General features: G+C 36.5%; 1 long non-coding RNA gene across 2 annotated transcripts; it reads left to right on the plus strand.

Moving 5' to 3' along the window:
• The first annotated feature begins 980 nt into the window (after positions 1-980).
• LOC120309826 lies at positions 981-48,653 on the plus strand. 2 transcript variants are annotated; one of them, XR_005557199.1, is made up of 3 exons: positions 981-1,233; positions 21,360-21,382; positions 48,543-48,653. It is a non-coding gene; the product is annotated as an uncharacterized LOC120309826 (long non-coding RNA). The 2 variants fall into 2 exon arrangements; XR_005557198.1 differs by lacking the exon at positions 981-1,233 and adding an exon at positions 21,114-21,237 and having other exon boundaries at positions 48,543-48,646.
• The last annotated feature ends 23,436 nt before the right edge of the window (positions 48,654-72,089 follow it).

The following is a 72,089-nucleotide window of genomic DNA, read 5'->3' on the forward strand; positions in this document are numbered from 1 at the left end:
ACAGCACTGAAAAAAGTGACTTATGACCATTTTTCATGCTTATGACCATAGCATGGGGTCACATGATCAAAATTTAGATTCTTGGCAACTGGTTCATATTTATGACACTTGTCCCAGAGTCATGTGATCATTTTTTGCAACCTTCTGACAAGCAAAGTCAATGGAGAAGCCAGATTCAGTTAACAACTTTATTGTCAATTTAACAACTGCAGTGATTCACTTAACAACAGTGGCAAGAAAAGTCATAAAATGGGACAAAATGCACAACTGTCTCACTTAGCAACAGAAATGTTGGGCTCAGTTGTGGTCATATGTCAATTGTGGTCATAAGTTGAGGTCAGTGACTACACACACACACACACACACACACACACACACACTTATATGTAGCTCACTTCTGTTCTGGGGGTTCCAAAATCTGCTTGGAATTAATCTTTTCCTCATAAACTTCAATGCTCACTATGGTATTCAGCTATTTTGCTCTCTTTTGCTTTCATCTTCTCTCAAGTTCTTTTTAAATCACAAACATCTCAAGAAAATATATATAGTGATTCTAAATGACAACAACTATATAAAAATCTACCAAGGTTCTTCTTTTCTCCAGAAGTGTTGGCTGGTATTTAAATGGGATTAATTTACCTGAGATCAGGATGCATACAAATACTGATCTTTGGGAAGGAAAAGAATGTTAAAATATTTGTCTTTTAAAAATATATTTGCCTCCAAGGAAAACATTACCCAGGTATGAAATGGATGATACAATAGTAATAAACATAATTTAATTACTAAAAAGGCATCTATTCCTTTTTAAAACAGCTCTTAATATAATAATTGCTTTCAAAGATCATATCTACGCATATTTATACTATCAGATTTAAGTAATGAATACTGGGTTGAGATGTGCCACGTCATATTGACACACAATGTACTTTGTACTTAATTTCAGAAAGAGAAACTGTATAGCTTCTAGAAGTAATCAGTCCTGCTGGTTTAGCATAAGGAACTAAAGAATTAAGAAAAGCAGACTTCCTTCCTGCTTTTTTTAGTGCGACTCTAGCAGTTTTATCAGTTACTTTATTAGCAGTTATTCATAAATTCCAGTTTTTAAGTTTTTTGTCAAGTTCAGTCGGAAGGAGAACATGAAGACCCATTATCTGATGAGCCTGTAAACTCGAATTTAGAAAGACATTTCAGTAAATGCAAGTGAGACAAACAAGGAACAATCATATTTTGGTAAGTTAAACCATTTTATTGGGAAAAAAGCCTTTTGTGTATATCAAATATATACTTCAGTAAATTACTGTTTCAAAGTTTGTTTCCTTCCATTGCTTCCACCAACCCAGAATTATAAATTGTAAATTTTGTACTCTGCATCCTTAAAGTATATCCCAAAAAGTTTACAGTGATACACAGCACATATAACACCATGGATAATACATGATGTCAAATATTTGACACATGTTATACCTCTACTACATGAGCTGACTTGCTTGCCTGTATGTTTCCACATGCAATTCAAGATCTGGTTGTCACCTTTAAAGCCCTTCATGGCTTGGGACTGGGTGGTTTCTACCCATAGAATTTGGTCTGACAAATCCCATCAGCCAAAGAATGTCAATTGGCAGGAAATTTGCCTTCTCTACCATAGCTATGCTTTCTGGAACATTCTCCCCTCTGAGTTGAGGATGCTGCTGACCATGTTGGCCTTTCATAAGGCCTTCAAAACCTGGCTTTGTGTCCCAACCTGGGGCCTCATGAGTGCAAAGGGCCCTGTTTCCTGAATAAGCTGACATCTGTGGTGACATTTTGTCTTGGTTACTTTATATATTTAATTTATATTATATTATAATTGTTTTTAATTCTTATATGATTGTTTGCATGTCACTTGCTTGAGATAGATGGCTATAGAAATTGAATAAAATAACATAAAATAAAATAATTATGTGTATATGATAGTGTATTTTAATAGTAACAAAGTCGAAACATATGTCTGGACAATATGAACACTCTAATAATAGCTTGTTTAATATCAGTTTGATTAAGAAGCTGCAGAAATCTCCAAACAAATTCTTGTATTATGTAGGGAGCAATTTCTGAAAGAAGATCAGACATTTTGAGTGGTCCCAAAGATAAAGACATATTGAATTTCAGAAGAATAAGTACCAGAGTTTGAGTGAAACCGAGTGATTTGTAATGAATTAAATATCCCCAAGGAGGGATGAATCTAGTAAATTACTGAAGACAAAAATAATGAATAAGAAGATATTATAAAGGTCATAAAGACAAATTTTTAAACTGTGAGTAACATCTGGAAGTATTTTAGGTGTGAGGTGAAGAAAGAGAGAGAGTATTTTACATGTAATTTAGACTGCATTCCTACAAAGACTTGATTTTTTTCAGTCATTTTATGTAGAGGGTTTCAGGGTAGAGATGAAGATGATGGGGAAGAATGTCATCAGAGTCTGAGTTTAATATGCTCAAATAACAACTTATGAACACATTTGGAAATAAACCTTTTAGTAGTTGATATGAGACAGTACCTTTTCTTTTAGATGTTCAGAACACGGTATTACCTTCCTGTTAAAATTTGAGGGGTCATCTGCATCTGATAATTTCTCACAGACTAAATGGCTGATCATCGAGCATCAAAATCTCACTAAAGTGTCTTCCAGAATGGGTAGCCATAATAAATGTAATAGAATAGAATAGAATAGAATAGAATAGAATAGAATAGAATAGAATAGAATAGAATAGAGCTGGAAGGGACTTTGGAGGTCTTCTAGTCCAGCCCCCTGCTCAAGCAGGAGAACCCATACCAGTGATGGCGAACCTTTTAGATACCGAGTGCCCAAAAACCACTTTGCCCCCTGCCCACCTACTCTGCTCTGCCCCCTGCCCTGCCTACTCCATCCCACCTCCTGCCCCACCCACTCTGCCCCCCTGCCCCCCACAGGGCCACCTACCACCTCAATGGCCCGCCACAGCAGATCGCCCAAGCGGTCCTGCAGCACCATGGCGGCCATACAGCACATGATATTGTGGGGCGTGGGGGCAGACTCTTGTACCTGCTGCCTGGCTGCCATGTCCTTGGCTACACTGCTCTGCACGGGCCACGACCAGGGGGCAACTCTCCAGGGGGGCTGCTAGTGAGGAGGGGGCCATGGGGGGAGGCAGAGCTGGGGCGATGGCACGCGTGCCCACAGAGAGGGCTTTGAGTGCCACCTCTGGCACGCATGCCATAGGTTTGCCACCACTGACCTATACCATTTCGGACAAGTAACTGTCTAGTCTCTTCTTAAAAATCTCCAGTGATGGAGCACCCTTGATTTCTGAAGGTAAGCTGTTCCATTGGTTAATTGTCCTTACTGTCACGAAATTTCTCCTTAGTTCCAGGTTGCTTCTCTCTTTGATCAGCTTCCAACCATTGTTTCTTGTTTCTTGTCCTGCCCTCTGGTGCTTTGGTAAATAATGTGACCCCCTCTTCTTGGTGGCAGCCCCTCAAATACTAGAATACTGCTATCATGTCTCCCCTATTTCTTCTTTTCTTTAGACTAGCCAAACCCATGTCCTGCAGCTGTTCTTCATACGTTTTAGTCTCCAAGCCTTTGATCATCTTAGTTGCTCTTCTCTGAACTTTTTCCAAAGTCTCAACATCTTTTTTGTAGTATGGTGATCAAAACTGGATGCATTATTTCAGGTGTGGTCTTACTACAGCTTTATAAAGCGGTAGTAACACTTCACATGATTTTGACTTTGTGCCTCTGTTTATACAACCAAGGATTGTATTAACTTTTTTGTTTGCTGCCGCACACTGCTGGCTCATGTTTAAATGATCACCCAAGGTCCCTCACACAGTTATTGTTTTTAAGTCAGTTTTACCTAATCTGTACTTGTACCTTGTACTTTTTCCTGCCTAGGTATAAAACCTTGCTTTTCTCCACATTAAATTTCATGTTATTGGATAGGGCCCATTTCAAGCCCGTCAAGATCTTTTTGGATCCTGAGCTTGTCTTCTGGGGTGTTGGCTGTTCCTGCCAACTTAGTGTCATCTGCAAATTTGATGAGATCCCCCTCAATTTCCTCGTGTAAGTCATTGGTGAAGATATGGGAGAGTACTGGGCCTAAGATAAAACCTTGTGGTACCCCACTGCTTACTTTTCTCCATTGAGGACTACTCGCTGAGTCTAGTTTGTCAGCCAGCTACAGATCCATCTGGTGGTGATGTTGTCTATCTCACCTATTTCTAGCTTACTAAGGAGCAGGTTGTGGTCTACCTTGTCAAATGCCTTACTGAAATCTAGGTATACTATGTCCACAGTATTTTGCTAGTCTTCTAATTTAGTCACTTTATCAAAGAATGAAATAAGATTGGTTTGGAATGATCTGTTTTTAACAAACCTGTGCTGGCTATTAGTTATAACTTTGTTTGCTTCTAGTTGTTCACAGATTTGTTATTTTATTGTCTTTTCCAGGATCTTCCCAGGTATTGATGTTAGACTGATTGGTCTGTAGTTTCCTGGGTCTGTTTTTTTTCCCCTTTCTTGAAGATGGGAATCACATCAGCCCTTTTCCAATCCTCAGATATTTCCCCGGTGCTCCAGGATTTTTTTAAAGATATGATGCAATGGTTCTGAGATAACATCTGCCAGCTCCTTCAGAACTCTGGGATGTAATCTGTCGGGTCCCAGTGATTTATATTCATCAAGGTTGGATAGGTTCTCTTACCATTTTCTTGTTTATTTTAATTTTGTTTTCTAATTTGTCTTTTACAGTAGTTTTTTTGGTATATTTTGGTATAATTTCTTTTTGTATGAAGACTGATGCAAAAAATAAGGAAAGCAGCTCTGCTTTCTCCCTACTGCCTGTTACTTCCTTACCATCTTCTCTCTTTAATGGGCCAACAGTTTCCTTGACTTTTTTCTTTTTATTAATATGTTGAAAAAAACTTTTTTTATTGTCCTCGATTTCTGTTGCAAGCCTTTGTTTATTCTGAGCCTTTGCTTTCCTGACTTCATCTTTGCATGTTCTGGCTGTCTGCTGATAATCAACCTTAGTTATGTGTCCCTCTTTCCATTTTTTTCTACTTGTCCTTTTTGCTTTTCAGTTTATCAGAGAGAGCTTTGTGCAGCCATGCTGGTTTTTTCTTGAATTTCCTGTTTTTCTTTTTCAGTTGTATTGTGCTGGACTGGGCTTTTATTATCATATTTTTCAGAGTTTCCCACGCTTCTTGAGTTGTTTTTCCCTTTAGGCTTTTTGTCCATGGAATCTTTCCTAGGTTCTCTCTGAGTTTGTTAAAATCAGCTCTTTTGAAGTTTAAGACACTGGTTGGGTTATTTTCTATTGCTTGTGTTTGCATTATATTGAATTTCAGTATGATAGGTCACTTTCACCCAAGGTTCCGGCAACTTCAACTCCCTCTATCACTTCTTTATTAGTAAGAATTAGGTCCAGTATAGCTTTACTTCTAGTTCCCTCCTCCTCCTTTTGGATGATAAAGTTGTCAGCTAGGTTGGTTAAGAATGTATTTGATGTCCTACTTGCTGCAGAGTTTGTCTCCCAGTTGATATCAGGATAGTTAAAGTCTCCCATTACTACCGTGATATGCTTCCTACCTACATTTGTTAACTGCTTGGCAAAGAGTCTATCTACTTCTTCTGATTGGTTGGGTGGCCTGTTGTATACCACTATGCAATGTCCCTTTTTTCCTTTTATATTGACCCATATAGATTCTGGAGGGCTTTTATCTTTGATCATGTGCATTTCTGTAGATATGTAGTATTCTCTTACATATTGTGCAAATCCCCCTTCTCTTTTGTAGTTCTGTTTCTTTTGAACAATTTGTATCCATCCATCAGTCCATTCCAGTCATGGGTTTCATCCCACCAGGTTTCTGTAATGCCAACTATGTCATACCCACCCTTGTGTAGTGGACTATTGTTCCTAGTTAACCCTGTTTGTTCCCCAAGATTTGAGCATTAGTATATAAACATTTAAGACTTTTTTGTCTGTCCGTGGGTATGTTTCCTGGATCTCCTGATCGTTGTTTGACTTTTTCTTTTTCTCTCATCACTCCCTACCTCTTTGTTTGATTTGTTTTCTTGGGATTTGTAACTGGTTTTGTATTCTAGAGACTCTAAAGATTGATCACCCTTCCCCCTCAATTTTAGTTTAAAGCCCTTCTAATGAATTGGGCCAGTCTTTTTCCGAGTACATTTTTCCCTGTTTTCATGAGATGCAGCCCATCCCTTGCCAAGAGTCCTTTGCGTAGGAAATGCAGTCCATGGTCCAGGAAACCAAAATTTTCTTGGCGACCCCAATCCTTTAGCCAGTGGTTTATTTCTATAATTCTTCTTTCCCTCAATGGGGGTTGGCCTTTTGTTGGGAGTACTGATGAGAACACTACTTGTGTTCCTAGCTCCTTAACTTTATTGCCTAGTTGCTTATAATCTCTCAATATTGTACTCAGGTTCTTTGTTGTGTCATTCATCCCAATGTGAAGGAGGAAGAAAGGGTAGTAATCTGTGTGCCTAATTATTTTGGCTAGGTTCTTGGCCATATCTTTGATTTTTGCTCCAATCGGTAGATAGCTGATTCTGTTCCTTTAAGGATAAGAATCTCCTGTTACCAACACTCGCCTTCCTTTTTTGAGGGGTGCAGCCTGGGGTGCTTTTCTATTTATCTCAGGTGTTTGTTGATGCAACTCTTTTAGGGGTATTTGGTGTTGTTTCTTTGCTAGGTGTCTACATGTTTTCTTTGAGGAGGAGGTTGTGGGTCTGTATTTCCATCTAGGAGTACGTTTGCTCAGTTTTAATGGGGCTGCTTCTGGTTGGATTCAATTGGGCAGTAGGGGTTTGTTAGATGTATGCTGCTTCTTCCTTTGATTGTTGTTCCTCTTCTATGTGTGACATGTCTCTATTTGTCTTCCTTCAAGGGTTTATCAGAAGAGTCAAATCCTCTGGGAGTTATTTGTTCATTATTTAGTTCGGTTTGGGTATAGCTTTGGAATTTGGCTAGAGTTGCCTCTAAGTCTCTTACTTTTTCCTCTAGTGCTTCACATAGTTTACATTTAATGCATGTATAATTTGGGCTTTGCTGTTAGCCTTGTTTCTTCCTTCTCTGTTCTAGGTAATTATGCCTACTTTTTCACCTGTCCTTTTTTTCTGCCTGTTTGTGCTCATTTTTCTACCTTGTTATTTATTTAACCTTCTTACTATTATGTTAGTTTTATTTATCCTTTTCTTCCCTCTATTTTTTTTTACAGTTTTTGAGCTCCAATTCCTCCCTACCATATTATTTAAGATTTGCCTTGTTAAGATTTGCTTCTGCAACTAATTTAATGTTTATGAAACAAAATACATTTTGTAATGCCAATAAACCAGGGAGATGGTTGGCCTATCAACTAAGAAAGAAACAGAGACAGAGAGTTATAGATAAAATAAATTATAATGGTAAATTAATGTACCAGAAGGAGCTGATCAAGAAATTTTTTCTAGATTACTATCAGAAATTATATAAGAGTACTAATGTACAAACTTTAGATATAAATAATTATTTAAGTGAGGCTAACTTTTCTAAACTAACAGAAGATCAGAAACAAGAAATTAATGGTTTAATTACCAATGAGGAAATTGTGACAGCTATTAAGCAATTAAAATTAGGTAAAGCACCGGATACGGATGGTTTGACATCTATTTATTATAAAACCTTAGTAGAAGAGATGACTCAACCTTTTTAATAATATATTACAGGGTTCAGAGATTCCTCCATCATGGCGCAGTGCTTTTATATCCTTGATTCCAAAAGAGGACCAAGATCTTACCTTACCAAAGAATTATAGGCCTATATCTCTCTTAAATGTAGATTACAAGATTTTTGCAAAAATTTTAGCTAACAGGTTTATGAGGGTTTTGCATCAGCTTATACATAAGGATCAATCAGGTTTTATAACCGGAAGGTATATGAAAAATAATGTCAGACAAATTACTAACTTATTGGAATACTTAGATAAGAACAACCAAATTTCTGCAGGGTTGATATTTTTAGATGCTGAAAAAGCTTTTGATCAAGTGAATTGGCAGTTTATGTTAAGATTAATTGAGGAGATGAATTTTGGTGAAAAAATATCACAAGCTCTAGGTGCTATATATCAAAAACAAACGGCACAACTAATTGATAACGGGGGTTTGTCAGAGGTTTTTACAATAGAAAAAGGTACAAGACAGGGATGTCCATTGTCACCGTAACTGTTTGTTCTAACATTGGAAATTTTGTTGATTAAAATTCGAGAGTCGCAGGAAATAAAAGGAATAGAAGTTAACCAAAAAGAATATAAGTTAAGAGCTTTTGCAGATGATTTGGTGGTTACTCTGTCTCAACCTACCTATTCTGTAGTAAAGTTATTACAAATGATTCATCAATACGGATGTGTTTCGGGTTTTAAAATCAATAATAATAAGACCAAAATATTACCTAAAAACATGACTAATCGGGATAAGCAGATTTTGGTTAATTTAACTGATTTTGAAGTTGTTGACAAGGTAAAATATCTGGGGGTTATTTTATCTGTTTCTAATGTAAAATTGTATAAGAATAATTATGAAAGGTTGTGGATCAGGGTACAGAAAGACTTGAAGAATTGGGATAAGTTACAGCTATCTCTTATGGGTAGAATTGCAGTGATTAAAATGAATGTCCTACCAAAATTTCTCTTTTTGTTTCAAATGCTACCTATTTTAAAGAATGAGGTTAACTTAAATGAATGGCAGAAAGGCATTAATAAATTCATTTGGGCAGGGAAAAAACCAAGGGTAAAGCTTAAAATCATGCAAGACTTCCGTGAGAGAGGGGGACTCAAGGTACCAAATTTGAAATTATATTATGATGCAGTGGCTCTAACATTGATTAAATTTCTACATTTAACAAATGTAGAAATACTCCATCTGGAGGGTTGGGATTTATTTTTTGGATGGCATGCCTACTTAATTTTTAATAAAAAAGTGGATCGAGTTTTTAAATCACATATTATAAGGATTTCTTTACTTCGGGTTTGGAGGAAATATTACAAGAGTGATTTTAAAATACCTCTATGGGCTATACCTTGGCATGCGATAGAGGGGATAAGGAGAGGAGTTAAAATGGATAGGGTTTCTTATACACAACTACTTAGATGGGATGGTCAAAATTGGCAGTTAAAATCGTTGGAAGATTTAGTACATGAAAATATTACCTATTCATGGTTTCAATATAGACAATTAGTGGATAGATGGAAGATGGATTGTAACATGGGCTGGCTTAGAGAAGATGAAAATCTTTTTAAACAAGTAAAGGATCAAAGACAAACTCACATTAAGAGGGTTTACGGGGTTCTAGTGGAATTGGATTCAGAATCTGAATTAATTAAAGACTGTATGATTAAATGGGCACAAAATTTTGGTGAACCAATTCCACTGGATACCTGGGAAATTATCTGGGTGAGGAATGTTAAATTTACACAAGCCCAGAACTTAAGGGAGAATTTTTATAAAATGTTTTATAGATGGCACCTTGATCCACAAAAAATGTCTCTTATGTACCCTGACTTACAGCCTAAATGTTGGAGATGTGGTTGTTTGGAATGCCACTTATTATCATATTTGGTGGTCGTGTAAAAATATAAAAGCTTTTTGGATTAAGATATGGTGGAATATTCAAAGAATTTTTAGAAAGAGGGTAAAATTTACCCCGCAATTATTTTTGTTAGGTATTGTTATTGATTGTGATGCTAAGGAGGTTATATTGATGTTAAATTTGATCACAGCCGCAAGGCTGTTAGTAGGGCAATATTGGAAGAAGGAATCTTTGCCTACTTTGCAAGAGTGGTTTTTTAAAGTTTCATATCTGGCGGAAATGGCAAAGATTTCAGCTTTTTTAAAGGAGCAATCGCAAGAGAAATTTTTTGCTGTATGGGAAAAATGGATAAATTTTATACAACATAAATTGGATATAAAAAATATCATTTAGCTTTTTTATAATTTGTATATAATTTTTGATATTTTATAGATTGTACTTCTTCCTTTTTTTCCTTTTTTTTCTATTTTTTTTCTTTTTTCTCCTTTCTTCTTTTTTTTTCTTTTCAAGTATCTTTCTTTTTTAATGCTTATGTCATATATATTTTATTATTAACTATTTTATAAGTTGTTAAAATTTGTTTAGGTTTTTTAAATTTTAATTAAGCCTATATTCAGTTCTGGAAACCTCGGGGGGGGGGTTGGAGGGGGTGGTTTGGGAGGGGTTGGGCGAGGTTTTTTTTTTTTTGTTATTTGTAAAAACTTTTAAAAACTTTCAATTAAAAAAAAAAGATTTGCTTCTTTATTAGTCCTATTCTTCCTTGATTTCTAATGTTCCACTCTTATCCTTATTATTTGCCTATTTATTTATCTTTTATTTTCTGTTCTGTATTTATTTTTATTCTTTACTGTGGTCTTCTCTTCCTTCCTATTGGGACTTCATATTTGATTGTTGCCTTCACTTCCGTTGCTTGCTGCTCCTGCCTCTTATTGTTTTCTCTGACAGCTTTGTTCTGTCTTTCAGTGCTCTGGTGTTTTTGGCCTTGTCCCTGCTCTGGTGAGGCCTCCATTCAGCTTTCCAGTTGGCTCAGCTCTGCTGTCTGGTCTGTTCCTCTCAGCCAGCCACTCAGCTTTAAAGATCAGAGCTCTCTAGCTTGATGCACCTCTGTTGATGCTGCATTTCTCTCCCCCCCCCCCCCCGATTTGCCACCACCAATTTCTCACAGCCAATAGATTACTCCAGGCCTTTGAATGAGATTTTTCTTGGCTTCAGGTTTATCTCATCCTATGTTTTCTATGACGCTTTGCCTAATTACCTACTTTTTGTCAATAAGCCTGAGAGAGCGATTTCTGTCATTATTCTTTGGCTACTTTGTCACATGAGCTTCTTCAGAACCTTCCTTGGCACATGATCACTTAGTTCTTAGATGAAAAACAGCTGTGCAGTCATCTGGAAGGCAATGTGGTACAGTGTCTTGATTACTTTCTCCAGTTCAGATCTCTTCTGAAGTGAAAGGAACTTGTAAATAAGTGATTAGCAATTAATCCAAAAAGATGTTGCAACATGCTCTACTTCTTCTGTGGTCAGATCCTTTCACAAAATAGTAATTATTTTGTAATCAGACTAACTGCCATTCTGCAATGCTCAGAATTACAAATATTCAGATTAAATTCAGGAAGCTATCCTGTTCAGGATTCAACCAATTCCAATTAACAACACTAAAAGACCTGTAAGAACACAAGCTAATCAAAGTGTACTAAATAACAAACTGAACATTATAATACTTTTCAAAGCTTTCTGTCCAAAATGTATAACCCAAATGTGTATTTCCTATGAATTTACATTTATAATTGAATTTCCAAGTGCCTAGAGGATCAGACTCCTAAATATTTATTTCATCTGCTTTAACACTGCAGTGGGGATATGATCTTGTGGCAATTTCATAAATATATTACTTAATGTAGCAATTATTTGCTTTTTGCACCAAGATGCATTATTTCCCAGACTTCATATGGGCTAACCAGATTAATGGAGCTATTGAGCATTTGTTCTTCCATTTTAAAAAAATAGTCATAGTCCAAAGTCCTTGGGCTAACAATGTAATAATTCAACCAATTTTCTTGTTCATAAACCTAAGCTGAAATTACTAGCCAAAACTTTTTATCTATCAAATTTAGTGTTGCATTTTCTATTTTGTCTTTAGTCTTCTCACTTCCTGTTTTTTCCCCATTTATGGTGACCACACTCTTCTTTCCATTTTATTACCCATGATTCTTTATAATGAAAAAAATCATATTATATATAAAAATGCATTAACAATTAATATTACTAGGCAGATCAGATAGGAAACACACGCAGATGAGCTAATTCTACTTCATTGCAAGGCTACATTAACAGAATCTTGCATGTCTCCTGCCATCTCCTTTACATCCCAAGAAACTAGAAAGGGTATCTTCCAAGCCTCTTCCCTGCCCACTATGCAGTTGCCTCTTAACTGACCATTGTGTAGGTAGTTATCTCTTAGCTGACCATTCCTTGTGTCTGAGCCCAGTTTCCCAAGTTCTTTCTGACATATCATTATAATCTCTGTCCATTCCAGTGAATTAGTTGTTTCATAAAGTAGAGGCAAGTGGTCTCTATACCTAATTTCTTATGTACCATTAATGTGGCATAACATTGTTAATTGTGAAGAGCCGAAGTGGCGCAGCAGTTAGAGTGCAGTACTGCAGGCCACTTTAGCTGACTGTGTTCAGCAGGTCAGCGGTTCAAATCTCACCAGCTCAAGGTTGACTCAGCCTTCCATCCTTCCGGGATAGGTAAAATGAGGACCCAGATTGTTGGGGGCAATATAAATATATATATATATACATTGCTTACTGGTGTACACTGCTTAGAGAGTGCTTGCATTTAAAGCGGTATATAAGTCTCATAAATAAATAAATAAATTGGGGGGGGCTTATCAGTAGATCTGGGATAGGCAGATATTGCTTGATGGTGTTAAAGGCATTGTTGCAGGTTGTAAGGTGTTCCTGATAAAGCTTCCTTTTGCAATTGACTGAGAGTGAATTTGTCAGTAATGGACAGTGATGGTGTCCAAGTGGTGCTCCAGTTGTTTTGGGATTGCACTGAAGGCACCTATTTGTATTGATATTACCTTTGCTTTCTTTTGCCACAGTCATCCTATTTCTATCTGCAGGTTATCTTTTCCTATTCCTTCTCTTCTGTTCTGCTGTCTCCAAGTACTATTACATCCACTATCCAGACTTTTTTGACTTTCTTATAGTTTCTATTCTTATTCTTATTCTTATGAAATCCAACTCATCGTTATACTGCAGTAATATACAAAAAGAAAATATCCATTACCCATCTCCCACACATATTCACAAAACTGTCTTAATAAATTAAATTTTCACTTAAGAAAACAAAAAAAAATCTATTTGCATATTGTGAATCTGGTGTCACCTTAAAGCTGTTAGGCTGCAGAGATTAGCAATTAAAAGGCATGAAATATGTTTTCCAGCTGATAATACATTAAAAGAGGTGTAATAACAATTCCATTCCAGACATATGTCCAAATTCTATTAAAGTAAAATTGGGAATTTCAACTGAAGCCACCTTCTTGTGACTGATGGGTACCCAAAACTATGTATGCTATTAAAACATTATTGTCAAAAGAGTTTCCAAGGGCACATCTTTATTGCTAACAAGGCACTGAAGGCACCTATTTGTATTGATATTACCTTTGCTTTCTTTTGCCACAGTCATCCTATTTCTATCTGCAGGTTATCTTTTCCTATTCCTTCTCTTCTGTTCTGCTGTCTCCAAGTACTATTACATCCACTATCCAGACTTTTTTGACTTTCTTATAGTTTCTATTCCATAAATAAATAAATAAATAAATAAATATGATATAATTCAGGGGCTTCAACCCAGTACCTTGCTGAATCTGTCTGTCTCACCTAACTCAAATTTTTCCTGTTCTCATTCAGTTGTTCTGGTTCTCTTCTTGGGATTGTCCCAGTACTTAGTGTATCCTCAAGTGCCTCTCTGACTAGATAGCTTTAAACTGCAGGGCTCTAGCTGTTCCTTTCTGCATCCCTATCTTCTTCCTCCACTAGCTGGATTCAACGTGCCCAAGTTTTCCTTCTACTGCTGCAAATTCTCTTCCTATCCTTGCCATTCTTGAATATGACCATGACCCTGTAAACAGAGACTTAAGAAGCAGAGTTGTGTGTGTAATAGCAAACAGAGGCTGGATTCTCCAAAGTTATAGAGAACCAAGTCCTGTTTATTCTTCTCAGATCCTTGAATTGAGCACTCAGGGAAGAAGTCTGAAAACAAAAGCAGATTCTTTGCAGCCTTTCAAACTAAGAATTCAAGGTAATGTTCAAAATAAAATGCCTAGCCAAGAGGTAAGAGGTTTGGACAACAGATTTGAGGCTTTTTTTTTTTTTCAACTTCTCACACAGGTATCTAGTATCAGCGGTGGGAGTGTAAGCAGCACCCTTCTTGTGCAATATCTTTCTTCACCCTTTATTTTCCTGGGCATTAATTTGATTCCATGCCAACAACATTAAAAGGTGAGAGAGTTTTTTGCACCTGATAGGAATAGTCCAGTAGCACTTACAGTTCTGACCTTACAGTGGTTCTCTTTTCTGCCAGCTGCTGGAATTTGTCATCTCATTCTTCCTTCTCCTCCTCTCTGCATTGTCAGAGTAACCCTTTACACTCAACAGGTACTGAATCTGCCTTAATTTTCTGCTAATCTGTCTTATTCACAAGGAAGCTGGGGTTCTCCCTATACTACACATCCAATAAAATTGTGACCGTGAACTACATTTTGCTGAAATTCCTTCTCTAATAGTTACCTATTCTTTTTCTCCACCACCCTCCATTCCCATTCTGCCTTTTTCTATTTTCCAACGTAATTATACAAAGCCTAGATTTAAAAACTAAGTCTATAATAAAAAAAACCTTCCTTTTTACGAAGCTGTAATTCCCTAATTTAGGGTACTGTCAGGGCAACTGGATAGAGCTGAGTGTTTACTGGCCAGATGCCCTTCCTGATGCCACATGAAGTTTGCAGCAGATTTTTCTCTGTGCCCTAGGAGAGAAATATCTGCCACTACCTAGGATTTGAACTCTCAACCTTCTGAGTGGGAAGCAAGCATCTTCATCACTAGGCGTCCATGGCACTCTTTATAAAGTCTAGAACCATGGTGGTGAACCTATGGCATATGTGCCACAGGTGGCATGCAGAACCCTCTCTGTGGGCAAGCATGCCATCGCCCCAGTCCTAGGCCTTCAGCTGGGTTTTATAAAACCTTTTCACTTTAGGCCTCTGCCGCCATGTCCCCCCCCCAAAAAAAAGTTCAATTAATCAATTTCAACTTGGAATTGATTGATAGAACTTTTTAGTCCCACCCTGTCTGCGGTTACTACCACAGCCACATCCACTCAATGGGCCATTCCCACCCAATTGAACACACCCACCCAGCACCCAATGATACATAAGTGGGTTTTGGGTTGCAGTTTGGGCACTCAGTCTCTAAAAGGTTCACCATCACTGGTCTAGAATAACCTTCTAAAAATACTCAAACTACCCTATTTAAGAATAGAGAGATCAGATGGAGGTTTTCATGGATTAAGAATTAATATTTCACGAATAATTCTTACTTTAAATTGAACTTCTAGAAGAAAAACCTCTGCCAGAGGATGGTAGAATTCTGGGTTTTCTCATCCCATAGTGCTTTCCTTCATTCTCTTGAAAAATACTCAAGTTCATATTAACCATTTTGACTCCCTCCATAACAAAAATTAAAATTTGGAATTTAGTTCTCTTTTAATTTTGAGGACTGAATCCAATTTGAAACATTTTTTCTTATTTGTATCAGGGAAATATAAAAGAATGAGAGAAAATGAGAAAAGTTTGTGAAAATGGAAAAAAAAGAAAAATATTTCCTACAGTCAAACAGCCATGAAATAAAGTCTTAAAGAGTATCTACTTCTATGATTCCTTTCTCATCTATTATCATTTTACTTGATTCCAAATCCTAAATTATCCTAAATTATTAACATTATACAGCTTTTTACTAGATACCAGCCTTTAATATCACAGTACCTTTGAGTGAATATATTTTATCTATAGTTAAGAAATACATCTTCTGAAACCCAGATAAATTAATATTTTGATCTTCTCCTGTCTCATTTATTTATAGATACAATCAGCAAAATCAAAATAATATCACAGAAAGAGAAAATAGTTTTCTATGGGTGGAGACAAAATAAACCTAAAGCTAACAGCTATTTTTCTTTGTTTACATAGAGTACATGATAGCAATGTAAACAATATGTTTACCTAGGCAACATGATAGCAGTGTTCCAATATTAGACGTTCTTCCACAAAGAAGAGAGCATTGACCTATTTTTCAAAGCACCTGAAGGCAGGACACGAAGCCATGGATAGAAACTAATTAAGGAGAGGAGCAACCTAGAACTAAGGAAAAATTTCCTCACAGTGAGAATAAAAAACCGGTAGAATGGCTTGCCTTCAGAAATTGTGAGTGCTCCAACAATGGAGGCTTTTAAGATGGCTGGCTCAGGAATTCTGGGAGTTGAAGTCCACGAGTCATAAAAGAGCCAAGGTTGCCTACCCCTGGTATAGGGTTTCCTGCTTGAACAGCGGTTTGGACTAGAGGACCTCCAAGGTCCCTTCCAACTCTGTTATTATGTTAACATGATGACAGGAGCTATCTACATATATTAAAAGAAAATTCCTTTACTCCAGTTATTCCCAACATTTATGGAACATTTTCTAAGATTAGCTTTTAAAGACACTGAGCTTGTCGGCTGGATAGCTGACAGCCTGGGTTCAAGACCAAGTGCTGCATGACAGGGTGAGCTCTTGTTACTTGCCCCAGTTTTTGCCCACCTAGCAGGTCAAAGGCATACAAAAGCAACTAGATAAATAAGTATCACTTCAGTGGGAAGATAAGTGTTCTGTGCATCTCAGCATATAGTCATGCTGGCTACATGAGCATGGAAATGTCTATGGACAACGCTGGCTCCCTTGGCTAAGAAATGGAGATGAGCACCACCCCCTAGAGGTGGACATGACTGGAAGGAAGGGAACTTTACCTTTCTTTAAGATTCATCCTATTTGTAGGATTCAGAAATTCACATTGTAGGGATATATTTTTATACTTGAACAAAGAGTGTTGGATGCAGATATTTAGAACTCTTTTTTTGTGATCTAATGCTGTCCTACCCCATTTCTCACATCACTGAAAATATGTTCCTATTCCTATTATATTAATTTGCTGCAGTGAACATATGGAGGAAGATAGAATCAAAACACGAAAAGGCAAAATAATCAGCAAAATAATAATGAGTCAAAACTATAGGCAGATGATAATGAGTCATGTAAAACAATGAAAACATGAAATTAAATATATCTTATACAGGAAATAATTGGTTGCTGCTTATTAATTAGATAAATTATTTTTCTCTTGAATAAAAGTTATTTTATATGCTGATTACTCAAATCAAATCTTAATGTTTTTTTTTATTTATATTCTCCAAAATTATTAACTTCAATTGGCTTAATGCAATTGAGTTCTGCTGGATTTTGACTTAGATATAAAATCATGAATGCTAATCTAGTCTACTTGTTTCTCTTCCTTTGTTTTAATTTATTTAAATCTTTTTCTGGTTTTTGGAAATGGTACTCAAAAACATCAGACAGAAAAAAATCTGAATGAAAATGCATTATTATATTCCTTCTACAAAAAAACAAATGTTCCAATAACATATTCACTTCTCTTCCATCTGTGCCAGTTTCTTGGGAACTATCCAAAAGAACTCATTAAGAAGGATTAGGTTTCATAGCAATGTTTATTTTTCCATTGGTTGCATCTATTCTGCATTAATATAAACCTTGGAACAATAAATATAATGTGTGCATCCACTAGTAATAATTAAAAAACTGACTTGTGAGCTTTTTCTAGTTGCTAATGGAAGAAGGAATCACTACAAAAAAAAATATTATTTTTTTCCTGGAAAGGGTAATATAAGTTCAAATAAACCCATATATTTCATACTAACTTTCTATGGCAACTAGTCTTGATATGAGCATTCATACTGATAAAATGGGATGAAGCTTTCTTTTGTCTTTAATGTCATAGTTTTAAAGTGCAAATGAAAGACTGGGCACCTGTATCTGATTTAGTTTTGCAAAGAAAATAAAAATGCCCTCAAATACCTTTTAATCCAGTGGTTCTCAACCTTGGGTCGGGACCCCATTTGGGGTCGAACGACCATTTCACGGGGGTCGCCAAACAATGCAGTCTGCCATTTTTTCCCCCTTTTCCTTAGCTGTGCTACTCCCTTTTATTCTATTGGCTTTTGAAAGCCAATAGAATAGACTCTCTTGAATAGAGTCTAATTCTATTGGCTTTCAAAAGCCAATAGGAATTGTCCAGGCTGTCTCTGCCCTGCTGAGCCCGCCAAAAGTCCCATTCTGCAAATGGTGCTGCACCAGTTGAGTAGTCCTCGACTTAAGACCGGTTGAGTAGTCCTCGACTTACGACCGGTTGGGGGTCGTGGCATTAAAAAGGTTGAGAACCACTGTTTTAATCTCATTTATCAAAGCAAGGTTTTCAGATATTTGTAAAAATATTATAAATTTAAATTGTTCCATGGAGTTCTAAAATATCCTGGAAGATAGACTATTTTAGATGTAGTGCTATAAAATAATAGAGAGCTAAGGATATTATTCCTAAAGGAATGTCATCACCTTTGATTATGGTCAGATTGATTAGCATCCTACTTTATATTAAAAAATTGTAACTAAAAGTTATACTTTTAAGTGGCATAACCCACACAGTTTTCTGATCCTTAGAAGTTTTACCATAAAGACTGATGATTTAACCAGTTTTACAAAATAATATGAAAGTAAAAATGTTCTTCTTTTCCTTTTCCCCCCCCCTCATTTTAGTCTCCTCTAGATGAGATGGGCATCACATACCGGTAAACCTAATAAATGAAAACAAACTTAATTGATTTATACAGCTGCCAATCTCAAACATGTGACACTAGGCAATTTACAATAAAGATGAATTAAGGACATAATAGATCAGTGGTTCTCAACCTTTTTAATGCCGCGACCCCCAACTGATCGTAAGTCGAGGACTACTCAACTGGTCATAAGTTGAGGACTACTCAACTGGTGCAGCACCGTTTGCAGAATGGGACTTTTGGCGGGCTCAGCAGGGCAGAGACAGCCTGGACAATTCCTATTGGCTTTTGAAAGCCAATAGAATTAGACTCTATTCAAGAGAGTCTATTCTATTGCTTTCAAAAGCCAATAGAATAAAAGGGAGTAGCACAGCTAAGGAAAAGGGGGAAAAAAATGGCGGACTGCGTTGTTTGGCGACCCCCGTGAAATGGTCGTTCGACCCCAAATGGGGTCCCGACCCACAGGTTGAGAACCACTGTAATAGATAAACATAGCAGCCGAGTACAGTGAAGCAAGCAGTAGCATCGTCAGGAAATGAGATCTCCTGGCACAGTCAGCACCCCAACCTTAAGCACAAAACCAAGTTTTCAGGTCCTTGCAAAAGGCCAACAACTTGTTTGATCCAAGAGGGTATAGTTTTCCAAAGAGTGGGCAGAATAGCAGAAAATGTTCTCTTTCTGGGCCTCACCAGCTGACCCTTGGAGCATGTCCTTCCCGTCAGATTGGATAGGACAAATTAAAAACAAGAGATGGTCTCTTAAATAAGAATCTTCATGTGTCGTTTATTAATATACAACACTTATTTGTTCTCTTTCAAATGGTAGATAATATTGTTTTTTACAGAAGCATTCATGGTTGTTGTTGTTTTATTTTGTATTAGGTAACATGGCGGTTAGCTTCCCCAGGTGTCATAAGAGATTGTTATGGGCTATTCAACTATAGCAAAAGTGGTTAGCAATGCAATCTTTTAACTATTAAACTCCCACTGAGTTTAATAATGGTTACTCTCAGGTAATTGGTGCAGGATTTCAGGCAAAATGAGGCAAATACAACCAAAAATCTAATCCATTTTTATGCTACATTTTGCCTTAGAAATCAGCATATAAATAATGCATTTAGGCTGTAGGTTAATATCTGTATTTATCAGGTAGCAAAAAAAGAATGTTGAATTCCTTAGGTGCTACTTCTAAGGATACATAAATAAGAAATAGCCACCCATTGACCATGATAGCGCTAGCAATAAGACATAGACTTACAGTGCTTTACAGCCCTCTCTAAGAGGTTTACAGACAGCATATTGCCCCCAACAATCTGACTCCTCATTTTACTGACCTCAGAAGGATGGAAGGCTGAGCCAAACTTGAGCCAGTGAGACTCAAACTGCTGGCAATCAGCAGAATTAGTCTGAAGAATTAACCTGCAATGCTGCATTCTAACTATTAGGCCACCATGGCTCTTTCCATGATTTTCTTCCAAATTCCATATTGTTCAACTTTCGTATTTAATACCTGTCACTACTTTCTTTCCTTTCCTTTTACAAGTGGTTAAATCAAAGGAAATCAGATGACCTATGATACAAACTGTAATCCAGAGCAACTTTTTCTTAAGAAAGAGGCTGACACAATAGACAGCTTTGCATATGATTGACAGATCAATCCTCTTTGCTACATAATGCAATATTGAAAGAAAAAAAATATGCAGGCATAATTCATTGGTAAAATTCCAGTGGTTACACAATAATTCTTTGTTGTTGTAAGCTCAAAGTTCAGTCCTTTGAATTGCACTTCATTTCATCTGATGAGAAGTTCACATTTACAGTACTTATGTCAGATAGCAGTTAAACAGTGCCATCTTTTGCCAGTAATAAGAGTATTATCTTACATACAATTTTTCAAAAAGATTAATTGAAATGACTACAGGCTTGGGGGAGTGGGCAAATATTCTTCCCCACAACCTTTCTAAAACTTCAATAACATGAGCATGATTTCATAAATATTTACATGAAATTAATTAAATATATATTCCTTTGATCAGTTGTTTCCCATAGTGGAACACAATGTTTACTTAAGAAACAGTTAGTTTTAAGTTCATTTAAGTTCATCTTCTTTAAAAAAAATAAGGAAATGTGGTTAACATTAAGAAAGATTAAGGCTTCAGGTTGATACACTCTTAAACATTAGGGTTATTCAACCAGGTATTCAGCCACAATCTTTATAACGAAAACTAAAGTTTGAACAGACTGCAAGGCATCCAACATTTTCATTATTTTTATCCTCATCTTTTCCCAAGGTAATTTTCTCCAATCAAGTGATGTACAAATGTTTATCTCCTATCTTTATCATCTAGTGTGAAAACATCCTGGTTATGAAGGATATTTGTAAGGCATTCAAATTGTGAAGTTTCCATATTAAAACATTTTCATGACCTCTAAAATGAACTCCAATGTATTATAACTGTGTTCTACCTATAACAGAAATGCAAACATACAGCAAATTTAATCCTTTAATATCCTATGTAACTGACACAAAAATGTTTATGGGATGGAATACATCAATCCTTTTTTTAACAGCTGTACTTCTTTTCCTGCATAACTGACTCAACCTGTTTGTCCAGGATGTAATATCCTCTAAAAAAAATGTTAAGTAAACTTCTCTACTCAACTTCATGTATACCAAGTAAGTGTTTGCATTTTGTTTAGGTAACAATACATGGAGCTGCCATTCACAAAACTTGAAGTAGCTTTCATCTTGCTGGCTTTTGTGATTTTTACCTTGTTTATCCTGGCTTCTCTTTACAGTGAACCTGACACAAAGGATGCAGGTAAGTAATGCAGATTCTTTTACATTTGGTAGTACATAGTACTATGCATTTTTCATTAAACTACCATATAATATGTTCTGCACTACTGTGAATGTTGTTTAGCCCTCTTACTGCCATATGTACTGATGCAGCTTCAAAGTATCTATGATATGAGTAGTTTTTAGCTTTTCACTAGACTGCAGAGAGATTAATTTGTTATTACATACTGGTTTTCAGTTAAATCCACAATACCAAAACGTTGTATTAAACGGAGGTGCAATGAAAGAGCACGATGATGTGAATGGAAATTAAAAATATAGAAATTAGTTTTCTAAAACAATTTACTTGCCTGTGGTTCCTGTTTCTTTTGCAGCGAATTATCCTCAAACCTTTACTATAATTCTTTATAATCATCCCACTCATATCTGTCTATGGTCAATTCAGGTTGGCAATCTGGCTCAGTCATTAAGGAGAACAAGATAACCCTTTCAGATATCAGATGCTGTAGGAGACATACTTAATAGTTAACTAATAATAATAGTTATAGCCATAATCCATTTGATCTGAGTTAAACTCTTCTGTGATTCTAGGTATAGTGGTTGATGCTGTTCTATTGATAATATTAAAACAACACTTCAGAGCTGTTTCAGATAACCCTGATTGTATGGATACATGTTCCCCAGGAAAGAAGGTGGCAGATATAAGATCTCATTTGCAGTGGATCAGTAAGGTTTTGTATCTCCCAATAGTTTAAAAACACATTAAAAAAAATAACAAGATTAAGAGGTCTTTTTCAAACTTGCTGCTTGTTTAACCTTGATATTCCCTCCTTTTAAATTAGGGATTTAAATAAGTTACTTTGATCAAGATCCTTGCAGCTCTATTAATCATACTGCGAGTTCTGCAAATCTTCATGTTTACCTTTATACACACAGAAGTGGAGTTCCTATAAGTAGTTAGTTGTGTGGGGGGAGGGGAAGAAAGACACAGTAATTTATGATTCATTGTTAGGGTAACTCATCCATACTATATCTTATTATGTGTAACAGCCCATTTATCATGTGCTTGTTTGTTTATTGAACATAGCAATTCTGCCTTGTTAACCAGGGTTCAGCAATGTTGTGTGGATGCTGCTTGCAAATAACCATGTAGTCCACTAAGTAATTGATTTCATTTCAGTCATTAGTTTGCATAAAATGCAAATTAGTGGACTTTGGAGCTGAATTAAAACAACAGTTCAGTTTCCATAAATCCATAATTTACATGGTTCTTCAATGAATATCTCCATGAATGTTCAATAAAGTTTAATTATATATTGAATTGGTCATTCCATTCCATTACCACTCGCTCTGTAATGTACAAATTTTTCTCTTGTTTTGATCTTCTTATAAATGAAGAGATAAAACAAAAGCAAAGCATATTTTTATACTATTAGCCAGCAGTAGCCTGGGCCTAACAAAAAAAAAATCCAGACAATAATTGTAGAGATACTTAAAGATAATAGATTCTTTGCTGCAGTCTTACGGTCATGAGGCATTTTGCAGGCCAGAACTGATAGCTTTATAATACCTAGATGTTGTCATAACATGATAGGAGCCTTTGAAAAACTACAATTAGATGTTTACACTTTATTAGCAAATACTTTTTCCAGTCCTGATAGGTCTAGCCTTCCTTCACCAGATAACTTTAAAGGTAGTAGATATCTAGTTAGAATTATTATGTAAAGAACTATGCAAATCCTCACCTATAGATTTATGTAATCTCTCCAGATCCATCTAATTCCCATAATCTGTAACTGGTATAGCAGCCTGTAGCTATATTGGCTAAGGCTTATGGAAGCTGTAGTCCAAAATATATGGGTAAATCTACTGTGGAAAAAATTATTTGAAAAAAAAGATTAACTATGGATGATCAATGGAAAGCAGTTGAACATTGTTCGCTCTATACAGGTAGCCTGCACCTTACAACCACAACTGACCCCAAAATTTCTGTTGACAAGTAAAACAGTCGTTAAGTGAGTTTTGCCCCATTTTCGACTTTCTTGCCACAGTTGTTAAATGAATGACTGCAGTTGTTAAATTAGTAACACAGTTGTTAAGTGAATCTAGCTTCCCCATTGACTTTTCTTATCAAAAGGTGACAAAAGATGAAGGATCTAGGACAACTCAGCATGACCATCTCAGCATGGCCATCTGACTGCTGCCAGGTCACCACTGCCAAGTCACCTCTGCCAACTCACAGCCTCCAGTTCATTGCAGGACAACTCCACACAGCCAACTCACTACAGGGACAACTCACCACAGGTGGCTGGAGGAGAGCCAGGCAGGCAGATGGGTAGAGCCCATAGCACATTGGGATGGGGCAGCGGCCAGGGGGCTTTCCATTTTCCCACCCACCCCCCACTGCTGCCATCTCTGAGTTCAGCACTAATGCTGATCCATGCCAGACTTGGAGCCACCATCAATTTCACTGATCTGGATGCTGATCCGCGCCAACCTTGGACCACTGCCAATGCTCCAATCCGGATACTGCTCCATCCTGGGCTTGGAACCATCGCCAATGTCCCTGGATTCTGAGCCTGTCATGGGAGTGGTAGGGTGGGTTGTGAAAATGGAAAACCTCTAGCTGCCACTGCCTCCTCGCCACCCACCCCAATTGCTGCTGTCACCACTGTCCCCAGCCTCTTCCACTCCAAAGACCGGTGCGGCAGTGGTGGGGGATGTAAAAATGGAAAGCTTCTGGCCACCCCTGCCTCCCCATCACCCACCCTGATGTGCTCTGTGCTCTACTTGCTCATCAGCCCACCCAGCTGTGCTTATACATCTTAGAAACCCCAATTTGATCACATCCGCTAGAGATTTATATTAGTTTTTAAAAGAAGAATTGTTCATGTGCCTGATATCAGTTAAGCAACCATAAAAAGCTTTATAAAAACTTAATTAAGAAAGAAAAGCAAGTTTTCAAATTGGAAACATTTCATGCAGGTAGTGAAAAACAAGAATACTTTCCTGTACAGGAAGCTAATTGCAGGAAGAAGCAGTGGTGCTGGTGGTGGTGGGCCTCCTCTCACAGATGCACCATGCCTTCTAATCCTGGAGAAATTGGTGAGCCCTTTTAAAATGAAGCCGCTGAAGAGCCCTGTGCCCAACACTTCCCCTTCCAACCCCCTGAGGCACAGGACCAGTACCTGGATGTCAGCAGAGTGGCTGGTCCTCACAGCAGGCACACCAGGAAGAAACAGGGACAATGGTGGGCCTCTTCTTGCAGACACACTGCATCCTTGGCCTGGATCCATGCAAGGACTACCCAGGCATGCTGTGCTTGCTCCAGAGCTTGGCCAACCGAGTGCATGCCTTGGCCTGATGGGCCGCTGGAACTCCATGCTCTGGCTCATCCAAGCCTTCAGGACTTCTAACATGAGAAGATTCAAAGCTAAAGCAAGACAAGGCCTGCTAGAATGTGCGTGTCCCTCTCTTGAGATATCCTACATTAAATTGTCCTATGGCAAGTTGGCCACAGCAGATCAGCTGGAGTGAGCTGTCCTAGACCCAAATAGGAGAAGGAGGAAGTGTTAAGTTTGCTTACCGCCTTGAATTATTTGTAAAAAATAAAGGTGGGATCTAAATAAATATCTAATAAATAAAATAAATCAATAGCAATAGAACAAGCCGTTTACAGTATCATCTATTAAGCATGCCTAGCAACTAGATGACCGTTTCTTGTACTACAAATTACTGGATTGAATGGACCAGGAGAAACTCTCTGCTGATGAAGAAGCAGATTTTAAAGGAAGGCAGAGATATAATCAATGTATCATCTTATGATGTTTGATAAAAAAAAAACATACTTTATATGGACAATACTACCCTGTCTATGTTGCCTTTATAGCCTTAAAATCATCCTTTGATTCTGTTCCAAGGACAGATTCTGGTGGAAGCTGTCCCCTAACACCTATTGATCAGAGGTTACGTTCCTAATTAAGCTGCTGGGAGATAGTAATCTGGGAATACTATCTCCCAGATTCAATATAATAAAATTGGTCATCTTGTTGTTCACATTTTGATCTAAGAGTGAAATAGGATTGTGTCGTAACTTCCATGTGGTTTTATACAGTGGTGGGATTGAAATATGTGAACAACCAGTTCTCTGTGTGGAAGCCACTTCTGGAAGTCCACTCTGGGCCTGGGCAATACAATATTAGTTAGCGGTTCTGCCGAAGTGGTGCGAACTGGCTGAATCCCACCACTGGTTTTATATCTAGGCAAATTCAATGGTAGCCGACATAACTGAAAAGGAATTCCACCTTTTCAAACCTAGTGACAGACATTTGCAATACAGCTGTACACTGATGATAAAGCAATTATTTCTCTCACATAGTTGGGCCTCAGGCGAAGTTTCTGAACCTTAGCAGAATTCTGTAAGGAGGAAAGTCTTTGGTCAATCACTCTAAGACCATAATTATTATTTTCTTAGAAAGACCAAGATCAAACACCCATGTCAAACTGGAAATAATAAAAGTAAATGAGTTCTAAATACCTTGTAATTTTTCAAGTCTCTAGAGCTTGGCAAGAACCCATTACAGTGATTTCTGCCAAAATCAACAATCATGCCAAGGCAATTTGGGCCTTTTTTTTTACTCCAAAGAGTGATACTATTAAGTTTTTTTAAACCGAGAAATCAAATCCCAAAAGGTGTGTATTGCACAAGTATGCAATTACAATGATTTAAAACCTTGTTCAGTGTAGGTTTTTGCAAGTACCTTTGCATATCTCATACTGTGTTTTTAATGTGGTAATCCACATGGAAGCTGGTATGATCCCACTGGAAGCAAGAATTCACATTTTCTAACTCCTTTACTGGCTTAAAGTCCTGTTTTTTAATGGCTTATTGGCCTCACTAGGTCTTCTCGATGACTTTTTATCAAGGTAGAAAGAGAAAATCTCAGCTGATCTGTATTAGTGTGGTCTTTCGACTTACTCTTTACTGTCTCTGAATTTAAGGTGAGTTAAAGCCAACATATGTCAAAGAGTTTGTGATTAAAACCATGATAATGTTGGGTGCTAAATCATTCTGGAGCATCAGATGGGCAAGAGAGCCCATTTCCAGAAGTAATAGGAAAAAAGTGATGGTGGCAATTTGGGTGGCAAAAGCAGCGTGACTTTGCAAGCAAGGTTAAATATATTATCCCACATAATAGGAACTCAATATAAAGAGAGTACTCTGGTAGTAAGATATTTATGTGGAGCAAGATAAGTGGTGTTGCCTTATCCAGAATCTAAAAGATACTACAATTTCAAGTTTGTTGGATCAAAGTATTCAAGTGCAAATCATAGAGCCCTTGTTATCTGAACAGGGATGCTAACCTACAGTATACTTCAACCCAACCCTAAATATGCTTTAAACATGTTTTAACCTCTTTTACCTCAGGAAGTGTTTTTGACACAAGAAATCAAAGCTCTCTGCCAGGGGAAATTATTGTTTTACAAAAACAGATTTCCATTATAAGTCTTAGAAATTATTACTTTTATGTTGAAACAGAGAAAAGCATGAAGAAACTTAATAATTGGGGTTGCACAAATTGCAAAAGTAAGCTAAAACAGAGCTGGCTGATTTGTGGTTTAGGACATTATGAAACCAAGCCATTATTTTTGTGTGTGGTATCAACCAGGTCATTTCATTCGACCATAAAATGGATGTTAACACATTGTTTTTTGTGAACTTAGACTAAGTATGAATGGATGTGACAAGTCTGTAATAGAGTCTTAAATTTAATCAGCAATGATCATGAAGTCTACAAGCAAAGTATATTTTATTCACTGGATTTGTTTTCATAAACAATCTTCTTGGTTTAGGATTTATATTGGCTTTATTTGTATATAAAAAAGTAGAATTTATCAATTTGTTTAAAAGCGAAGCAGCAGGATTTTTCAACATCTAAATGTATTTAGTAATTCCCATTAGCAGGTATAGGAGTCATGTCAGCAGATGAGATATAATAGTAATACACAGCTCCATTTTCCATTTATCCCTCTTACCCCTCAAAAAACTCCAGCCCACTACTTAGCATACAGTCTACAAATCTCTCACTGGATGGAGCTCCCCTCTCACCGTGAATTCACACGATCAGCTTCGTGGGTAAAATCCAGGAATCAGCTACATGGTTTTGGCTAGTGTATAGAGAACTGCATATGCTCAGATTGAATGAGACTCCATTAGCTCAGATAATAAAAGCAAGTCAGGAGCACTGGAGCCATGCAGGGCTCAGATCAGATTTCAGGAGTTTTGTCCAACTATTTCGCCAATTACTTTCCCAGAACAGAAATGTATATTCTTGATATTCTAGATTCAAGTATGAAATCCAAATCTTGAGAATTTTTTCAACTTCCAATTGAAGTAGTTCCTCAGAGCCATTAGCATCTGAAATCTAAAAGCAGGTGTGTTAACAGGGACAATATATTGTCTGTTTGTTTATATTCAACCTTTACTATTTTTATAACGAACTCAAGAAAGCAAACATACCTAACACTCCTTTTCCTCCTGTTTTCCCCACAACAAGAATTCTGTGACTGGCCCAGGGTCACCCACCTGGCTTTCATGCACCTGGCGAAACTAGAACTCATGGTCTTGCAGTTTCTAACCTTGTGTCTTAGCTATTAGACCAAAATGGTTTTCTTTTTGTTTTTTACATTTTATTTTATTTTGTTTAGCAATATTTCTACACAGGTATCTGTTTGTATATGTGTCACCAAATGTTCTGTGCAGAGATATGAAACACCCACTTTGTGCTTGCCTGTTCATTAGGCCCAGTTCAATGCATGAATAGTTTGGCTGAAGCATAGCATTGAAATTACCTATGCTATGGCATTTTGAATTACAGTATTCTCTGTATAGAACAAGCTGGAGTATTGGGGGGGGGGAATAGCAGCATACAACTATTTGTCCTGAATTATGTAAATTAAAGATAATTCAAAATACCATACACTTTAAGAACAAAGATTAAAAATGCTTTAAATGTTAAGCAATTTAAAACAATAAAGGAACAGATTATGTGTAATGTGATCTCCAGAGAAGATGCTGCGAAGTATCAATATATACCTAAGTTAGGAAGTCTTAATGTGCCACTTAATGAATTATTCATAATATGAGTTATTTACAGAATTGGAAATATATTTACAGCTAAGACCTTGCTGTCTTATAAAAAATATACACATGTTGAGTATGATTCATTTTCCTATCCCACTGCCTTCCATATGTTTTGAGTATAGTATGGACTAATCTTTTAGCAGCCAGAGAGTTGTATTTGTGTGCTGTACAGAACTAGCTGGATTGAGACCCAGAGTTAATTTACCTTTTTGGAGGGGGAGGGACTTGCAACAATGAAAAAGAAAAAGAAATAAATAATTTAGAACATTCTGAAGTACAGCTACCTGATCTGGGTTTCAAAATCTGGATCACCATGAAATGGCAGCAAAGACATACAGAAAACTCTGACTTTCTCCTGCCATCTGAACAATCACTTTCATAGCCTCCCCCTGAAAGAAAATATGCAAACACTCACTAAAGAGCATTCATGAATAGTTTCTTAAAAAGAGGCACAACCCAACATTCCTGCGATAAGAAGAAAAGTATCCCAGAGTTCTCTGGGAGTGATAGGAGATTCAATTCTTAGGGCAACAGAAATGATAGTCTGCAGACCAGGCAGTCAATCTAGGGAAGTATATTGTCTCCCTGGAGCAAAAATCAAAGATGTAACTGAGTACCTTACTAAAATAATCAACCCCACAGATTTCTTCTCCCACAATTGGGGACCAAGGACACAACAATGAATCTGAAAACAATAACAAGTGATTATGAACAACTAGGGAAGAAAGTTAAAGAATTAAGAGCACAAGTGGTATTTTCATCTATATTTCCAACAAAATGCCAACATCCAATGAGGGAGCAAAGGATTTTAGCAATGAACCAATGGCTTAAAAACTGGTTTCCTCAAAAGAATTTTGGCTTCCTAAACCATGGTCTGCATTACCTACATGAAGGGCTACTGGCAAGGGATGGACTGCACCTTACAAGGACTGGAAAGAATACATTCGGAAAATGACTGGCTCATCTTATCAAAAGGACTTTAAACTAAAATTGAAGGGGGCAATCTTCATGCCGTTTAGAAACTAATTCCAAGCAAAAGCCACTAACATAAGGAGGCAGGGAGTAAAGAGAAAGAAGAAATAAAAAAACATAACGAAGTAGAAAGTGATAGAAAGGATGGAAATCACAGTTACAAAGTAGGAGATATAAGAAATATACACCAGACCAATAAAGGACTTAAATGCTTATACACTAATACTCAAAGTTTAGGGAATAACAGGGTGAACTTGAAGTATTAGTATATGAAGGCAGTTATGATATAGTTGCCATTACTGAAACTTGCTGGGATGAAACTCATGACTGGAATATACTGATGGAAGGATAGTAACTATTCAAAAGAAACAGACCTAACAAAAGAGTAAGTGGGGTTGCCTTATATAAAAAGGATCGTTACATTTCTACAAAAATACACAATACCAAGGATGAAATCCTCCTAGAATCCATATGGGTCAATATAAAAAAAATGACTGACAACTTTGTCATCCAAAAGGTAGAGGAGAGAACTCGAGGAAAAGCTATACTGGACCTAATTCTTACTAATAGAGAAGTAATAGAGGGAATTTACTGGAACCTTGGGTAAGAGTGACCAAGTCATACTGGAATTCAATATAATGCAAACACAAGCAATAGAATATAATTCAACCAGTGTCTTAAACTTTAAAAGAGCTGATTTTAACAAACTCAGAGAGAGCCTAAGAAAAATTCCATGGATAAAAATCCTAAAGTGGAAAACAACTCAACAAGCATGGGAAACTCTGAAAAATATGATCAGAAGAAAGCCCATTCAACACAATACCACTGAAAGAAAAACAAGAAATCCAAGAAGAAAGTAGCATGGTTGCACAAAGATCTCTCTGATAAACTGAAAGACAAAAAGGATAAGTACAAAAAAAATGGAAAGAGGGGCACATATCTAAGGCAGAATATCAACAGATAGCCTGAATCTGCAAAGATGAAGTCAGGAAAGCAAAGGCTCAGAGTGAACAAAGACTTGCAACAAAAGTCAAGGATACTTTTTTAAAAAAAGCTTCTTTTAACGTATAAATAACAAGAAAAAAGTCAAGGTAACAGTCGGTCCACTAAGGAAAGAAGATGGCAAGGAAATAACAGGCAGTAGAGAGAAAGCAGAGCTGCTTAACTCATTCTTTGCATCAGTTTTCATGCAAAAAGAAACTATAGCCCCACCTACCAAAAACATAACTGTAAAAGACAGACTAGAAATTAAAATTAAATTAAGCAAGGAATTTTAAACATGAGTCAGCAAACAAAAAAGTTAATATAATCCTTAGTTGTATAAACAGAGGCACAGAATCAAAATCATGTGAAGTATTAGTATCACTTTATAAAGCCTTAGTAAGACCACACCTGAAATACTGCATCCAGTTTTGGTCACCATACTACAAAAAAGATGTTGAGACTTTGGAAAAAGTTCAGAGAAGAGCAACTAAAATTATCAAAGGCTTGGAAGAAGAATGGTTGCAGGAATTGGGTATGGCCAGCCTAGAGAAAAGAAGGACAAGGGGTAACATGATATCAGTATTCCAGTATTTGAGGGGCTGCCACAAAAAAAGGTGGTCAATTTATTTTCCAAAGCACCAGGGCAAGACAAGAAACAATGGATAGAAACTAATCAAAGAGAGAAGCAACCTGGCATTAATGAGAAATTTCCTAATAGTGAGAACAAAAAACCAGTGGAATAGCTTGCTTTCAGAATTTGTGGGTGCTCCATCCCTGGAGGCTTTTAAGAAGAGAATGGATAGCCACCTATCTGAAATGGTATAGGGTCTCCTGATTGAGCAGGGGACTGGACTAGAAGACCTCCAAGGTCCCTTCCAAATCTGTTATTCTGTTATCTCATAATTGCCTGGATTTTTGAGCCAAGATATTATAGCCTATTCTAAGATCACTAGCCATGATTAGAAAACAGTTGTTTTCAGTCCCTTCTTTGTTTCAGTTATACATTTTGGAAAAATAGCATATTATGGTGTTAACACTGAGATCTCTGTATTCTTGTTATGCTAGTGGAATGAAAGAAAACTTCAAGTACGTGAATGTGGAAATGCTTCAGAACTGTTCTAAGTTTATTGGCCCTTTTGTAATCCCCTAAGCTGTATTCTTATTTCTAGCTGTTACTAAATCCTTTATCTTGACTATTTTCTGTGTTTCTTAGTTTAGTTTCTTGAGCCAAGATGCTAGAATAATAACAGTGAAAACATCTCTTTCCCCAGAATACAATTGTTATATTCAGGTAACAATTATCCAGATTAAAGGTGCAAAAACAGGCAGGAGAGAGAGTAGGGCAGGATGATCTTTTCTGTTTTTCCTTCAAAAAATATGACTATTAATATGAAAATATCTCTAATTTTATAAGGATTGAAATGTTTGGACTCATTTTTTCAATGTGAATAATCATATTTTAAAGGGTTAATGGGTATGCCTTAAGTTTTTGCAAGGCCCAAATCACTCAATTCATCCTCAGTACTCCCAAAACATCAGGTTTTTATTTTTGTTTTTAATGCAGCAAATGCCTGATTGTATATTCTAAGTTAGTCACATCCATCTACACACTGGGTAGCTAACTGTTTAGGGCTGATCATGTCATTCATTTTGTACTTAAGTGAAGAATAGAGACATATTTTTAAAAAAACAAAATCCAAGAAAGAGAGAATTCATATATCATAACTATTATATGTAACATGCACTGTAAATCAATCCCTTACTTTTGTAGATATTCTATCTCAATCTTACTCTCTTGCAAACATTTGGAAAGCTAGGCAAGAATATAATCCCTCTTATCTTTGGTATATGGTATAAGACCTGTCTACATAAACAAGATAAAAGGTTTAACCATTTGAAGAGATCTATATATTTATAAAAGGAATGTGAAAATGGCTTCCTGAAATTTCGACAGGAAGGAACAAGGGAAGATCACAAATTGTATAATTTGATGGAAAGTATACAGGGAAAATAAATGTCTACATTCTCCATTATAAATGTAGAAAAGAAAAACAAAGGATACAACAATTAGTTCTACTTATATGAGAACTTAATCTAATTGAGATATGCTGGGTGAGATTTTAAAAATGTCCTCATTTTCAAAGTTTATTTCCAATTAAAATAAAGCCTAAAAGTAAATCTGCACAGGAGCACCATTTTGTGGAAGCCAGCGGAAAAATATGCTAGCTTAAGGAAGTGCGGAAGACCCTTCTAAATCTTTTCTTCCTTGTGAATGAAGCAGAGTAGGGCTCTATCTTTACCAGAAGCAGGTAGATAGGAAGACTGGGAAATGCCTTTTTAGTGCCAGCTACCAGAAAGAAGGGGGAATATCTGTGGACAGTTTCCCTATGAATAATGTTGAGTCCTCGAGTCAACGGCGAATGAATAGAGTACATTCTGTAATTCCAACAGCCTTTTATTTCAGTAGTTCTCTCTCTGACACAGCTCTGAAGCTCGCAGGCCTCTCTGTCTCCTTTAATAGAATTCCCGGGCAAAAAGGTAACATTCTGGCGCGCTTCCGCACCTCGCGCATGCGCACAAAGCCGGTGCCACTCAGTCTGGTCCTGGGCAGCTTGCAACTGCCCGGGACCATTACAACGTCCCGAGCCTGCCTTTGCAGGTTCAGAACACAACAGATAACTTTATTGCAGGGCTATTGGCAGCTGCCCACAATTTCCTCATAAGGCTGTCAACACAAGCAACAGATTCATCTGGTAACTGGGGGTAACTTACTGTAGCTTGACCATACGGTTACCAGCAACTCTTTGAAGTTATTGTGTTTTCCATATTTATCTCATTTTTTCCTACCTTTCAATTTCCTTTTCTTATTATTTTTGCAATTTATTAACCTTATTCTTATTTTGGGTCATCCTTACAACCCTCTAAAACAGGCAAGTCAAACTCGTGACATCACATGATGTCGCATGATGTATCGGAACTTTTTTCCCATTGCCAGCAATGGAGTGGATACGGTTTTGGAATGATGCATCCAGCCCATGGGCCAGCAGCTTGAGATGCCTGCTCTAAAATGACATGAAGATGCCATTATTAAAGAACATGTCCTCATGTTATAGTTGTTGACTGGGGACTGGGGACACAGTGGCATAGTGGTTTAACAACACTGGAACTGCCAGTCAGAAATGGTCTGCACTACAGTGTTTCAAGCCTGGCTCTGCACGATGGGGTGAGTTCCTGCTGCTTGCTGCCCTACCCACCTAACAGTTCAAACAGTTCATTATCTATTGCAAATAGATAATGGGTACCACTTGGGTGGGAAAAATGTAGCTGTGTTTGTTTGTGTGGAGAGTGGAAGCTGGCACTGGACCTGGCCAGATGTGAGCAAAGCAACATGAGGCAAGGTGAGGTGAGACCAGTGGAAGAGCCTGGAAGAGCCAGCAACCCAAGCATCACTAGTCAGCTGGTGTACGCTAGTTCGCCCCCTGCAGTGCACCAATGATAGATAGATAGATAGATAGACAGATAGACAGATAGATAGATAGATAGATAGATAGATAGATAGATAGATAGATAGATGATTGATAGAAAGATAGATAAAGATAGAGATAGATAGATAGATAGATAGATAGATAGATAGATAGATAGACAGATGGTAGATAGATAGATAGATAGATAGATAGATAGATAGATAGATAGATAGATAGATAGATAGATAGATAGATAGATAGTTGTTGACTGATCTTAAGTCATCCAGCTGGCTTTCATGCGTATATGAGTCATAGAATTCACTGTGTCCTAGTCAGTTCTTTCACCACTACACTAAACTGGCTCTCTGATTATTGCCTTCATCTCATTCCCCACCAACCACAGAATTTTTTTTTTATTAAAAAGGTTTTTTTATAATACAATTAAAACAAATTAAAACCACTTCCCAGGGCGCCTTGTTATTCCCAGTCCCCCTCCAGGGAATTAGGGACCCCAAAGGATCTGTCAAACAGTTGGGAACCGTGTTAGACACTCCGGAGAATTGTCCAACACACCCGTTCTTCTTGACAGCTGACCCCGCCCCCCCAAAATAACAGAATTATTGATTGATTGATTGATTGATTGATTGATTGATTGATTAGAATTATTATCTCATCTTTATTATTTTATAACTAACTCAAGACTTACCCAATATTCCTTCCTTGGGTGGAGCAGAACTATAAATACAAGCAAGCAACATTAGAAAATTATAAATAATACTGGATTTTAAATAAAATAATAAAATAAAATAAAATAATAAAATTGCTTGCTAGCTCTTTGGTATGTCTCCTTGGAAACAGAGAATATTCCCCAGCATATAGTAAGGAAAAGTGATTTAGATCTTTTTATTTCAAGTATTAACATTTATTAATAGTAATATAAGAGAATTGAATAAAGAGAGGCAGAGTATATGCATGTATTGGGAAGGAAAATCTTTCTACAAGCATATATGGTTGGTGCACTGTCAGCCAGTTGTTTATGATATATTTGGCATTTTTATTCACCCATAAAGTCCTTCCCAAGAACCTTAGTTGGCAGATGTTGTTTGATAGTGCTAAAGGTATCATTGCAGAATGTATGCTGTTTCAGATAAAACTGCCTTCTGCAATAGATGGAGGGTGATTTTATTAATGCCAATTATGTTCAAATGGTGCTCAAGATGTTTTGGGATTACACCCAAGCCACATTCTATGATTAATACTGTCTTTGGTTTCTCTTGCCACAGTTGTTCTATTTGATCTTTGTATTTTGTGATTTTCTTCAATTCTTTCTATTCTATTCCTCCTGTGTGTCCAGGTACTGTCTTGTCCACTATCCAGACTTTTTTAATATATTTCTTATCGACAACTGTTAAGTTTGGGGTGTTATGTGACAGGTCTTTGAATTCTAAAGCCCCAGAGCTCTTTACATTTTTCATTTTCTGTTATTTTGCTGATTTGTGGTCACCACCAGTTCTTGCTTGGAGGGAAAAGGTCTTTCCTGCAGATATTCCAGTGCATCATTGCTGCTACTTTGTCATGCTATTGTTTGTAGTCAGTCCATATAATCTTCTTTCAGCAGCTAACTAGGTAGTCCACTGTTTCTTCAGCTTCTTTGTAGAGGTGGTATTTGCTGTCTGTTGTATTATTATGATTGGTCACACAGTCAACCAGATGCTTAGACTGGATTTGGCATTTTTGTCTGCCAATCCCAAGATTTTATAACAACAGTGTGAAATCACAGTTGTGACCTATTGTGTTGCCCTTCATCTGCATCAAGTTCTTCCCAAGAACCTACCATGTTGTAATGTACTGGTGCAATATATGTGCAGTGTAGTCTTCTGTAATTGGCATATGGAAATTTTATCAATGCATAGATTTTCTAAGAGCCATGCGAGATTTTTGGGTATGATACCCAGTGTGCCAATAACCAAAACCAGTTTATTCCATAATCTTTCAACTTCAGTTTCCAGATCTGGACACTTCGTGTTCTTATGTCATGGTTTATAATCAATTTGTTTTGTATTTTTGAGTTATTGTTGACCTGGCAACTGCCTGGAAAAGTCCCTGCAGTTTTTTGGGCAGGATTTTTGGAAGTAATTTTCCATTGCCTTGTTCCTGATGCTGAGAGGGAGTAACTAGGCCAAAGTCACCTAGCTGACTTCATGCCTAAGATGGGTCTAGAGTTTACAATCACCTAGTTTCTAGCCAGTTCCTTAAACATAACAACACTAAACTGGCTCTTTCTGCCTGCATAGAAGAATTTAGAAGACTGTTTTCCCCTCCCCATTGCTAATGTCATCAATTTATATCATGTATTTCTATAGGATGAGAAATACAAGGTCCACCAGTACTTCCGGAGGCATTATATTAGATGAGCGTTAATAGATGTGTGGGTTAAAATCAGGCAACAAAATTATATGCAAATTCCTAATTGGATTTCAACATTGGAAATGCACATACATCCAATGTTCATACAACTAGGGAAAGTAATAACATACAAAAATATATTAGACGAGAGAGGAGAATTGAAATCAAGGAAAAATCTTTAGGAAGAAGGGCTAGAACTGAAATGGTGGGCATATCTCCAATTGCAATCAAGATATAGGAAAGATAAAAAAGATTGGGGTATAAAAACAGAGTTGACAGAGTTAGATAAAATATTATTAGGAACCGAAGATAAAATGATTAAAAGAATATATCACTACCTTCTAGACCAGGTAATGTTTGAAGAGCAGGTCAAGGAAACTATGTTAATGTGGAGTAGGGATTTTGGCTTTAATATTGATTTACATATTTGGCAAGAATTGTGGGAAAGAAACAGGAAATTCACTATAGCCACTTCTTATAAGGAAAACCTTTATACGATGTTTTACAGATGGCATTTCCCACCCACAAGGTTAGCCAAAATGGGCCAAATCTTTCACCTATATGTTGGAAATGTAAAATAGCAATCGGGACCTCTTATCACATGTGATGGGAATGTCCTAAAGCCCATGATTATTGGAATAGGACAAGAAAATGGTTGAAAGAAATATTAATGTCGGAGATAGAGCTAAAACCTGAACTCTTTTTATTGGGTATAACCACAGATAAGTATGATAAGGGAATAGTCTATTTGATGTTGCACGTCTTGACTGCTGCTAGATGGCTTTTGCACAAAAATGGAAGAACAAAGAAACTCCCACAGATGAAGAGATACTGCATAAAATACTGTCTTGTGCTGAAATGGACAGGCTTACGATGGAATTGAAAGATAAAAGCAGATCAGAATATTTTGAAATCTGGGATAAATTGTACCATTGGTGGGAATCAAGGAGGACTGTTGGCGTTATAGATTAGCAACAAGATGGAAATATATATATTCCTAGGTTAGCAAATAGAGAAAATGTATTTAGTATTGTATAAAAAGTTTATATATATTTATAGAGATAAAGAATTGAATTTAAGAGGAGAAATAATTTGATAGAAATGTTCAGACTGAATGTTACATCATGTCCAATGTTTTCTTTTTTTAATTGTATTATAAATAAAAAACTTTTTAAATAAATGAAAAAAAATTATACCATGTATTTGAAGGTAATTCCCTTTTCAAATGTAGAAAGTTGCCCGAACTATAAAATTGACTAGGATTCTATGTGCATAAAGAAGAATGTAAAGGAAAAACATTTCAAGGCAAAATTTTGGATAGGGAAGATTGTATTAGAGAGTTGGTGGTTAAAGAGCCTTAGAAGGAAAAATTGGGATGGGGGAACTATTTTTCTAGCTCACAAACATGATGTGCAAGCAAAAAAAAAAAAAAAAGATCAACTTTAGGGTGTTGGGTGCATCCAAATAGAGCCTATCAACTGATATCAGTTGTGGGGATCCTTATTGATATGGATGCAACATTAGAATAAAGTAAAATTTTTATTGACCAAATGTGATTGGACACACAAGGAATTTGTCTCCAGTGCATAAGCTCTCAGAGTACATACAAACAACTACAAAGTAATACAGTAAGTCATAATGGATCATAAGATACAATCTTAAATCATAAGATACAAACAACAATTGATAAATCATAATATACCAATAGAAGAAGGTAGTAGGAAAGATGAAAGGTGAGAAAGATGAGGAGGGGAGAAGATGGGAAAGACGAGAAGATGACAAGGATGATTGCAATACAGCCTACTGCAGGGTTAAATATCTTTAGGCATAAGACAGTGCTGTGGGAGTTAGTGTTTAGCAGAGTGATGGCATAGGGGAAGAAACTGTGTTTAGTTGTTTTGACATGCAATGCCCTATAGCGGCATCTTGAGAGAAGAAGTTGAAACACTTTATGTAGATATTTTCTCAGCCCTTTTTCTGGTTTGTGCAGGATATAGGTCCTCAATGGAAAGCAAGCTGGTTGCAGTTGTTTTTTCTGCAGTCCAAACTATTATTCCAGATATTCCAGAATACCACCAAACTTGTTTCCAAAATTATCAGTTTCAAACAAAGTGCACAAAATGTTTATTAAATATATTTGTCAGCTAGTTAACCCTGCCAGTTCAGAGAGTGCATGGGGCAACATAAAAAAATATCTTCAGCAAGAGACTAAGTGCTTTGCTTTCCTAAGTCTACCTTTCCTGTCTTTCTACTAGCATTCTGAGTGACCTAGTTTTATGAAGGTGTTTAATATTTATGCATTTACCTCAGGAGGGCTAATTTCAAAATATACATGGGTGACACAAATGCTAGAGAAACCTAATAAACAGCCGCCACAAGATTCTATATCATGCTGTCGTGCATCTAATTTTATTATGGCCATAATTTCATTTTTATCTTCTCATGTAATATGGTTTTTAGCAATTTAGTATTATTGATAATAAAGCCTGAGATTTCAAACATGAATCATAGCTAATAGGAGGGGCACAGTTATGTCATGTAAGGTAGACTAGTGGACTTAGGACCAAATTCAAATTGCATGTGGCAGGACTTATTTTGGGAGAGGGTTTCAGGAATTTGAAGATGTACTTAAAATGAATCTTGTAGACCCATAACTTTAAGCTTCCCTTCCTGAATTGAAAAAGTCTAAACTTTTGTCTTAGGAAACTTGGGAGATCACTATTTATTTATTTATTTGTTTATCATATTTAGAGACTGCACATCTCTCTCATAGAGCTATAAATTCGGCAGTGTACAAATAGGCATAAAAACATTAAAACTATATATAAATATAATAATATCAAAAACAAGAATTAAATAATTAAAATTCATAATTAAAAAGACAGGGGCGGAAGATTCAGGATAGGAGATTCAGCTCAATGGCTGCGCATCCCTCTATGGGCTCCAAGTGGGTGGAAAGAGTCAAGTCTTCAAGCATTTCCAAAAGGCCAAGAGAGTGACAGCTTACTTCTGGCAGGGGGGGGGAATGTTCCAAATGGTGGGGCCAACAGCAAAGACATCACTCTCCCTGGAGCCGATCACTCAAAATTCTTTAACTGGCAAGGTCTGCAACATATCTCCTCTGCCTGACTGCATGGGACAGGTCAATGTAATGGGGTAAAGATGGCTCCACAGGTAATATTGGTATAGTATTCCACATATGACTCCCGGGCCAACTTTTTGCTATACTTTAGTCAGGAATATTATTTAAATAACAATATGTAAACAACTTGTTTTGTGTAATATTTTCCAAAAGCAGAATAATCCAAACCTGTTTTAATACATAATCCATGAAAGAAAGGTACATTGTTTTCCAGACACAAAGAACTACATTTAAGAATAACACATTCATTTACATGTGTTATCTGATCATCTCTGAAAACTTTTCTGCAGTGCCACAGGTATGTTTTGGACTCTATAGCTGACATGAGAGAAGACACCGATAGATATATTCACCTGCTTCATTAGATAAGGTTGGCTTCATCCATTATTTTGATCCTTCCACTTCTTGTCAACTCTTCAAAGTACACCAGATTAGGAAATCAAAGTAGCATGCCAATACTACTTTTATTGTAAACATACAGTAAAAGAATCTTGCAAGTCTGAAATTATTTCTCCCCTCCCTATATCTTTGTGAGAATTAGGGAAGATTTATCTGACAATTTTTCTCAGGTTATATTTCTACCCTGGACTCAATCCTCTTTTATCTGACCATTGTCATGGCAGTGGCTCTTCCTCCTGTCCCTGAAGGCCATTATAATTCCAAGACATTTTACTATTTTTATTGTGCTGTTATAATTATTTCTCTAACGTAGTATCATATGTAGAAGGAGCATATTTGAAAACAGGTTGCTTGAGTTGAAATAACATGGGTTTGTGGATTCCATTTTACTTTTGCATTATAGAAGAAATGTGGCAGACCTTTATTATAGCATGTCAAGTTGTTGTCAAAATATTTTCAAAATTTTCATCACATATGCCAGACTAAAACTTTCTTCAGTAATTAAGGAAAAAGGAAATAGTGTCATGTTTTTACCATTTCCTCCTTACCCCTGTTGATAGTGAGATTGAGACTCTACATCTAGAAGCTCCATGCAATTAGAATTTCACATTATCCAGAGGATTGTAAATTCATTCATGCGAATGTGGTTACTACCATTAAGATCTTCCCATTCAACACAAGGAAGTCATAAATGACTAAAATACATCATCACTGGAGACAGTCATTGCTGTCTCCTCTCCCTTCGCTTTTTTTAAGACTTAAAAAATGTTATGAGTATTGTCCTTATTTATCCTCATTCAAGCAATGCATATTAGTTCATTGTCAGGATTCAATCAATGTAGTTAGGAAATAAATAATTCCTAGGTTATGCTGACTAATGACATTGAAGAATCTTGTTTGTTTCTTCTGTATAGAGCTTTGTTGGTTGCTTGGAATAGCAAATATCCATGTAAAAAAGACTTTCATTTTGCTTGCCTCACATGCCATACAATTCTCAAGAAAAAAATAGAAGAAATTATATCCTAGGTACAAATACGGCATTCAGCATAGCTTAAATGCATCTTTAAAATTCAATTGCTACCAGTAAAGCATTTACCATCATTGATCATTCTTGCACTTCACTCATTGTCCTGGCATTCTAAAGATACCCACTAGACTTCTGACTCTGAAATATTGCCATAGAAGGAACTTTCCATTAAAACATTACTAGAGCTGGAGTCGATATAATTTATAGATAAAAGCTGCCCCACAGAGTAGATGGTAATATTGAAAAACTTTGTAGGAATGGAAGATCACCAATAGTTTCTCATGGGGCATACAAATTAAGTGGGTTGATTTCAGTTAGAGGAGAAATTTTGATGATGCTTTGATGCCAAACCACCCAGGATTTAATAATTGAGTTGCACCTGGAAAACAAACAGGAAACCAGCATAAGGCCCAGATCAGATATATTCCTGGCTAATCATCAGGATACTGCATTGTGAACTAACTGATGCTTCCAAGTAGTCTTCAGAGACAGCCCCATGAACACCATTGCAATGATCCCAATGCATAGTAATGGAATAAAAAAAAAATGATGTCAAAGACCAGTAAATATGGCTGTGTCCTATCAGGTTCCCTAATACCTAGGGAGTCTTGAAACAACCAGAATTATGACTATCTACATTAACATCATCCTACAGAAATCTAATGGATTATATAATATTATTGATATAAGAAGATGCAAAAGCTCATTTAGTTCTGAATTCTTTGATAGAGAAATAGGAATGTGGAATGAAATTAAAAAGCTGTTAAGCAGAGAGTGAAAACATATTTTAAAGAACCAGGAAACAGAAGAAAGCACACTGGATACTAGAACAAATAGTGAAAATTGACAAAAAAAGAAGATAAGCCAAAAGAAAGAAAGACAGGAAAGAATTTAACAAAGAACTTCACAGAGCGGTTAGAATAACAGGGATAAAAAGCAGTGATACAACAGCATCTGCAAAGACATGTTGGAAACAGACATGAAAAAAATAAAGTATACCAAAAAAATCTTTTGGAATAACTGAAGGAGTTTCCAACATCTAATTTATATACTAAAGAAATTCCAGTGGATAGATAGTAACTGAGACAAAGAAATTACCTTCTAAAGTCCTCTATTGTGGAGATATCAATTTCCAAAGATACATTAGAAATTGTTCCTTATCTACAAGAACTTCTTGTAGTAGAACAGTGTTTCCCAAACTTGACAATTTTAAGTCATGAAGACTTCAACTCCCAGAATTCCACAGCCAGCAACGCCGAGGTGGCGCAGCAGTTAGAGTGCAGTACTGCAGGCCACTTTAGCTGACTGTGTTCAGCAGGTCAGCGGTTCAAATCTCACCGGCTCAAGGTTGACTCAGCCTTCCATCCTTCCGATGTAGGTAAAATGAGGACCCAGATTGTTGGGGGCAATGTAAATATATATATACATTGCTTACTGGTGTACACCGCTTAGAGAGTGCTTGCACTTAAAGCGGTATATAAGTCTCATAAATAAATAAATAAATAAATAAACAGGTTGGAAAAGGCCAATCATTCCCATACCAAAGGATGTACACTTAAATAGAATGCACATATTATAATTCAATATCCTTATGCCAGCAAATATGGCTTTTAAGAAGAGACTGGAAATCCATTTGTCTGAAATGGTGTAGGGTCTCCTGCTTGAGCAGTGGGTTGGACTAGAAGACCACCAAGGTCCCTTCCAGCTCTATTCTATTCTATTCTATTCTATTCTATTCTGTTCTGTTCTGTTCTGTTCTGTTCTGTTCTGTTCTGTTCTATTCTATTCTACTCCAATAGCTGAAAAGTCTGTAAGCTGAAATAATGAAAATTCACAAACAGAGTGAATTAGAATTCTTAGAGTAAAAAATATTAGTACAGCCACCAGCGTTAAAATTGACAATAAAATATTGAAATGATTGGCACCTTCCACCTTTTAGGACCAATTACTAATATTTAAAAAAAATGTCAAGAAACACCCAACAGACTAGAACTTGGTAGAGCAGCAATGAAGGCCTTGAAAAAGATATTAATTTGCTGGGGTATATCTATACATACAAAGGTCCAAATTGTGCAGGCAATGGTTTTCCATATGACAATCTGTGGTTGTGAAAGTTGGACTTTGAAGAAGCAGAATAGAAACAGTATGAATGTTTTTGAAACTTTTTGGGAGAAAACTCCTGTGAATACCACAAACAGCCAGAAAAAAATTCCAACAAATGGATCACTGAATAAATCTAGCCAGAGTTTTTACTTGCAGTACAGATAACCAACTTCAAATTATTGTTTTAAGCACATTATGCAAAGCTCTAGCTCTCTAATACTATGAAACATGGAAGAAAGAAAAAGAAGGCAAACAGCAGCAAGAGGGATGAATTCAATTATAACAGCAAAGGGTGTTCAGCTGGAGGGCCTGAAGGACTAGGCCAGGGGTAGATGGCTCAGGAATTCTGGGAATTAAAGTCCACGAGTCATAAAAGAGCCAAGGTTGCCTACCCCTAGACTAGGCTGAGAAGTGATCATCAAAAAAACAACAACTTCTTTGTGATTGCTAAGAGATACCTTTGACTTGTTGGCACATACTCAATTAAAAACTGATAGCATTCTAATTAGCAATACATTTTACATGTAAAACATTGTGGATATTCAACTCATAGAGATGAGAATCCACAGTGATGATTGTTGCTAAACAATTAAAGCAAATGCAACACACCATACCAGTGCAACATAGTTCATTGTGGCAGATCTGGTATTTCCCATGCCATGGGCTATTAGCTTAGAATGGGTCCATCACTGTTGAAATCAAATTTGAGTGGTAAACACTTTATTAAAACAATGTGAAATAATCTGAATTTTTCAATTTATTGAAAAATAATATTTGGAGTCCAGTCCTGTTGAGTAATATGCTTATATACATTTTTAATTTTTACCATTAAAATTAAAATGCTATGTTGATCATACTTATGGTAATTTATGAAAAGGATTTTAAGTGCTACTATATTAGATCCAGCAAAGGCAACCATCTGGCAAATCAAGGCTTGTCTTCAGTAACTCACATTGTGTCATTAAACTTAGATTTCTCTTAGTTATCCCATAAATGTGTCCAGCTTTTTCTTGATATATGTTCCACATTTTTATTGCTGACTTCAGCACTCCATTCCTTCATTCATTCAACCACCCATTGTGTTAATCAGATTAACGTTTTAGCCACAGAGCATTAAGAAAAACCCTCTTTTTTTCTTTTGAAGCTAGAGAGGAAGATATGTTTATGAAGTCAAAATGCAGCCCACCCTATATTTAATATGAAAATGTGAAATCAATTAAATCTGTAGATTTTTTGCAGTACAAGCAACAAGCCATGAATTATGTTCACTATTGCTTTTCTGTGCATATCTCCAATGTAATATCTCCTAGAGGTGCTGGATTACAACTCCCACAATTTCCAGGAAACATAATTTATCTTTTCATTGAAAAGAATTAGTCAGTTTAATATTATGTATTTCCTTTTAGAAGTAAGAATTACTGAATTCAGTGGCATTAACTCATAGTGAATTGCATAGTATATACAGTAGAAAGAGCTGGGCAATATTTCAATGATCAGGGAGCACCATTTTCTTAATTACTTTTTTATATGACAAGGGCCACATAGGCTATTAATAAAATTACATCAAAATAAGGGGATATGGAGCTTATTTTTGCTCTATGTGCATCTGGGTGTGCATGTGTGTTCATGTGCTTTAATCTTTTGGAACTTATGGAAAGATCAAAAAATACATTAAGTTGCTCAGACCTATTCATCAATTTGTCCATCAACAGGTTACCTTTTGGAGAATTGAACAGAATGAGATGTGGAGGGAGAAGCTGGCAAAAGAAAGATTGAAAACTGATCAGGTCAGGCCAGGGACTGCAATGAAAAAAAAATTGCATTACATTAAACAATCCCTCAACAAATACCTATGGGAGATTAACAGCTACTCAGAATTCTGCCATTCTAAACTGCAATACTGTCACATAAGAAAAAGGGAAATGAAAGAATACACTCATTACTATGCAACACGGGGGGGGGGGGAGGGAATCATATAAACATCTTGTATGGTTCCTGTTGCTAAAAAGATTTGAAAGAATTGTTCTGCATGCTTTTTCTCTCTTGTTTTAACTTTTATAGATGAATTAGGTCATCTATAGGTCAACCATTGAATTTGAAATTGGCACTACTTAGAGGACTGGGAGATTAGCAGAACATGAATTTGAAATGCCTACCATTGGAAAATAAACTTGAAATTAAACAAAATGTCAGGTTTGAGTTAAAGGAAACTTTTGCCTTGGCTCATCAAGGAGAATTTAATCATACAAAGGTTGCTTTCCCCAGAAGTATCAGTACATATGAACACATTATTACCTCTAGTGATTATTTTGTCATGAATAACGTACTTTGAAGTAATTTTAAATACAAGAAATCAATATTGTTCAGGTAGATACACTGAAGTGCCAGAAAAAACAGCTTTCTCCCAAGCTGTTCTTGTAGTAAGAGTTGGAGGAATGGAAAGTAAATCATTTTCACTCTTTTTTATTAAACAAACAGGCCCCAGAATAGCTGAGTCCTGAAGTTCTCAACTGAACTATAAGCAGGACCGTTTAAATATTCTATGATGCAGGACCAATTGTCAGTTATGAAACTCAATGAATGACTTCAAGCCAGCCATTTTCTGTCAGTCCTACCTACCACATAGAATTAATTAACTCTAATTAATTAATTTTCTATTATGATCCAAAGACAGCAATTTAAAATTGACTGCAAAAGTTAAAATGGCCAGACAATAAATAATAAACAGTACATAATGATACAGATTTGTTTTTCTTCCACTCAATTGTGTCTGATTCTCAGACTGCTTGATCAAATCCCTGCAGTTTTCTTGGCAATTTTTTTTTTTCAGAAGTGATTTGCCACTCCTTCAAGGGATGAGAGAAAGTAACTGGCCCAAGCTTACTCAGGTGGCTTTGGGACTAGAACTCACAGTTTCCCGATTTTAAGTTTGATCACTTAACCACTACACCAAAGTGATAATTAGTGTAATGATTTTATAGCACAAGTGTCAAACTCGATTGCATCACATGACGTATCGTGACATTTTTTGCCTTTGTGGACCTGGGGTGGGTGTGGCCTGTGTGTGATGCATCTGGCCCAGTTTGATACTCCTGTTCTATAGCATGAAGACAGTAAAATATTGTTTGCTGCAGTGTTGAGGGAGCTGCATTACCTGTTTCTCTGAGAACCCCTGATATCGATCTGTTACCACTTCTTACAGGCCATTATGTTACATTTTGCTATTGTATAGATCAGGAGTCCTCTACCTTGGCAACTTTAAGACTTGTGGACTTCAACTCCCAGATTTCCTCAGCCAGCTTTGCTTGCGAAGTCCACAAGTCTTAAAGTTGCCGAGGACCCCTGGTATAGATGGTAGCAGCCTGCCTGTGCAAGTGTATATGTAGCGGAGCTCGGGTGAGAATGGGGCTGGCTGAGAGGTTTTGCGGGAGCTTTGCTAATCCAGCAGGGAAATGAGGAGCTCTGGGAGCTGCTGTGGGCCTGGCAGTGGGGCATGGCTCTGAGGAGGGAAGAAAAGGGAAGAGGAAGCTGACAGGAAGGGGGAGAGAAAGAGACCAGAGGGAGGTTTTTTTGGCAGGAGATCAGAGCCACACCCAGCCGCCAGACCCACAACAGCTGCCGGAGCTCCTCATTTCCCTGCCGGATTGGAAAACCCCCCCCAAAACCTCTCAGCCAGCCCCATTCTCACCCCAGCTCTGCTATTATACACTTGCACAGGCAGGCTGCTACCATCTATACCAGTGGTTCTCAACCTTTTTAATGCTGTGACCCCCAACCAGTCGTAAGTCGAGGACTACTCAACTGGTGCAGCACCGTTTGCAGAATGGGACTTTTGGCGGGCTCAGCAGGGCAGAGACAGCCTGGACAATTCCTATTGGCTTTTGAAAGCCCATAGAATTAGACTCTATTCAAGAGAGTCTATTCTATTGGCTTTCAAAAGCCAATAGAATAAAAGGGAGTAGCACAGCTAAGGAAAAGGGGGAAAAAATGGCGGATTGCGTTGTTTGGTGACCCCCCTGAAATGGTCGTTCGACCCCAAATGGGGTCCTGACCCACAGGTTGAGAACCACTGATCTATACAGTAGCAAAATTTAATGTAATGGCCTGTAAGAAGTGGTAACAGGTCGATATCAGGGGTTCTCAGAGAAACAGATAATGCAGCTCCCTCAACAGTGCAGCAAACAATCTTTTACTGTCTTCATGCTATAGATCAGCAGGGCTTCCACAAAACCTCTCAGTCAGCCCCATTCTCACCCTAGCTCCATTACGTATAATCAGTGCTTTTTTTGTAAATAATAATAATAAAAAGTGCGGGAACTCACACGCGTCATACAACCCGCCTTGCCTACCCTGCAAGGTTCCATCCAAAAAAGGTGCCGGAATTCCATTCTGGGCGTTCTATGACCAAAAAAAAAGCCCTGCATATAATAACCCATGTAGGTGACCAGAAAGATTTACTACAGACATAATTTTACTGCATAGATCCTTACAATGTTTACAGTGTAACAGTGTTTCACTGTTTCAAGTGTTTCATCCATGCCTAAAACTTGATTTAGACTTGTCCATAACTGCATGTAGGCATCATCTCATATCTACTATATGAAGGGATTGATGGGTATCGTTTGCAGATGTTGCAGACTGGCCAACATGCACACCTCTCAAATCTCAACTACTCATTGTACAGACATGTGCATCCTGTATGCTGATTGGCTGATCCAACTTTCTGTTGGTGCTTTGTTGTTTGAGTGCCCCATAGCCAGAACGTTAACATTTGCAGAAATATAAATGTAACAGCTATGCAACGATCTCCAAATGATAGATGCATATGTTCCCTGACATACAGTGATGCAAAAATGTAAAGCAACTTTAAGCTGCAAGAGTTAGTACCCTCTTTCTAAAGGGTTCTGTTAAATCTACCTCCCAAGAAAGTGGATGGAAAAAATGTTACATTAGGCCCACAAGCTGCCTCCTAAGATTGTTGTGAAGAAAAATTGAAGGTAGGACTTCTATGTTTTAAATTGCTGAGGAAAGTTGAGATATAAAGTAAATTAAATCCATCAATAACTAAGAAAGAAAAACAGTATGGTGCTTATTTTCTTTATACATGTTAGTGTAATTCTCCATTCTTTTTTGTTATTAGTTCATTGAAGTGAATGGTGCAATAAATCAGAAAACATGATAACTGGTTTGGTTTATGTATTCAGTGGCAAATATTTGAATCATATGTTGAATCATGAATGCATGTATGCATTCAATGGAAAATATTGATCCAACTAATCATTTCAAATTCTGAATCCTCTTCCTTATGGAGAGCCGATGTCATAATTTCCATTGCTGTCACTGCAGCTCCTCTCAATAGATCTTGCCTGTAGGAACAGAATTAATTATACCAATGAATCTTTTAATTACTTTCTTATTGGAATACACATCATGCTTGATTGCAGGATATCCAGAAATCATCTTAAATATCACAATATTTTAAATACCGGTATATAAGAAAAATGTTTCTATAGACATTGTTTTTTTTCTCTTTTTTTCCAGACAGGAAGTACTATCCACACAAAGAAAGGAGAAACAAAAGACAGTCCAGCAAGATAAAGACAAAGCCTTCTGCACACTCCATTGTGGTTGAAACTGTTTAGTACAGAAAGAACTCCTTAGTTGGGTTTCTAAAAATTCTCTCTAAAGAGATTCTAAAAGAGCTGGTTCCTGGAGATGAATAAAGACAAAGGAAATGAGTATGAATGGAAAGAGTTCTTCAGGCAGCCAAAGGAATCTAAACATTATCAGCCAACTCAATGAACTATGCCATGCAAAGCAATTTTATTCTCTCTTCCACTTTTAATAAAATTATTTTTATACTTCTATGATAGAAAAAAATATATTGAGGCTTTTTATGCATTTTATCACCTCCAATTGTTGGAATGATCAAAACTGTTTAATTGCAGGTCTTCTTTTGTTCTCAGTTCCTCTACCCTTCCCAAGTATTCTTTCCTCTACCATCAACAACTAAGGAACACAAAACTGATGAGATTCTTACATTGCATGAGCAAGATTATGGGTCCTGGAAAAATTGGCATTGAGATTTTCATTTAAAAGGAGAATATCAGACACTTGCTTACTCTAAAATGTTTTCTACCAGTACTTCGCAACTGCCTTCTTTGTTCAGAAATTGACAAAAAGCACTACAGTTCCACAGTTACAGAGACAATAAATACCTCAGAATGTTTTGTTGTAGACTTCAGGAGTTAGTCAATATTTCTACTATGAACTCATATAGCTGAGTGTCAGCAAGAGAGAATTATTAACCAGAAGGAAAGGGAAGGGATTTATTTATTACTACAGTTTTTTTCTCACCAAATCATTAGAAAAAACGTTAGGCCAGCCAGCATTTGTCCTCATCACTATCAACTTCAAAATGCAAAGAATATTACAAGAGGTATTGGTTAGATGCTGTTCAGCTGAACAATAAGAAACAGCATCTAACCAATTTCCCACAGTTGGCCCATAGTCTGTTTTATCTGACATCTGAAGATATGAATGCTCACAGTTGCTATTCAGTTGATTAAAACAGGAAAAATTATAGCCATGAAGCTATGGTGCCTTAACCTTTGTAGAGATAGGGGAGAGGTCAGAAGCATGAAGCAAGATGAAGTAAAATTTCCCATCTATGAGAAATCACCCTGCCCTCCTGTTCTGCAAAGCTCCAGCATATCCACTGGCTAACAGAATTTAATGTACATTGTGTTAAACTGATGCTGAATGGGAATAAATCAGCCCAGCTGCCAACTGAGACTGTATCTCACAGACGTGAAGCATATCCAAGGATACCAATATTGTGTGTATGGGGTTGTTCAAAGAAAAATCTAAAAATAAAAAAGGGGGGCTTAGTAGTCTCTAGAAGCCATGGCACATAGTGTCAACTTCAAAAGCAAATAGAAATAGAAAAGTGAGGACTGGTGGGGATGGGAAGAAATGAAGTGTGGTTTGGCCCCCATTAAATGTTTACAGCTTCATGTATCCTTAAAGATAGCCTGCTAGCTGCATAGTTGGCACTCTGAAAGTAAACAGCATTTGTCTTGCTTAATATGTGTGGTAATTAAATCATTGGACTAAGACCAGGAAGACACAAAATCTACTGGTTGACTTTAAGTCAATCAAATGTCTATGGGAGGCTCTCAGTCATCCAAATCATGGTTGTCCCAAAGGTACTTTTTCAAGAGGCAACTAGACTTTCTTTGAAAACTTTTCACTTCTCATCCAAGAAGCTTCTTCAGCTCTGACTGGATAGTAGAGAATGGAAGGAGTTATATTCCTTGCAGACAGCTGGTCATTTGTATTCTTTTAGAGAATTGTTGAGGCCACTTTTATCTGTGAACTCAGGGCCATCTGAGTAGTGCAAATGGGTGTGGAGCCTTCTTGGAACTGCTGAAAGGAATGTGTTGTAGACTGGAGATGTCGTATTCCTCCTCTTCTGTTGAGAGAGGGCTGTTCAGTTTTGACGTAGATGGCTTCTTTGACCCCTCTTTCAAACCAGCGATCTTCTCTGTCCAAAATGTGGACTTTGCTTCCTTCAAAAGAATAGCCTTTGTCTTTTAAATGCAGCTGGATTGCTAAATCTTGTCTTGATGGGTATGTTCTCCTATGTTGTGCCATGAGTTTATGAAGTGCTTGTTTTGTTTTCCCAATGTGTAGATCTGCACATGTCTCACTGCATTGTACTGCATATACCAGTTGCTCAGTTTGTGTCTGGGTGTTTTATCCTTGGGGGGGAACAAGCTTCTGCCTCAGTGTATACTTGGGTTTAAATTGTGCACATATGTTGTGTTGGCTGAAGATCCTCCTGAGCTTTTCAGATATTTCTGCAATGTATGGAATGACAATGTTGCTTTGTTTGTTGTTTTCTTCTTTATCCATTATGGAGGAGTCGTTTAAGCCAGTCACTATCTTTCAGATTTATCTAGTTCACAGCATCATTGCAAGAATAATTTGAAGGTGGAATGGAAATCATATTCATTATGCTGAACTAACAGGGAAAGCGTAGAAAAGACAAGTAAAATAAATACCCAGATGTTGTTTCCATAGAATTTATCAAATCAATACCTAGTATGGAGATCTATGAGACTAGGACAATAAAATTTATCAAAGATTTCTAATAGAATTCTTATGAAAAGCAATTTTTATTTGACTATACTGGATTTTTTATTACCCTATATTGATAAATATGTTTTAGATTCAAACTTTGGGGAAAAAATTAGGCAAAAGCTGCCACTGTTAATGGTCTGATCATATGAAGTTATTCATATTTGCACTTATTAGGTTCCCCAAACTCCAATACAGCATAAGAGAAAGAGAGTGCCATCTATTGTTCAATAGTCACTATAAAGTCTTTACCATTAACATTTATTGTTACCATAAATAGGAAGGAACATTTTTGCTTTTATTAGATAGTAACAATTATTATAATACCGCAGTCTCAGATGACAGACCATATCATTTCTTGATATAGTTCTTATGACAATTTTCTAGTAGTTCAAGAGAACTGGACTCATTTTAAATGTATTCCATATATGTATTGTAGGTAATTATTCATCCCCTTCATTGTAATCCATTGATGTGAAAAGAGATAACTTTAAAAGATAAAAACACTGGCATAATAAGACTGGCACCCACAGACTCCGCAATCAAGTGCCTAGGTAATAACAAGATTATTCAAAGCCATATAGTTACAAAAGTTTCAGAGCTTCATTGTAAAAAAAAATAAAAAAAAATTAAACCTTCTTGTTGTTGTTGTGACATATCCATTATCGGACGTTGGCGATCATGTTGGCAATCCTGTTTTTATCAGCAGCCGCATGAAAAAGTGCTGCTGAGTTTTGTCCAAGCCAGTCGCTTAGATTTTGAAGCCACGGTGTTCTTCTTCTGCCTGGACCTCGTTTGCCTTCAGTCTTTCTCTGGAGGATTAAATGGAGTATGCCGTATTTTTCTGGGTGTCGCATCACACGTCCGAAATATTCTAATTTTCATTTTTTAATTGTTTTGATGATTTCCCTTGGCTTTCCCAGGTGGCTTATCACCTCCTCAAATAAAACCTTGCAATTATTTTTTTGTTGGTACCTGATAAATATCCAATTCAGGCACTGTCAAGAGGGAGAAACAGGATATGCTCATTAACCACTCACTATCCAGCACTTTTCCATCATCTCCATTGACTGCAGAAGGATGGAGATGAAAAGGGCAAGGTCCCAAATTAGAATTACAAATGACATTAGGTTTAAGTTTCATGATTCCTGGTAATTTTTTTTATGCTGAAATCAAATCTTTAGGTTAGGGTATAAGTTTGTATTGATGTAATGATAAATATAAGATAGATTCTGAGCATTAAAATAAATTATGTTACTAGGGTAGTTCTTATCCACCAGAATGGAAGGATAATAGTAAGAGGAATAGGGAAACACTATATATTGTATATATTTCCATCTTTCTATCTCATTAGGAACATTTGAAGATTGCCTTGATTTTTAAAATTCATTTATATCCATATTAAAAAAAACTTAGCTAGTACAATAACAAATTAACAAAAACTTAACAAATGTTGCTAGTGACCTATGTAATACAAGTGTCAAGCAAATCATAATTATTCTCTTTTCAAGTCTGTCAAAGCTTATATACAACAGAGGCTCAGAATTAATTGAGAAAAGATTATAAGATCATGTAAACATTATTTTCAAATAGCAGTTAAAATGACCACATACTGTTGCACGCCACGCAGAATCATGTTTTGTGAGATAGATGGTTATGTAAATTTGATTAAGAATAAACTAATAATTAAAATTTCAAATGTGTTTTTGGGTTGATTCTAATTGGCCTTTTAATGGACTTCTTTTCCAATGTAATTCCAGTCACTGTCCAGTTGTTTTTCAGTTTATATTTTAATAGATATAGACATATTTCAATAAGCAATTTTGAGCATTTCCCCAAAGGCCATCTGGGCACCAAGTGCTCTAAGAATTTTATCTTCTCCATAGCATGCAAAGACTTCAGCCTTCAGAATTCATACTGGCAAAGCTAAACAAAATGAAGTAAGACAGAGATATTGCAGCAGAAAAAATATGTAAAGTATGTACTGATTACTGAAGTATGATGGGTATATTGTTACCTACTTTTCATTTACAATAGAGGAGCTTGGTGTGTTTTTTTTCTAAAGTTGTTCATTTTTCTCACAACCATGACTTTGTGTAGGCTGACTGTCATTCCATCTAGGAGTGTTAACAGGATACCCAAAACCAAAAATGGCATATTTATTTTTCACCACTTGCAAAATGATTCAAGTCTGCATATGTTTTGAAGCAGCATAAAGCACCTATACACTAAATCTGATGCACAACTCATCTTCTGGGTGCAAAGTTGTGTGTGTGTGTGTGTTGATGTGAATGTGTATATTTGTGTACATGTATCCACCCATGCATATCACACACAGTATTTGGATGTTATGACTGTCTCAACTACTTGTATTTGTTCTATAAGAGATTCTTGTTTTATTTATTGCAGTTCTAAATTTGCATTGGGTAAAATATCACTCCTTCTTATGCTGTCTTATCCCCTGCATATTTTTCCTTCCTATGCTCATCTAGAGGGTGTAATTAAGAATGGAAAGTATAGAAGGAGGCCAAAAACTCAAGAAACATCCCATTCAACAGGCCCCTTTAAAGAAAAGCAATTAATCACCCCAGCTACCACAAAGTCACCCAACTATGAGAAAACCCCAACATGCACACATTTTTGCAGATAAGTCCACAGAGCTTTCCAAGCACATGATTATAAATTATTCATGCATTCCTGACCAACATCTATTAACCGTAAGCATCTCTTGATGTCATGGAAAGGTCATCCTTGTTCTTCCTGTATTCATTGAATATATCTATCTGAACAAAAATATAGAACTAATCAAGGTTGCTGCTTGAGGCAAAAGGCAAGATGGTGCTCCCTTCTATTTCTATGTGCCAAAAATGTCCACTTTAGCTGTTATGTCTGCCTTCCACATTAATAACAGCCATAATACTTGAAGATAGAAAGCAAATTCAAGGGAGTCATGACAGGCTGTCTGAGAGACTCAGCTCACCCTGTAGTAGTTTACTATCATTCACTTAGTTATCCACAAAAAGTGCTTCGTTGTAATAATATCAATATGCAACATTGAGGCAAAATAATATATGTGCACATGCAATTAACTGATGTTGGATTGCTACAGCGAAGCTTTTTTTCAAAGATGTGTGATGAGTGAAAGAAGACTGAAACAAGATAGATAGATTAGTTACAGCCATCACTGTCACTGAAACAGCATCTCAGAAACATAAAAATCCCTAGAAAATTAATGTTTGGGAATGGAAAAGCTTGTGTAGTCTTTTATGTCATTTTGATGTCTCTGAATATTGTATTATCCAAGGATGGTTAGACAGATGGACAGATAGATAAAAAATACATCAACTCTACTGTTTCTTAATGTTAACCTCTAGCTTTTCCAACTTCCAGCTTTCCCTTTCTTGCTGAAAGGTCATTTTATGACTTAGGTTATGTGTTCCTTTTTTAAAAAAAAAACTAATTATAAAAAGAATTAAATGAAAAGTGTGATCTAGTTTCTTGATCTAGTTCAAGAAAATATTTTTTTCTGTGAGCATTCCATTGTATTTCTAATACAGTATGGTATTCAAAAAGTGTAGATGGAATGAATGGAAGGGGTAGCCATTAAGATAATAGGATTTTCATTACTATCACAAGATAGTTCAGCACACTATAGAATACTGGACTTACTCAATTCATCAAAACCACATTATGTCGAGATGTCTGATTTAATAATATTAACCTTCTTACAAGCTCTTAGTGAAGTCTTAGAAGTTACAGTACAGTATATCAGTCAGAAAGTTACAGAAGAAATGAGTTACTCTTTTCCAAGAAGAACAGAAGAAACCCAGGAAACTCCTGATTCCAATCAAAGCTAAATTCAATACACCACTTATTGCTGAATATATGTTATCTACACACAAACACTGTCATGATTAGGAGGAAAACACAGGAAAAATTCTAGGGATTGAAAGAATAAAAAGGATCACCAGCTATGAGATTCTGCTACTTCCTTAAAATACTATGCTTGGCTGTTTGGTTAACTTCAGCTTTACAAATGTGATTGGTCTACTGAAAATATATCCTATCTCTTATAGATAGGTAGTCAATCAACCAAAATACAAAGTAAATTAAGAAAAAGAATATATAAATTGCTGGAAAAAGTAATGAGAGTATGCACTCCAGCACAGTACTTTTATTTTTTTATTTTTTGATATGTTTATTCTTTTTGCGTTTCTCATCTTTTTATTTACTAGCTAGTATTATTTCTCTCTAGTGACTTTCTTAACTTGCTGCTCCTGCAATCTGCTTGACACAACCAAAGCACCAGTCTGGAAAAAAGTACTGTATGTTCTCTAATATCTGTCAGCTGAAGAGACAGCACAGTAGTTTGTGAGCAGGAGTGGAAAATTTGCAGCACAGCATTATCATCTAATTCAGTTTACATCATATCTATCATCTTTTCATTTTCCAAGGGTCAGAAATAATCTCCTATCTGTACTTGCCTTGGGGCTACCATGCTTCTTCAGTGTAAAAATATTTTCACTTATCAGCATTGTTTCCTCATTAGTATTGTTATAATCATGCCAATTATCCAAATGTTTCATAGATACAGCAGTGATATCAGCTACAACCCACTCTCAGGACTCCCAAATTGGCACATCAAGTTTCAGTGCTCTTTGCAGCAATCCCATTTTTCTATTTTGGGAAGCTTAGATTTTACAATTAGAATATAAAGCAATCTCTTGCTGCATGAAATAAAAAAGCAAGCTGTTTTCTACAATTTCTAGAAGCTCTTAACATACAACAGTAGGATGGCAAAAGGTTTTCTCTAATGATGTTCCCCAGTAAATAGCATACTGAATTATACTTTTTCAATCTAGGAATTCCATTTGGATAGAATAGAATAGAATAGAATAGAATAGAATAGAATAGAATAGAATAGAATAGAATAGAATAGAATAGAATAGAACCTTGGAAGTCTTCTAGTCCAACCCCCTGCTCAGGCAAGGAACCCTACACCATTTCAGACAAATGGCTGTCCAGTCTCTTCTAAAAACTTCCAGTGTTGAAGCACCCACAACTTCTGGAGGCAGGTTATTCCAATGATTAATTGTTCTAATTGTCAGGAAATTTCTTCTTAGTTCTAGGTTGCTTCTCCCCTTGATTAGTTTCAATCTATTGCTTCTTGTCCTGTCTTCATGTGCTTTGGAGAATAGCTTGACTCCCTCTTCTTTGTGGCAATCACTGCAATATTGGAACACTGCTATCATGTCATCCTTAGACTTTCTTTTCATTATACTAGACATACCTAATTCCAGCAAACTTTATATGTTTTAGCCTCCGGCCTAATCATCTTTGTTGCTCTTTGCACTCTTTTTAGAGTCTCAACATCTTGTTTACATCATAGCGACCAAAACTGGATGCAGTATTCCAAGTGTGCCTTACAATAGCACTATAAAGTAGCATTAACACTTCACATGATCTTGAATCTATCCCTTTGTTAATGCAGCCCAGCACTGTGTTGGCTTTTTTGGCAGTTGCACTGCTGGCTCATATTTAAGTGATTGTCCACTAGGACTCCAAGATCCCTTTCACAGTTATTACTATTGAGCCAGGTACCATTTATACTACACCTGTGCATTTGATTTTTCCTGCTTAAATGTAGAACCTTACTTTTTTCACCATTGAATTTCATTTTGTTAGATAGCGTCCAATGTTCAAGTCTGTCGAGATCATTCTGTATCTTAAGCCTTTGGGAGTGTTGGCTATTCCTGCCAGCTTGGTGTCATCTGCAAATTTGAGGAGTTCCCCATCTATCCTCTCATCTAAATCATTGATGAAGATGTTGAAGAGTCCTGGACCTAAAACAGAGCCTTGGGATACCCCACTGCATACATCCCTCCACGTATATAAAATTCCACTGAGGACTACACATTGAATGCAGTTGGTCAGCCAGTTATGAATCCATCTGGTGATGATGCTGTCTAATCCACATTTTTCTATCTTATCAAGTAGTAGGTTGTGGTCTACTTTATCAAATGCCTTACTAAAGTCCAAGTAAATTATATCCATAGCATTCCTCTGGTCCACTAATTTTGTCACTTTGTCAAAGAATGCAGTAAGATTTGTTTAAGAGCTATTTATAAATGTATGCTTAACAAATCATTAAAGTTTCTAGTCCCCATTACAATTTGTTTATTATTTATGTATTAAGAGAATTTATATGGCTGCCCAACTCATTCATTGTAACTTTGGGCAGCTTACAGAAGTAAAACCTGAATACAAAACCCAATTACCCCCCCCCCTGAAAACAACAATAAAAAAGCACTTGATGGGCTCTGTATCTCCCTGGGGACCCCAGACCTCTGGCAAAACCCATGTCTTGATAGTCTTAAAAGACTATCAAAAGGATGGCAACCTTATCTCCATGAGGATAATGTTCCATAGGGATGAAACCATCATGGAGAAGGCTCTTCTTTTTGTCCCACTAGATAGAACTCTTTAATAGAGGGAACCTGTAACTTACCCTACCTCCCTGCTCTGATGGGTTGGGTAGATGTGTTTAGGAAAAGACAGCCCTTCAAATAACCTGGCCTCAAGCCATGTAAGGCTTTAACTGTGATAACCAGTTAAATTGGATCCAGAAGCAAATTGGCAACCAATGCAGCTTCTGCAAAAGTGGTGACATGTATGCAAATCTAGATTTGCACAAAACCACGCAGGCCACTTCTTTTTGAACTAATTGAAGTTTGGTAATCTGGTAATCAAGGGCAATCAAACAGAGAAGGATCTAGAATTCACATCCTTTACCATTTTGAAAGGCTGATTATTCAGTCATCATCCATGTGACAATAATCTGATACATTTTACCATTCTGTCATCTGCTATCTGATGCCTTCTGCTACCACTGAGCAGGTATTTTCCTGTACTTGAGAGCATGTGCCTTGTTCCTGATGAGCAACCTGGGATGCTTAGTACTTACAGAGGTAGAAGGTACACCTGAATGATGCCTAAATAGGTTCTTAAATATACCCAAGGCTGTTATTGCCTGATGTCCTTCACTGTTAACTTATACATTGAAGTGATCACAAACAGAGTAGCATGGGTATTCAAGTACAAACTTGAAATGCTCTCATATCATGCCGCCTTCAGTATATAGCATTTTTGCACATACATCTGCAGCATTTCTACTCAATTGGTAGTGTGTATTTTGCTGTCATGTCATCTGGGACATGACTTCTGCCATGTGCTATGACTCAAATTCAGAAGCAGATATCAGAGTCTCATCTTGTCCTCTGGCTTTATTTGCTTGATTGACAAAAGAGGTGAAAGAGAGTGATATAATAGCCTGAAGTGTTAGCACCACCACTTCCACCTATTTTAAGGAAGCATCTACCATAGTAACACTTGCAACATAACCAGGATAAAGGGGCATAATACTAAAATCTAACTTCTATACAGCACTGTCCTTTTCTTCTTTTGATCATTGATCTTTGACTGGCCTAGTTTTCCTTGTCCTATTATGTAATATCTGCGCATCAAGGAAGATAGTTTAAAAATGTACCTAAAGTAGCTCTTTAGTGATTGGTGAGGGAAGACAAATTTCAAAGCCAACTTGCTTTAAAAAACAAGAAGTCTGAGCTTGTATCAATGTATTTACACAGTTCTACATTCCAGATAATCTTTGGGTACACTAGTGTAGATGGGCCATTTAACTGTCTTAAAATTGGATACTGCTCAGTTTCTATCCAATATGTGTTGACAAACACAAACAAACAAAAGTCCTGCACTGCTGATCTCAAACCATTGCAAATGATTTGGCTTCCCAAATTGCAAAGACCTTTGAACTTCATGGTATTTCAATATCAGATCCTGTTTCCATCTTTTTCATTATTTGAATCTTATTTAAATATGCAATATATTATTTGATTATTTTATTATGAATAGCCTTATTCATAATAAACAGCTCTCCTGTTCACTTGTAGAGTTAATAAGAATGAATCTGGAAGACACACTGCATTGATAAGTCAATTGCCTCTAGGGGAAAATATAGTGCCCACTCCAAATGATCCTCTTCAATCTAATTTCTCACAAAAATAGTTTTTTCTCCTCCCCTGATTATTATAGGGTTTTTTTTCAGGGAATCACAGCTTTTGTGTGCTTCTGAACATAATGCATTTCAAATATTGAGTATTTTACTTGACAGTCAGTCACCTTGGAAAGTTTATGCCATGAAAAAGAAAAAATGAAATTCAGCTTTGAATTACAAAACTGTGTGGAAAACAAAGAGCCAAGGGGGGCTGGGGAGAAGGGAAGCCCTAATCAGTATTTCCCCAGAGACTGATGAACAGAAAAGGGTTAGTTTCAATAATAATAATAACAACAATTTGCAAAATTCATGCGAACAAAAGGATTGAACTCTGCTTATGAAAATTTACAGATAGAAATTAGACCAAACAAATCCATGTATACATTTGCAAAGAGATATGAATTTACCTCTGGATACTTCCCTCTGACCTTGCAAACATAACAGGGAGAAAGTTCAGTTCCTGCTTTACATTTCACAACCAAACGAACTGTTCCTACCCCTAAACAGCATCCCCACTTTCCATGTTGAAAAGAAAAAAAAATATTGTTCACCATTAACAAAGACTGAAATTGACCAGAGACAGCAAAATTCCAGCCTAGAGAATTAACTGGCCCTAATGAAGAAATTGTAACAAAATAATTGGGTGATGGACATCTGATCCCATCAATGTTTCTCAACTACCAAGAAACATTAGCTATTTTCAGCACCGCTGCCATCTCTAAACAGAACCATTTTCCTTAACAACACAACAGGTTTCTTTACATTATTTAGTTTTCTCTATTGGGGTGCAAGATCTTGACAGTTAATCAAAGCCCTAGAATTTTCTGCTCCACAATTCAAAATGCTTATAATTCTATCTTTCTGCTGTTTGCTGTTCCTCTTCCTTTGTAAGTTGGAATCTACCAAACATTTAAATGAAGTGTGATCTTCTCCCTCAGAGTTTTGTTCCATCTTTCATATCCATGATATATGCATAATAGAAATGGCTGTGTCATTAGGCTGCCCAGAATAATAACTGTCAAGGTAATGATTTAGAAGCTAACCAGCTTGTATAATTTGAGATGAATGATGCAATGTTAGGAATGACTCAGCAGGCGTCTGTATCCCTTTAAGAGCTTGAGTATAAAAGGGAAGGCCTTGCTGGAGTCTTTCTCTCTTGCCCGTTTCCTGCTGTAATTGCTGTGTATTGGAGTTTGCTCAATTATCACATGTATGTATTTTGTTTCTAGTATATTTGCAGATATTGTAATATAAACCACCATTTAATACAAACCACTATTTACTGTATTTTCTCCTGGGTTACCTCAGTGCAATAAGATGTGCGTGCTCTGACAATAAACTCTCCAGTCTTTTTTTCTTTAATAAATGTATATGGCCTGCCATCTCATTTACATGACTCTTAAACTTTCTGCTTTATACAGATCCAAGGTATAACTCATGATTTTGCTATAAACACAGTTGGCTAGTGAACTGCAACTACATTTTGGAAAAGTATTACCCTGAACTGAAAGTTAAAGATATCCTTCCTCAGGGACCATTTTCTTCAGTCAGCTCTGATGAATTCCAGCCATATTCAGGTCAAAATCAGGAGTTTTCAGTATATAAGGTTTTGAAAGCTGTCAAAAGATGAACACAGTTTCTGCTGGCCTGACTTTGCTTGGCCTTAGAGAGCTCCTTTTGGATCTGGTGATGCTTTGCTATTCAGCCTCCTGAACTTTAGCTGACAATACCGCATACGTTGCCTTTGCTTATTGACAAGAGCTTGACCAAATATCTGCCCACTGGCTTCTTTGTGCTTCTGATGTTTGTTTTCTAATCCCGACAAAACTATTTGACAGTCCTTTCTTACTGTCTGAAAGCAAGAACAAGGGAGAGAAGTGTACTGTAGCATACTGAACAGATTACATGGTACAATTCATGTATGCTGATCTTGAGATCCTAAAGATTTAGGAATGCAAATTTTAATACCTTTGTATATCACTCCATTTTTGAAGATGTAAGATAATTAGGTAGATCAACCCCCCCCCATGTTCTCAGGATTGCAAGTTCACATATTGATATTAGTACACGTCAAATTAATATTAGAATAGATGAAATCAATAAATTTCAAATAAATTGATGTCATTTCTAAAAGTAAATTGACCTACATTTTGTAGAAGGAGTTTCATTAGATCACCTTTATAGACATAAATATATGCCTAAATATATAATAAATACTTCTAAAAATTTCCAGTGGCATTTTATGGAGGAGCTATGGTACAGTTCCTATAGTTTTAATGGGCTAATACCAGGTTCATTGTAGAAAGCAGTACATTTTAATTCTTGCCATATTTTTCTTTATCAAACAATATAAAATATTCCTTATCTATTTTAAAAGCTAACACACTAAGCATATTTACTGAGCCAAATGTACATATTCAGCATTTTGCTTCTGAAAGTTAATAAAACAAACTAGACCAAACAGACAGACCTTTTCATCAACTGTAAATTTTCATCTCTGTTTACATCTGTCTGTGTGCATGCATGGCTGCAAAATACAGAGTTCGTGTATCCTTTTTGTACAATTACAATACAATATGCAAAACAGCAAAATGGATTTCTATGCATGGATAATCATTACACGGATGATGATTTGTACACATAGTTGGAGTGTAAGCATATGTGCTATGAGTAGTCCTGTTTTATTTCCACATAATAGAACAGATTACTTGGTACAGCCAAGTTTGGCCAAATATATAAACTAATAACTTCCAAACCCCAGCAGTTCTTGTCTGGCTAGGCATCTGCATCCGCACATATGTTCAATATACACACAGAGAGAAGGGGGATTAATTAAACATATACTCAGTAAATTAGCAATACATTGGAAATGGGAGTTCATAATTCAGATTAGACAGGTTATTGATTTGGGAATGAACCATCCTGCCTCCACATTTCCCCATACTTTGCTGTTCCCCAATGATTTGTTTGTTTGTTTGTTTTTGCTTTTATGCTGACCATTCCCAAAGGCTGAGTAGCTAATGATTCACAAACCAAAATAAACAGATAATACATATAAAAATGAACAAGATAAACAAAATTAAAACCAACCAAGTAGAAGTGCCACTTGCTCATGCTTTCAATTACAATGTACCTTCCTTTACGAAAGACAGAGGTCTTCGCAATTTTCCTAAAGACCATGAGGCATGAAATTGACTGAAAATCTTGGCAGTTCCAAAGAGTGGAGGTGGCTACAGAAGGCTACAGTTAGAGAACCATCTCTAAGCTGAAGGGTATTTGGGTTACATAAACTGCTGAGTTCAAGAAAAAATGTTGGATGAAAGATGAAGAACATTGGGAAAATTCAGAGTTAGTTCCAGCCTTCTTATTTTCATTTGGAGCATTTTGCCAGACATCAGTCATAACCAATATCTCATTCTTCTAGTCCTGGTATAATAGCTGAATTGACTCATAGTAGAACTGCTTGTCAAGAAGTAAATTAGAAATTTGAAGCTTTGAAATGAATTAGCATGGATTGTCACAGTAACTTTTTATATTTCTTATGCCTATCTTAGTTTGGCCAGTCAAGAAAACAAAATATGTGTAAACTTTCTGCACAGATATGTGTCCCACATTTTATATTTTTAGGTTTCCCCTTGCTACCTACCACTAAGGTGCAGCTTGCCAAAGGCTTGGTACAGTAGGCTATCGCTGCATTTTTTGTAACTCAAAAAAGTAGCTATGACAAATAGTTGACACTTGCTGAACATTAAGGGAGATGCCTAAACTTATATTCCTCTTGGATTCAAATCTGGCACCCTTTCTTCCCCTAATTTCTTCTGTGTAATATAAACTGAATTTTCATTTCCTATATTAATTTTCTTCCTGGCTGCATTATCTACATTCTTCTCCTTGGAAACACTAGCCATTAATAAAATCCCAATAATATTGGAAGAAAATGCTTGATATACAAAGGTCCAAAGTTCATTCTCCAATGTTTCTAGGTTTGGAAAAAAAAGAGCTGCTGCCAGTTAGTGAAGACAATAATGATTAGCTGGGCCATGGTCAGTTGCTTCTGGTAATTTCAGGTCCATATTAGTCTTGGGAAGGGAGGCATAAAGAAGTAAGAAGCAATCAAAACAAGAATGTTTTCTAGCATCTTTATCCAGAGAAAGAATACAACACTACAATCAATGAGGCTTAAGTTACTATTGAAGGGCAAGTAATTCCAGAGCCGTGGCAGTAATTTTACAAGTGCAGCATAACCCGTATGTATGTCCCCCAACATACAATTTAGATGATAATCTCAGTTAAGCCTTAAGAAAAATCATGATCACATACCAGACACATGTAGTCCTCTAAGCTCTATGTTGGAGCATCTGTTTATATGTAAGAAAAAATTAGACTAAGGCCAGCATTTTGAACTTTTTTTTGAGGGGGAGGGTTAGATAGCATTTAAATAATGTGCTACTTCTAATATCCCAATTTTGTTGAAGCCTGCCTCTGACAGTTTTAGAGCTGACCTTATCATGAGTGCCTCCTAAAGAGAAGGTTGTTCATTTGAAACCTGGTGGAAACTTGGCTTCTTTGTTTCCCCCCCACCTTTAATGTCCCCTGGTACATTATTTCACTGTGTTTCTTGTGCCTGCCAAAAAGCCCATACATCGTTTGAATTGTTTGGGAACTGAGGGTGAAACACTTCCCAAGAAGGAGGGAGGAATTATGAGCAGTATATATCAATCTAATGAGACAATAAAAATAAATATGGCCAGTCCTCCTTACCACGTTTTTAAACATGGCTCTAAATCAAGGGGATAAGGAAGGTGTATTGATTTTGAAATTGTGTTTAAAGGAGGCATAACAGAGTTGTGGAGCAGTGACTATACGGGTAAATCTTGACTTACAACCACAATTGAGCCCAGCATTTCCACTGCTAAGCAAGACAGTTGTTAAGTGAGTTTTGCACTATTTTATGACCTTTCTTGCCACAGTTGTTAAGCGAATCACTGCAGTTGTTAAGTTAGAAACAGGTTGTTAAGTGAATCTGGCTTTCCCATTGACTTTGCTTGTCAGAAGCTCACAAAAGGTAATCACATGATCCCAGGACATTGCAACTGTCATAAGTATGAGCCAGTTGCCTTGCGTCTGAATTTTGATCACATGACCAAAAACACAACTGCTCCAGGATGCTGGAACAGTCATATGAAAAACCATCATAAGTTACTTTTTTCAGTGCCATTGTAACTTTGAATGGTCACCAAATGAATTAATTGTAATTCAAGAACTACTTGTAATTAATCAGAACAGGTAGAAAAATCCTGAATCTGACCATCCAAATAAGAACTTATACAACATATCTGAACATTATCAAATTGTGAAAGTGACTTGGAAAAAGTAAATATGGACTTCCCTATGTATGAAGAAAAAGGGAGGAAATATTTGGAATTTCCAAATGTCTCTCTGAATAACAGAATAAATGCTGTTTAGCATTTATAGAGAAGTATTTTTCATTTTTACAGAGAATGCTTGTCTTTTCATTTGTCTGTAAAAACAATACAATACTGATTGATTTTCTTGGCATGTTATAAGAAAAGGAACTAATAGACCCCATTTTTTAAAAAAACACCAAATGATCATACTTAATTCAATTCAAAAGCAACACAAAGCTACAGAAAAATGGACATTGTAAAGGTAGTGTGAAGGAAATATCTTTCATCTGGACTACATTGAAAACATATTAGTGTCCCCAGATGGCAGAAGATACAGGAGATAAAATTTACCCTCTATTATTTATTAATTCTGTAAATCAGTTTGTAATACAGTAGGGAGAGAGTTTGGGGACTGAGTGAAGAGAGAAGAACAAGGGAAGAAAGTCTATGCATACACAGCAAATAAAATAGAAGGTCCAAAAGGCAGGTTGAAGCCAGTTCTATTTGATATAATACCCAAGGACAGTGTTGACAGCAATAAATACAGATCAAATAATCTGACGGGAAGGTAAAGTAGGATTGCAACAAAAACTAAGTCAAAGATACACTGCACTGTCATGTGCTTATTATTTCTCTTATTCCAGAACCAATTTCTTATCTGAGTTATAAAACAGTCACTGTGTCTTTATATTATGTATTTTAATTCTGCTACTCTCCAGATGGATGGATGGATGGATGGATGGATGTTTTTATATTCAATCAAAATATTTTTATGTTCAGTCAGAAATTTAATTAGGATTTCTCAAAAAAAAGATAAATATGTAAAACACACAAGTAATTTTTTTTTTTAGTTTAGTTTATTTCTAAGGCTTTTTCCATCAGTTTCAGTTTCTTAAAATAATGTAGAATTCACAACATTACTGTCTCATCCTGAAGCCATTTTCCCCATCTTTAAGATGCACATCTATTTTACCAGCACCAGTTTTTGGTCTCCACTGTCATTAATAAAAGTTGTCAAAGGTTGCAATTGTAGTTCTTTATACCTGGGGATAAATTCAGTTATAATTATTTCTGTAAAGACAGCTTTTATTGTAAGCATAAAAATACAATTTACAAAATATTTTAATTAGATTATAGTACAGGTAGTCCTCGATTTATGACCACAGTTGCTAAATAAGACATGTGTTTAATGAGTTTTGCCCTGTTTTACAAAGATTCTGGCCTCAGTTGTTAAGTGAATCGTTGCAGTTGATAAGTTAGTTCCCCCTTGACTTTGCTTTTAAGAAGGCTATAAAAGGTGATCACATAACCTTAGAACACAGCAACGGTCATAAATATGAACCAGTTGCCAAGCATCTGAATTTTGATCACATGATCATAGGGATGCTGCAAAATGGTCATAAGTCACTTTTTTCAGTGCCGTTGTAACCTTGAACAGTCACTAAATGAACTGTTGTAAGTCGAGGGCTACCTGTATTTCATAATTTGATGCAAAAATTGTCTCACTGGATACAAATAACATGCTCATATACTGTATACCATAATCCAATTTATATTTAATTAATTGGCACTCATTGTAAAAGCATACATTGAAATTCAGATCAAGATGAACTAGTCATTCTCTTCCAGCTAAGGAATTTGAAGAAATGAGACAAAAATTAAACATCTGGAAGGTCTTTTTAGCTGATGCAAATGATTTAAGTATAGGGTTTATTATTGATTTAGAAAAGGAAGATATGCTAATATCTCAGTCATTAGCAACACAAGAAGCTGTTCCCTTTTAGTCTGTCCTTTTATTCATCTCTCCCAAAATCGTTGACCCTGACTTCAAGCAGCTCTCCAGAGTTTCCAGTACTGTAGGACTTTTTTTAGCCTGTCTAAAGACTATGGAGCTTCAATCTGGGATCTTCCTTAAGCAAAGCATGTGTTACGCCACTGAGGTCGGCCTCTCCAATATTTTTAAAGCCAACAATCAACAATGTGGTCTTGGTCACTCAGTCATTATATATATACAAACTTGTTTAGTGCTTGGGTGGCCAGATTCCGAGAACAACTGACTGTCAAGTTTTAACACCCCCTCCCCTTTTAACAACCCACTGCCCATTCAAAGCATTCCTGCGGAAGAGACTGAAGACTATATTCCCATTTCCCAGACCACAAAATTAGACACTCCAAAAAAGCCAGGTTGGCAAGATATTCTAATACCACATTCTTGTTCCTTATTTACACAGAGGACAATTTGCCATACAAATCTATTAGCTATTGAAGTGCAGCATCCATAGGTCACTTCAATTTATGTTAATGCAATCCTAAAAAGTTATGAATACAGTGTAACAAACTATGAATTTATAATGCCAGGAGGGAAAATGAGCCAAGCAGCTGACACATTAAAGACATTTTTATGTATGATAACTCAAATTTCGTTAGTCTCTTATATCAGTCCAAATGGGCAGTAGTGGGCAACGATTACAGATGGGCAGTGTTATGCAGTTATCATCATCATCATCATTATCATCATCATAATCTCAGAGTTGCAGAAGGTATGATAATAGCACTGTAATATCATAGAGTTTTGTTTTTAAAATTTACTTTGAAGGGAAAGCTCGTAGGGGGATTTCTGTTTTCAATGGTTTCGAGTTTCAAAACTCCAAAATTTGTACTGCTAAAGTTGCCACAGAAATCTTACAGCATGATCCAAAGGGTTCAGAAAACCATGAGGTGGGGTTGATGGCCATGCATGGTCTTAGGGCCGTGGCTCATTCATTACTAATATGCATCATTCAGGTGTTGATATTTTTCGTGTTAGCTCCGCTAAATCAGGGTTAATTTATTTTTGAACAAACAAGGTCTTCTTGCTTCTAAATTACATTCACCTTAGACTAGCCAATCATCTTACCTGCTCAAAGTGAGCACAAACATGCTTCCTTTTAGCAAACTATAAGTCTGAGTCAATATAGCAGAAGTTGGGAAAATTTGCACTAATATAATGTCTCTGCAGTTCAGGTCAGATGCTGAGTGCCTTTAATTGTGATTATCATTCTTGTTAGTTAATGTGTAACTAGCATTTTTCATCAAGTTATCAACAGCTCATAACTATAGCCAGCAAAAAAAAAAGTTCAATGCTGCAGTTATGATATAGATATAGGTATAGATACCATTTCTTTTTCATAAAATACAAGCTTTTGTGATTTTAACATCAAAAGAACTTTCGTAAAGAAAAATTTATTAACATTATTTATCCACAGTGCAAGGACTAATTTCATACAGACTTTTACATTATTTTGAAAAATGCAAAGAATTATGTATATTTGCATGGATTAACATATGCTGCCATTTAGAAATAAATGTGATATGTTGACAGTTACAAAACCAATGGCAGTTTTCTAATTTTAATAAGCTGTTCCCACTTTCACTGACTAACTTTTTACTGTATTCAATATGTTTTAAAGGGCAGTGTTGTCTCAGTGATAATCTATCTTATAGTTTTGCTTTTTCTGGGGGTCCAAGTCTCAGTCCAAACAAGTTATACATAACAATCTATTTAGCAAACATAATAGATACCATCTGGAAAACGTGAATGTTGGGAAGGGATGGTGAGAAAGGAGGAGATTCAAATATCTAGGCCCCTTCCTCCAAATTCTAGCCAGTAGTATCCTCGTAATTGTTTTATAAAAAGAGTAGCTAAAAAAGGTTGTAGAAGCAAGCCCTCCCCCCCTCCATCTCTGTAATTTGAGCAGGGTAATAGGGCCTCAAACTGAAAAAAAAATGGACTCTAGACCTACACTGTGTGTGAGGTTTCTGATGGCTGTCTGCCCCAGCTTCTGTTTTTCTCCCTTGTTGGAATTTAACAATTTCTTACCTTAAATCAGAGCCCTTTGGGATCCAAACATTGCCTGCACATGATGAATTTTGAAATATTTAGGAACCTCCACTTAGCTGATTAAGTTCTGTCAGCTACACTGTGACCATATACAGGTGGGTATGTGAGAATTCTAGTTTATTTATTACAATAATAGAGGGTGTCAAGATGAAATGAAAGCATGCACAGAATACCATTTGCCAAGTCATAATTCAATTCATTCTACTCGGATGCTGAATCATAAAGAGATGATATCTAATAGATTGGATATTCAGATGTAACACCATATATAAGTTGATGGGATACTACAACCAAATATCATTTATATTTATATATACATACACAAACACATATACATATATACTTCAGTTTAAGCAACCTAAGAAAAACACTAAGCTGTCAAGAATATGCATAGAATATTAAATTGTTAAAGGAATCAGTTATGCCATCAACTACAATCCCTTATTCATACAACAATGCAAATGAAATCATTCCTCATAATGTGTTGCCTAATCTCTACTTGAATATATCCAGCTAAGTAGAGTTTACTGCCTACCTAAATAGTTCCACTACTGAAATATTGTATTGATATGAAAAAAAAAAGTTGTCTTCCATAACCCAATACTACAGTTTCAAGTTATGTATTTTAAAATAAAATAGAATAGATAATGGCCTTCTTCAGAGGTTTATTTTTTCCGAGAGCTAAAAAAATACTATTACATCCCCCCTCAGCCTTCTGAAGTTAAGATCAATTCCAAATTCCTAATCCTTTTTGTCACCTTTCACTGAATCCATTTCAGTTTGCCTGAGTTCTTCTTAGCCTTGCAAAATTCTTAGAATTGCACTTTGGCCATGTTTATGATCCATCAGCCTAGAAGACAGGCACATGTAGTCAAAGCAGCACAACCTAGAGAAATTATCAGAAACTCAGGACCCGAAAATTCAAAAAGCCAAAAATAATGCTTATAGAGAAAAGAAAGAGTGTTGTGGGAGGGAAGGCAGACAGGATTAAGAATGCTCAATGCTCATGGACCAGGAAATCAAACAAGAAAACAAAAGGGAATGGAATATTTTTTTTAAAAAAAAAAGTCATAGTTATCCACCTGGCTAGAACACAGGATATCTTAGACCACATTGTTAAGAGCCCCATTGGCAGTATAGGAATGCTGAGTCTCTTTATTCATTAAAAATAAGTATACATGAGTTCTGTAGCATGAATAGCTCCTAACAGCTTCATTAAGACATCCCATGGAATTAAGAGGTGTCTGGCTTATTATGTTTCCAGACATTTAATGAAGTACCTGGTTTTTAAAAAAATCTTGCTTGCATTTTGACAAGAAAAATATCGTTCCCTTGGAAAATGCATTAAAAAAATTATTCAGGCAATGGATTTACCATGGTGAACAGACACCAACTAATTGGCTTCCAAGTGGTTATAAACCAGGAAATAAAAGCACAATGCCAAAGTTGTGCCTCTCTAAGTAATTCCCATCCTTCCCCTCCCACTCAGAATCCACAAATTCTTCTTTGGTCATGTTGTAGTTTGAATAAATATATAAATAGAAAAGACAAAACTGGCAAAATTTTAAGGGGAACATAAGCATTTCTTCAGTTTGTGTTTCATCGCAATAATTGCTTTAGGTTGTCCATACAGGCCATCTGGAAAGATTCAAAGACATAAGAGTGATTTTACAGAGCCTATAATATAAATGCTTGTTTGCAAATATGTTTTAAATCCAAAAATCCCAGATTCTTTCCATTTCTGCCTTGCCTGAACTCAAGGCCAGCACAATTTGAAATAATACCGGTACTTGTTTTTATTTTGTCCAATAGGGCCACTTTACATAACTCTTGTAATGAATTGTAAGTACATACTACTTAATATAAATTGCCTTTTCTATTCTTTTTAAAACATGTTTATAACTTCTTTTAAGGTAATTTATTCTAAGATCTCTGCAATGTATTTATTATAAAGCATGGCACTGGTCCCTGAAAGCAAAGTAACTGAGAATGAAAGCAAATCTGGGAAATTTCCCAACAAACAACTCCTAGTGTTAGTAGCACCAGGAAGACATTTTGTTTCACCCATATATATCCAGTACCAAGCTTTGATGTTGGCCAATCTTGAAAAGTTAAGCAGCATCAGGGAGCACTTTTGCTGTAGGCTATACTGAAAAAAAGGTGATGACAAATAAGCTGTGTATCTTTGTCAAGAAAATTGCCTCTGTCCATGAAATCAATAAGAATTGAATCTGACTTGTGAGAAACCATACCTTTATTCAATACCATATGGCAGACTAAAGACTACCACTACAATCTGATACACTTTCACTCTTGAATGCTAAAACATCACAATATAGGCTGCTATATACATTCAGGACAAACACTTACTTCAAGAATGCCTATAAAGAAGAGAGGAAAATATGGAGGTGGGGGCGGGGGGCAAGCAGGATTTCATTTTTCTTTGAGTCTAAGAAAGTAAAATGAAAAGGCCTGGTTTTATTTGCAGAATTCTACAAAGCTAAGTTTGAATGACTTCCAGATCCATTCAAAGAAGAGAAGAATATCTAATACAAAACGAAATTGCTGATACCATGTCTTTCATTAATATCCCTTTATTAAGTACATATAATAGATTTAAACTTTTCTATAAATATTATTAGGTAATATGCAGTACCAACAACTAATACCACAGAGAATATAACTTGACTCTTTCAGGAAACATAGAATAACAGAGTTGGAAGGGACCTTGGAGGTTTTCTAGTCCAACCCCTGCTCAAGCAGGAAACCCTATACCATTTCAGACAAATTGTTGTCCAATCTGTTCTTAAAAACCTCCAGTATTGGAGCACCCACAACTTCTGGAGGCAAGCCGTTCCACTGATTAAATGTTCTCACTATCAGAAAATTTATCCTTAGTTCTAGGTTGGTTTTCTCCTTGATTAGTTGTCATCCACTGCTTCTTCTCCTGCCTTCTGGTACTTTGGAGAATAATTGACCCCCCCTCTTCTTTGTGGCAACCCCTGAGATATTGGAACACTGCTTTCATGTCACCCCTAGTCCTTCTTTTCATTAAACTCGACATATCAATTCCTGCAAACATTCTCCATAGCGCCCAAAACTGGATGCAAGATTCCAAGTGTGTCTTACCAAGGCATTATAAAGTAGTACTAACCCTTCACATCCGAAGGAATAAGTTTTTTTAGTCTGCTGCAGAAATGCTTGCCAATAATGTCATGGCTTTTATAAGCAATTGGTTCTTGTGATATAAATGTTCTCAGCGTACAGCCAGTTCAGCAGACTTAGCATATTTCTATATTAAACCCAATCCCATCTGAATGCAAGGCATGTGCTTTATCAATGATTTTCATCCCTAGATACCTTTTAAGTAGAGCAGTTGCCTCAAATGGGATACCAATTCTAAGAATTCCAGCCAGCACTTCAGGGGTTGGCAAGACCACAGTAGAGTAGCCGGTTCAGTGGTGGGATTCAGCCAATTCAGCAGAACTGGTAGCTAATTTGTTGTTGCCCAGGCCCAGAACAGACTTCTGGAAGCAGCATCCACACAGAGAACCGGTTGTTCACATATTTGAATCCCACCACTGAGC

This window comes from Crotalus tigris, unplaced genomic scaffold (assembly GCF_016545835.1).
Source record: "Crotalus tigris isolate CLP2741 ecotype Arizona unplaced genomic scaffold, ASM1654583v1 scf7180000018073.2002930, whole genome shotgun sequence".
Lineage (NCBI taxonomy): Eukaryota > Metazoa > Chordata > Lepidosauria > Squamata > Viperidae > Crotalus > Crotalus tigris.